Source organism: Entelurus aequoreus, linkage group LG17, assembly GCF_033978785.1.
Source record: "Entelurus aequoreus isolate RoL-2023_Sb linkage group LG17, RoL_Eaeq_v1.1, whole genome shotgun sequence".
NCBI lineage: Eukaryota > Metazoa > Chordata > Actinopteri > Syngnathiformes > Syngnathidae > Entelurus > Entelurus aequoreus.
This window is the reverse complement of record NC_084747.1, coordinates 19,322,559-19,383,506: the sequence shown is the minus strand read 5'-3', so window position 1 is coordinate 19,383,506 and position 60,948 is coordinate 19,322,559. Positions and strand designations below refer to the sequence as shown.

Here is a 60,948-nt window from a genome sequence, read left to right as displayed (position 1 = left end):
ATAGATAGATAGATAGATAGATAGATAGATAGATAGATATATAGATAGATAGAGCGATAGATAGATAGATAGATAGATAGATAGATAGATAGATAGATAGATAGATAGATAGATAGATCAATCGATCTATCGATCGATAGATAGATATACTGTATATATATATATATATATATATTATATATATATATATATATAGAGAGAGAGAGAGAGAGAGAGAGAGAGAGAGAGAGAGAGAGAGAGAGAGAGAGAGAGAGAGAGAGAGAGAGAGAGAGAGAGAGAGAGAGAGAGAGAGAGAGAGAGAGAGAGAGAGAGAGAGAGAGAGAGATAGATAGATAGATAGATAGATAGATAGATAGATAGATAGATAGATAGATAGATAGATAGATAGATAGATAGATAGATGGATGGATAGATAGATAGATAGATAGATAGATAGATAGATAGATAGATAGATAGATAGATAGATAGATAGATAGATAGATAGATAGATAGATAGAGAGATAGATATTACCAATCAACCTATCCCCAGGTGCATGTCTTTGGAGGCCAGCCAGAGTACTTGGAGTGAAGCCACGCAGTCACGGGGAGAACATGCAAACTCCACACAGAAAGATCCCCAGCCCGTGATTGAACTCAGGACCTTTGATTGATTGATTGATTGATTGAAACTTGTATTAGTAGATTGCACAGTACAGTACATATTCCGTACAATTGACCACTAAATGGTAACACCCCAATAAGTTTTTCAACTTGTTTAAGTCGGGGTCCACGTTAATCAATTCATGGTCATTCGTATTGTGAGGCCCATGCACTAACCCCTGTGCCACCGTGCTGCCCTGATAGATATGAATAATAAGGTATAATAGGAGATCATACTTAATGACATACTCCGGTACACTAGGTGGCGCTATGCACCGTCTGTACCGGAAGTACTGGCGGCTGCAAACCGGCAGAAGAGAAGAGGAAGAAGAAGAAGCCCGTTTGAAAAAGTAAAAAGTCAAAGGAGAAAAAGATACAACTTTTATCTCTCGCGACGTCTGCCTGCTTTTTCACCGTTTATTTGTCTTTTGACACCTTTTACGTCGTTCGACATGTCCAGCGATCATCGACGTTGGGAAACTTTGGATGTGCTCAAAAAGTTGCCGAAGGGAAACATCAAATTTGATCTTGTTTGGTCGGAGAGGGGTGAGGTAAGTCCATCTATCTTAATTTAACTTAATGTATCTTAACTTGGGCCAACTGTCCGTCAGCTAAATTGTTTTTTTAATTTGTATCTAACACAAACTTCCTTCAGCCTCTCGTTTCTAGCCTTGTTTTTATTTGAAGTTGACTTTCTCTGGACAGAAGTTGATTTTGTGCCACACTCCTCGTCCAAAGTGTCTTTTTACATACAGTAAATATAAATGAGTGGATTATTATGATCATATACTATCTTTGTCAGCTGCAACATAAGGTGTGTATCTCTACTTGAATGGGAATGGCAACGGTGTCGAAGGCCAGTAACTAGATTTAAAAAACAAAACGGTTGGATCACTTACAGGTATATAACACAATTTACCATCATCAGTCGGCAGAAACAGAACAAACGACCAAAAACATGCAAAGGGCTGCCAAAATTAACGTGAATAATCACGGAAAAAATGTTGCATTAATTTTGAACACATTTAGATTAATCATGCAATTTAATTTGACCGCTCGATCTATTTTACCGTAACCGCTATACATGGGTTTCCGTTCGCGAAGGATTGTGGGTAATCCTTGCAGCAGCCGCCATCTTGTGTGTCGTAACTTCTTCGCCTGCGGAAGTTTTCTAAATATTATTTTAATTTTTAGAGAGAGAGAGAGAGAGAGAGAGAGAGAGAGAGAGAGAGAGAGAGAGAGAGAGAGAGAGAGAGAGAGAGAGAGAGAGAGAGATAAAAGACGGACAGACATAAAAGACAAAAAGACAGACAGACTGACATAAAAGACGGACAGATATAAAAGACAAACAGACAGACATTTAAAGACAGGCAGACAGATATAAAAGACAGACATAAAGAAGGACAGACATAAAAGACAAAAAGACAGACATAAAAGACAGACTGACATAAAAGACAGACAGACATAAAAGACAAACAGACAGACATACATAAAAGACAGACAGACATAAAAAACAGGCAGACATAAAGACAGGCAGACAGACAGACATAAAAGACAGACAGACATAAAAGACAGACAGACAGACATAAAAGACAGACAGACATAAAAGACAGACATAAAAGACAGGCAGACAGACATACATAAAAGACAGACAAACAAAAGACAGACAGACATAAAGACAGACAGACATAAAAGACAGACAGACATAAAGACAGACATAAAAGCCAGACAGACAGACATACATAAAAGACAGACAAACAAAAGACGGACAGACATAAAAGACGGACAGACATAAAAGACAGACAGACAGACATTAAAAGACAGGCAGACAGATATAAAAGACAGACATAAAAGACGGACAGACTGACATAAAAGACAGACAGACATAAAAGACGGACAGATAGATATAAAAGACGGACACACATAAAAGACAAAAAGACAGACAGACTGACATAAAAGACGGACAGATATAAAAGACAAACAGACAGACATTTAAAGACAGGCAGACAGATATAAAAGACAGACATAAAAGAAGGACAGACATAAAGACAAAAAGACAGACATAAAAGACAGACTGACATAAAAGACAGACAGACATAAAAGACAAACAGACAGACATACATAAAAGACAGACAGACATAAAAAACAGGCAGACATAAAAGACAGGCAGACAGACAGACATAAAAGACAGACAGACATAAAAGACAGACAGACAGACATAAAAGACAGACAGACATAAAAGACAGACATAAAAGACAGGCAGACAGACATACATAAAAGACAGACAAACAAAGACAGACAGACATAAAAGACAGACAGATATAAAAGACAGACAGACATAAAGACAGACATAAAGCCAGACAGACAGACATACATAAAAGACAGACAAACAAAAGACGGACAGACATAAAAGACGGACAGACATAAAAGACAGACAGACAGACATTAAAAGACAGGCAGACAGATATAAAAGACAGACATAAAAGACGGACAGACTGACATAAAAGACAGACAGACATAAAAGACAAACAGACAGACATAAAAGACAGGCAGACACAGAAAGACATACATAAAAGACAGACAAACAAAAGACAGACAGACATTAAAGACAGACAGACAGACATAAAAGACAGACAGACATAAAAGACGGACAGATATAAAAGACAAACAGACAGACATTTAAAGACAGGCAGACAGATATAAAAGACAGACATAAAAGACGGACAGACATAAAAGACAAAAAGACAGACATAAAAGACGGACTGACATAAAAGACAGACAGACATAAAAGACAAACAGACAGACAGACATAAAAGACAGACAGACAAAAAACAGGCAGACATAAAAGACAGGCAGACAGACAGACATAAAAGACAGACAGACATAAAAGACAGACAGACAGACATAAAAGACAGACAGACATAAAAGACGGACAGATATAAAAGACAAACAGACAGACATTTAAAGACAGGCAGACAGATATAAAAGACAGACATAAAAGACGGACAGACATAAAAGACAAAAAGACAGACATAAAAGACGGACTGACATAAAAGACAGACAGACATAAAAGACAAACAGACAGACAGACATAAAAGACAGACAGACATAAAAAACAGGCAGACATAAAAGACAGGCAGACAGACAGACATAAAAGACAGACAGACATAAAAGACAGACAGACAGACATAAAAGACAGACAGACATAAAAGACAGACATAAAAGACAGGCAGACAGACAGACATACATAAAAGACAGACAAACAAAAGACAGACAGACATAAAAGACAGACAGACATAAAAGACAGACAGACCGACATAAAAGACAGACAGACATAAATACAGACATAAAAGCCAGACAGAAAGACATACATAAAAGACAGACAAACAAAAGACAGACAGACATAAAAAACAGGCAGACATAAAAGACAGGCAGACAGACAGACATAAAAGACAGACAGACATAAAAGACAGACAGACAGACATAAAAGACAGACAGACATAAAAGACAGACATAAAAGACAGGCAGACAGACAGACATACATAAAAGACAGACAAACAAAAGACAGACAGACATAAAAGACAGACAGACATAAAAGACAGACAGACCGACATAAAAGACAGACAGACATAAATACAGACATAAAAGCCAGACAGAAAGACATACATAAAAGACAGACAAACAAAAGACAGACAGACATAAAAGACGGACAGACATAAAAGACAGACAGACAGACATTAAAAGACAGGCAGACAGATATAAAAGACAGACATAAAAGACGGACAGACTGACATAAAAGACAGACAGACATAAAAGACAAACAGACAGACATAAAAGACAGGCAGACAGAAAGACATACATAAAAGACAGACAAACAAAAGACAGACAGACATTAAAGACAGACAGACAGACATAAAAGACAGACAGACATAAAAGACGGACAGATATAAAAGACAAACAGACAGACATTTAAAGACAGGCAGACAGATATAAAAGACAGACATAAAAGACGGACAGACATAAAAGACAAAAAGACAGACATAAAAGACGGACTGACATAAAAGACAGACAGACATAAAAGACAAACAGACAGACAGACATAAAAGACAGACAGACAAAAAACAGGCAGACATAAAAGACAGGCAGACAGACAGACATAAAAGACAGACAGACATAAAAGACAGACAGACAGACATAAAAGACAGACAGACATAAAAGACGGACAGATATAAAAGACAAACAGACAGACATTTAAAGACAGGCAGACAGATATAAAAGACAGACATAAAAGACGGACAGACATAAAAGACAAAAAGACAGACATAAAAGACGGACTGACATAAAAGACAGACAGACATAAAAGACAGGCAGACAGACAGACATAAAAGACAAACAGACAGACAGACATAAAAGACAGACAGACATAAAAAACAGGCAGACATAAAAGACAGGCAGACAGACAGACATAAAAGACAGACAGACAAAAAGACAGACATAAAAGACGGACTGACATAAAAGACAGGCAGACATAAAAGACAGGCAGACAGACAGACATAAAAGACAAACAGACAGACAGACATAAAAGACAGACAGACATAAAAAACAGGCAGACATAAAAGACAGGCAGACAGACAGACATAAAAGACAGACAGACATAAAAGACAGACAGACAGACATAAAAGACAGACAGACATAAAAGACAGACATAAAAGACAGGCAGACAGACAGACATACATAAAAGACAGACAAACAAAAGACAGACAGACATAAAAGACAGACATAAAAGACAGACAGACCGACATAAAAAACAGACAGACATAAATACAGACATAAAAGCCAGACAGAAAGACATACATAAAAGACAGACAAACAAAAGACAGACAGACATAAAAAACAGGCAGACATAAAAGACAGGCAGACAGACAGACATAAAAGACAGACAGACATAAAAGACAGACAGACAGACATAAAAGACAGACAGACATAAAAGACAGACATAAAAGACAGGCAGACAGACAGACATACATAAAAGACAGACAAACAAAAGACAGACAGACATAAAAGACAGACAGACATAAAAGACAGACAGACCGACATAAAAGACAGACAGACATAAATACAGACATAAAAGCCAGACAGAAAGACATACATAAAAGACAGACAAACAAAAGACAGACAGACATAAAAGACGGACAGACATAAAAGACAGACAGACAGACATTAAAAGACAGGCAGACAGATATAAAAGACAGACATAAAAGACGGACAGACTGACATAAAAGACAGACAGACATAAAAGACAAACAGACAGACATAAAAGACAGGCAGACAGAAAGACATACATAAAAGACAGACAAACAAAAGACAGACAGACATTAAAGACAGACAGACAGACATAAAAGACAGACAGACATAAAAGACAAACAGACAGACATTTAAAGACAGGCAGACAGATATAAAAGACAGACATAAAAGACGGACAGACATAAAAGACAAAAAGACAGACATAAAAGACAGACTGACATAAAAGACAGACAGACATAAAAGACAAACAGACAGACAGACATAAAAGACAGACAGACATAAAAAACAGGCAGACATAAAAGACAGGCAGACAGACAGACATAAAAGACAGACAGACAGACATAAAAGACAGACCGACATAAAAGACAGGCAGACAGACAGACATACATAAAAGACAGACAAACAAAAGACAGACAGACATAAAAGACAGACAGACCGACATAAAAGACAGACAGACATAAAGACAGACATAAAAGCCAGACAGACATACATAAAAGACAGACAAACAAAAGACAGACAGACATAAAAGACGGACAGACATAAAAGACAGACAGACAGACATTAAAAGACAGGCAGACAGATATAAAAGACAGACATAAAAGACGGACAGACATAAAAGACAAAAAGACAGACAGACAGACAGACAGACTTACATAAAAGACGGACAGACATAAAAGACAGACAGACATAAAAAAGACAGGCAGACAGATATAAAAGACAGACATTAAAGACAGACAGACTGATATAAAAGACAGACAGACAGACATAAAAGACAGGCAGACAGACAGACATAAGAGAAAGACAGACAGACAGACATAAAAGACAGACATAAAAGACAGACAGAGCTAGATAGAGAAAGAGGGCTAGATAGATACATAGAGAGGGAGAGAGATTCATTTTTTTATTTATCTCCTTCATTGATGTGCATTTTTGATCAATAGACAATTAAACTTTAGCAACTAAACACATATTTACACACCTGTGCTTGAGAAGGAATAGGATGCAGAAAATCTACGGTATAGATAGATATAGACATATATATAGAGAGAGATTGATAGATAGATATAGATAGATAGACCCGCCAGTGTCCAAAATCCGGCCCGCGGGAATTCCCAAGTTAATTTTTTTTTTTTTTTAAATCTGTCCTTTCTAATCAATTTTCAACCGCTTGTTACTCTCTGTGTCTCCTAGCCGCTCAGGCATATCAGCATTTGTCTAAAAATACATTTTTCCATCAAACACATGACATCATTGCGCTCGCGCCGCAGTGTCCGGTGAGCACGCAGCAAGTGCGCGCTCTTTCAGTCAATTAGTGCGCGAGGAATATATATATATACTGTATATATACACTATATTGCCAAAAGTATTTGGCCACCTGCCTTTACTCACATATGAACTTGAAGTGCCATTCCATGGAATTGTCCAAAATGTTTTGGTATCCTGGAGCATTCAAAGTTCATTTCACTGGAACTAAGGGGCCAAGCCCAATTCCTGAAAAACCAACCCCACATCATAATTCCTCCTCCTCCAAATTTCACAATCGGCACAATGCATTTCGAAATGTAGCGTCCTCCTGGCAACCTTCAAACCCAGACTGGTCCATCAGATTGCCAGATGGGAAAGCGTGATTCATCAGTCCAGAGAAGGCGTCTCCACTGCTCTAGAGTCCAGTGGCGACGTGCTTTACACCACTGCATCCCACGCTTTGCATTGGACTTGGTGATGTATGGCTTGGATGCAGCTGCTCGGCCATGGAAACCCATTCCATGAAGCTCTCTGCGTACTGTACGTGGGCTAATTGGAAGGTCACATGAAGTTTGGAGCTCTGTAGAAACTGACTGTGCAGAAAGTCTTTGCACTATGCGCTTTCAGCATCCGCTGACCCCTCTCTGTCAGTTTACGTGGCCTACCACTTGGTGGCTGACTTGCTGTTGTTCCCAAACGCTTCACTTTTCTTATAATAAAGTTGACTTTGGAATATTTAGGAGTGAGGAAATTTCACGACTGGATTTGTTGCACAGGTGGCATCCTGTTCCACGCTGGAAATCACTGAGAGCGGCCCATTCTTTCACAAAATGTTTGTAGAAACAGTCTCCATGCCTAAGTGCTTGATTTTATACACAGTGATTAGGACACCTGATTCTCATCATTTGGATGGGTGGCCAAATACTTTTGGCAATATAGTGTATATTTATATATATATATATATATACAGCCCGGCCAAATTGTTTTAACCCAACGCGGCCCCCAAGTCAAAAAGTTTGGGGACCCCTGCGCTATATAAATAGATATGAATAATAAGGTATAATAGGAGATCATACATAATGACGTACTCCTGTACAGTAGGTGGCGCTATGCACCGTCTGTACCGGAAGTACTGGCGGCTGCAACCCGGAAGAAGAAGAAGAAGCGCGTTTGAAAAAGAAAAAAAGGCAAAGGAGAAGAAGATACAACTTATCTCTCGCGGATACACGACGTCTGTCTACTTTTTCACCATTTATTTGTCTTTTGACACCTTTTACGTCGTTCGACATGTCCAGCGATCATCGACGTTGGGAAACTTTGGATGCGCTCAAAAAGTCGCCAAAGGGAAACATCAAATTTGATCTTTTTTGGTCGGAGAGGGGTGAGGTAAGTCTATCGATCTTAATTTAACTTAATGTATCTTAACTTGGGCCAACTGTCCGTCAGCTAAGTCGTTTTTTTAAAAATTTGTATCCAACACAAACTTCCTTCAGCCTCTCGTTTCTAGCCTTGCTTTTATTTGAAGTTGACTTTCTCTGGACAGAAGTTGATTTTGTGCCACACTCCTCGTCCAAAGTGTCTTTTTAACCACCCTTGGCCTACAGTAAATATAAATGAGTGGATTATTATGATTTATCTTTGTCAGCTGCAACATAAGGTGTGTATCTCTACTTGAATGGGAATGGCAACGGTGTCGAAGGCCAGTCACTAGACTTAAAAAATAAAAATGGTTGGATCACTTATATAACACAATTTACCATCATCAGTCGGCAGAAACAGAACAAATGACCAAATACATGCAAAGGGCCGCCAAAATTAACGAGCTGTGTGATTAATCACGGAAAAATGTTGCATTAATTTTGAACACATTTAGATTAATCATGCAATTTAATTTGACCGCTCGATCTCTTTTACCGTAACATGGGTTTCTGTTCGCGAAGGATTGTGGGTAATCCTCACAGCAGCCGCCATCCTGTGTGTCGTAACTTCTTCGCTTGCAGAAGTTTTCTAAATATCATTATTTTTATACACCTTTTATTTATAAAGTTCAACATTTACAAACAAACAGATTGTAACGACCTGCTGGGTTCATGTTGTGTTCCTGAGTGAGGGATATTCAGAGTTCCTACTATCATGAACGTACCACGCCTGTAAGGTGATTGGCGAAGAGGGAGGAAGCGGTCGTTGTTGCGGAAATGAGGGAGAAGATACATTTTTTATTTTATAAAAATGTTTAAAAAAATTTATTGAACAACAAACATCTACAATTCACACAAAAGTCAATGCACTTCCAACATCAAGGAAAGAAAACAAAAGCAAACACAGAGCGTAACAATACCAAAAAATATGAACAAATAAATAAATAAAAGACAAAAAGGGCTACCTGAATCACTTTAAATGTTTTTAACAAAGATATCAATTTAAGTGCTTTTGTATTTTTAATCATTCTCCAAGATTTGATTGATAATTGTAACCCATTAAGCCAATTAGAAAATGTAGGCCTTACTTTCATAAACCGACATTTATGTAGAAAAAATATTTGTCTGAAGTATAATAATGTTGACAAACATTTCTGTGTTACAGTCGTTTATAAAAATACCAAATTTGATCTCTTCTATAGAGAATGATGACATCACCACACTCTTGTTTCTCAGCCAATCTCTGATCGCCTCCCAAAACACATCTACACTCTCACACACACGTACAGTATCACACACACACATACAGTATCACACACACACACATACAGTATCACACAGACACATGTACAGTATCACACACACCTACAGTATCACACACACATGTACAGTATCACACACACACATGTACAGTATCACACACACACACACACATGCAGTATCACACACACACTCACAGTATCACACACACATGTACACTCTCACATTCCACAAACACATGATTGACATCCTCTACAGCTCCACATATATAACAGCCGTCAACCTCCATGTTAAATTTAAGTTTTAAAAAATCCTTAGAGGGGTATATTTCATTAATAATTTTAAATTGTATTTCTTTAATTTTGGGAAGAATTGGGTATGTAATATATCTTGTCCTTATTTTCCTTAGCTCAACTTTTGTAAACTCCGTCAGGATATATTTTCTATGAATGGAAAGTATTATTTCACTAAAACTGGCCTCATATATTTGTTGGAACATTTTTCATCACAGAAATGAACATCTTCAATATTAAGGTTTCTCAGACAAGGGGTACGATTTGAATATAAAAACATCCTGAGTCACCATAGACGAGGATAGACGTGCTTGTGGGAGGAACGACATAAGTTGAGCTGTGTTAGCATAGGTTGCTCAATAAAAGTTGAAAAAGAGCGTCAGACTTTGTGTGCACTTCTTCTGGACGCTACAATATGAACAAGGAGAATTAAAACAAGTAGAAAAACAGTACGATACAGCGCCAAGGGCTTGTTAATGCAATAAAGTTATTATAGTAGAATGTAAAATATATATATGTAGTAATGTGTATAGTTATAGGCTCACACAAGTTCTGTAAATCGTTTAAATTTGGAGCATGGCATCCTAGTTTTTACAGCTTTTTAGGTTTTAGAAGTAGAAAGCGTTTTAAAGTAAAGTTCTAACTCTACTTTTAAAGGCACAAAAACAGGTCGGGTATTGAGAACCTTACATTTATGAATATAAAACTTAGCCAATAGTGTAATGAGGTTGCAAAGGTCAAATTCCTTTTTTAAAAACAAAAAAAAAAATTCCCATGCGGTTTTCTAAATATTTTTCACACTTTAGAAATGGTATTTTTTGTATTTCCAAATAAAATTTGAATAAATCTTTTTTTTTTTTTTTTTTTTTTTTTTTTAAATGTCCCATTCCTGAAAATAAACTTCCCTAATTAAAACATGTTCTGAGCCACAAAGTTAAGATATGGAGATTTTGTTGAGCATGTCTTTGCCAACATTGGATTGCTTTTCGGCTCTATAATGAGCAAAACTCCAAACATAAATATTATATGCGGTCCTCGGACCCTGTTGGATGCGTGCTGCAGTAGTGAAGCAGTACACTGATTAAAGTGCACCCAAATAAAGACTGCAGAAACTTTTAACACCTTTGTGAAATGATACATGTTTGGTGCAATTACAGACCCCTGAGATTAATTTCCATAATTCATTTTAATGTGCGAGCTGTGTTTTTTTCTACATGTTTACCCGTGTTTACTGTCATTACCTTAACACGCTTTTTACGTTTGTAGGATATTTTGGCCGGTTATGAGGAGATGCTCAGCCTGTCCGCTGAGGCTGGAGATATCCTGAAAAAACTCTGGTCCGAATCCCCTCAGAAGTGTGCTCTTTTGAGCCCCGGTCAGTCCAGTCCCGGGCTCGCTGCCTCCAGCCAACACGGTGGTGACGCCACTGGCGAAGACAACATGGTGTCTGTAGCGGCCAAACAAAAACAGGCAAGTCAAGTTGTCTTTCCGCTAAGTGTAACCCACAGTACGGTTACTTTTTTTTTCCTATCAAAAATGTCTCTTTATTTTGCTTATCAGCAAAAACTGCATTTTGCAGCAGACAAAGAATCACTGGTGTACTGAATATTGTTAGTCTTAAAGGAAAACTGTACTTTTTATTAATTTTGCCTATCATTCACAATCCTTACGTGAGACAAGAACACATGTTTTTCTTTTTTTTTTAATGCATTCTAACTAGTGAATATATACTAGTAAAAGTCAGCTAACAACGAAGCCAATGGTACTTCCTCTATTTTGCCCATTAATTGCTCTAAAAAACATCCAGAAACCTGCAACAACGTTTTATATACATACTGTAAGTGTCTATGTAATGTAGTAACATTCATTATAACATGTAATTACGTATTTTGGTCACTTTAAGCATACGGTGGTGTCGTCAATTACACCAGTGTTTTTCAACCACTGTGCTGTGAGATATGATGTCATTTCACCTAATTGGGCTAAAAAAATTTTTGCAAACCAGTAATTATAATCCGCAAATGTGCCGTTGTTGAGTGTCTGTGCTGTCTAGAGCTTGACAGAGTAACCGTGTAATACTCTTCCATATCAGTAGGTGACAGCAGGTAGGCAATTGCTTTGTAGATGTCGGGAACATGGTTTGTCGTGATCACAATATGCGGGAGGCAGCGTGTAGGTAAAAAAGTATCTAACACTTAAACCAAAAATAAATAAAAGGTGAGTGCCACTAAGAAAAGGCATTGAAGCTTACGGATGGCTACGCAAAACGAAACTAAAACTGAACTGGCTGCCAAATAAACAAAAACAGAATGCTGGACGACACCAAAGACTTACATCGTTTGGAACAGACGGCGTCCACAAAGTACATCCGTACATGACATGACCATCAACAATGTCCCCACAAGGAAGGATAGCGTCCGCACAACTTAAATAGTCTTGATTGCGAAAACAAAGCAGGTGCGGGGAATAGCACTCAAAAGGAAGGCATGAAGCTGTTACAGAGAAACACCAACAAAACAGGAAGGGCCACCAAAATAACAGCGCAAGACAGGAACTAAAGCACTACACACTGGAAAACAACAACAAACTCAAAATAAGGCACGACAACCTGGTGGAGTTTCATTTTTTAACTTTTTCTGCTGGTGGTGTGCCTCTGTATTTTTTTTAATTAAAAAAAAAGGTTGAAAAACACTGAATTACACAGATGCCTCACAACGTTCGTTTTTTCCTTCAACAACTGCACGACTCATAATGACAGACTTCATGACAGACAACAAAGACTACTTTGGGACAATTGATGATCCAGAAACATATATTTTTGAGCCTGAATATAAGGAGGATGAAGCTGAGCTACAAGTTTTAAAAGCTGTGTGCTAAACAGATACAGCCTTAGTGAAGTACTGGTTATAAAACTGGTTTTAAAAGCCAAAAACCGCGGTCCATAAGGGTGTTTTTTCCCGTGCAGAGTGGACCGAACGGTGTACGTTGCATCCGTACTTTCCACAATGAAGACATCTATCAAGCGATTGCCTATATTTTTTTTAACTTTGTGGATTATTTGGTCTTTGTGAGTTGTGATATCGCCTTCTATTATGAAAGTTTATGGAACATAACTGCGAAGGAGCAGCGGCTATGCTGCACATGTGCATGTAGATATGATGCTAATCTCTTGAATTTTTGCATGTTTTTTCCTCGCATCAGATTGCAAGCGAGAGCAAGCAGAATGTGAAGGAAAGTTCCACGTCTCTGCCGACCGTCTCCCTACGGTCCCTTGAAGCCAGTGTAATTGCTGGAAAAATCTCCCAGTATGAAGAGGCTTATAGTCAAAAAGCAAGGGTGAGCTTGATCTTCCGCATGAACATACTTTTCCCATGAATGTATTTGATTGTGTATTGAAGTATTGGTTCTATAATTATGAGACAAAACACTTTCATCTCAAATCTGCCCCGCCCGCTGAAACAAATTAAAAATGATTTAATCCGTGCTTGGCCCTCCCGAAACAGCACAATTTTAACATATAACATACATTTTTCAAAGAAAAACTAACGTTTAGATCCGGCCTGGGCAATTATTTTGACTCGGGGCCAAATTTAGAGAAAAAAATGTGTCTGGGGGCCGGTTTATCTCATTTTAGGAACACTAAGATGTCTCACAATAATGGCTGATTGAATGCTAAAAACGAATGTGGATTTAGAATTTTAACTATGAACAATAAAACACTGAATATTGACAACATTTGAACGTCACACCCCCTCTCCATCGACATATTTTACAATCAAGCGAAACGCAACAAAAATGCAACAAACACAGCGAAATATGAACATGTAGGGTAAAAAAAAACCCACCTACAATCTGTTACATCTGATATATCGCTAAGCTTTAGAACTTTGTTGTAAACAAAGTTCCATTTCGTTGGATTATTATCGTTGTTTACTAACAAACTAATGGAAAACCTGCTTTGGGATCAATAGTCAGAGCAGTGTTTCCCACACATTCATTTATTTGTGGCGGCCCGCCACAAAATAATTATGTCCGCCACAAATTTAAAAAAGTAAATAAATAAAAAATATATTTTTTATTTATTTTTTGTCCTGTCCAGCTTCTCAGGCAAATCATATAGTTGATGTAGATGCTCATATAGGCTGTTCAGATTTACTTTACAAAAGAGAAGTGTAGGATACTTCTCTTGTTGCCTTATTTGTATTTGACCACTACTGTTTTCTGTTTATTTGTTACTGACTGTGGCAGGACACCTCTGCCTCTGTTTCACTTTATGTTGCTGGTAAATAATATGGTTGTAGTAGTAGGCTAAAGTTAAATTATTTAGTATGCACTAATTAAAGGGGCAGAGCTTTAAGAGACATTTTAGCTTTTATATTTTATAAGATATATTTTTTGTAAGAACCACAATTAATAAATATATTTCAGTGAATAACTTATTGTTCAAATCTGTATATAAATATGTACATAAAGTGTTGTAATTATATTGTAAAATGGATGGATGGATGGATGAATGGATGGACGTTTAAAACAAAACTTATTATTAATTAGTAAGTATACATTTTTTGAGCCTTTTTAGAGAAAATCATATCATTGTAGTACATTATGCAAATTACTTGATGTCATGGTGACCACGCCCATAGCCACCCCATAGCCATGCCCCCCACCGCCACAGCTATCATGGCAGTTTATGGGAAACACTTCAGAGTGACAATTTAACTTCAGCTAGTGTAGAATTTTCATTAGAAACGGGTTTGAATGAAACAAACGCAAGGAATACAGTAGGAACGGGATTCAAAAGGCACTATTTGTCGCGGTTTACCTGACACATGAAACGTGACAAATTGCGGGAGTGCGCTATCCACTTTTGCCGCCGTTCCAACGTTGACCACAGTTGCTATGTAGAGTGGAGCTTTCCCTCATTTTCAGCAGACTGCATTGCAAAAGGATGAACCCTTCCTCTGATGCGAGATCCACCCAGGAATGGAGCCGTATAAATCCCTTTCCTCCTGTAGCTTGTTGCATCAATTAATATCGAGTTAAGAGCTGCATTTGCATGCCTTCATGCTTTTTTCTGTCAAAATTTAGATGTATTAATCATGTGGCCAAACAGCTAAATTTTTGTTTCATCTGACCACAGAACTTTCCTCTAGAAGGTCTTATCTTTGTCCATGTGATGTCAGATGAAACAAAAATTGAGCTGTTTGGCCACAATACCCAGCAATATGTTTGGAGGAGAAAAGGTGAGGCCTTTAATCCCAGGAACACCATTCCTACCGTCAAGCTTGGTGGTGATAGTATTTTGCTCTGAGTCTGTTTTGCTGCCAATGAAACCCAGCAGATTTGCTCACATTTTCAGTAGACCCATAATAAATTCATAAAAGAACCAAACTTCATGAATGTCTCTTGTGACCAACAAATATGTGCTCCAATCACTCTATCACAAAAAAATAAGAGTTGTAGAAATGATTGGAAACTCAAGACAGCCATGACATTATGTTCTTTAAACGTGTAGGTAAACTTTTGACCACGACTGTACATTTTCAAAATGGGCTTTTTCCATTTTGGGCCAAAGTAAAACAAATACACCAATCTGAAGTTGTCATCGTTTTATTTTTAAGTTATCATGCCATGATTTTACCCGGCCCCCTGAGCTAAACTCGGGTTTGACACCTAACGGTTCTAACCTAAACCTTATTTGTTGTGGTTCAGAGAAGTTTCAGAAGGCATCAGCAGAAGATGGAGGACATGGTAACTCGGGTGGCAAAGGCCCAGTTGGAGCAGATGAAACGCTACAAAGAGCGCATGGAGTTGAAGCGGCGGCAGGAGTACCAGCACATGAGTGACGTGATGGAACGAGAGTGAGATGACTTTGCAAATATTAACATATATAAGTATTTCATTAAAAAAAATATGTACAGTCCATCATGTTATGGTAGCTTTAACAGAGAGAGACAGGAATGTTTAGGTCTCCTAAAATCTAATCAGTTGTTTCTTATCCCATTTCTGACATTTCCTAAATGTTTCATGAAAATCCAGCCATAACTTTTTGAGCTATGTTGCTAACTAACTAACTGGCAAACCCTGGTGATCCTTTGTTATACTTTTTTAATGATTGACAAGTCTTATAATTCTGACACACGTATGAGCAAGACCAAAGGGCTGTCGAAGGACTTCAGGGACAAGATCTGAGAGCTGCACAAGACTGCAATAGGCTGTTCTTTTCTTTCTGTCTCTCAATACAATAAACCTACCATAAACATGTTGATGTCTTTGTAAACTTTAAACTTCTTAGATTAAACTTTCTAAACCAGGAAGGGGATCAAATGAACTAATTAAGTGCTTTCCTGCTTTGGTATTTTCTTTCAAACTCCTGCTTCTGTTACTCATAAGTCCTGTGGCTTTAGGTGTGCTGCGGTTAACACTAGATCTTGACTTAGCAGCACAAGCAGCTTTGGGGATCAAATACTTATTTTCCCTGACTTCCACAATATTGTTTTTTCAATGTTTCGTACTGTAGGACAAAAGACAGCATTGGCCGTCAAGAGAAGCTAAAGGAAGAGCAGCGCCACAGACTCAAGGTACACTACAATCCACTTTGAAATACATGGTGAATGTACCTTCACATCTCACTGACTTGTCCTCCTGACCCAAAGATCCTTAACCTCCGTGTGAGGGAGGCGGAGCAGCAGCGTCTGAGGGAGGCAGAGCTGGAGCGACAGCGTCAGACTGAAGGCAAAGAGCGGCTGCGGAACCTCAACTCCATTCAAGAGGAGATCCTGCAGCTCAACCAGCTTCTAGAGTCCTCCACCCAGAACCAGACCACGGCGCACCCAACCAGCGTTGGCACATACACCACCCGTGGGAACCAGTTTTGCTCCCAGGTGTCCGAGGTGGTTCAAAAGATGGCAGAAGTGAGTGGAGTGTTTATTTAATTTTTTAAAATTTAAGTTCAAAATGCATCATTGATTATTTAACACATGAAAGGAGGTTTAAACCTTTTCCACTAAAGAACATGTACTGAAACGCTCAGATTTAAAGAAATAGCAGCCTTTGTGTTACAAATGAGAAATTATATTATTATTTGTGTTATTAGTAGTAACATTTATTTATTCTCTTGTAACAATATCTATTTTGCGGTTTTTGTTTTTTGTGTTAACCACACTTCAGTGCTCACTGACTTGTTACCTGCTGACTGTTATAGGGATGCACAATAATAGACATGTGAACCGATACCAATAACCGATAGTTTCTGGACCTTTACAACCAATAACCGATATTTATAGTACGTATAAATATTTACACTGGATTTTGTGAAAATTTCTTAAATGAACAGTTTACACTTCTGCCCAAAATGTAGACATTACTCAATAATGTGCATATCTATTGTAGTGATAAGGATAATCTCAACTGATATTTTTATACCTAATACATATTATACACTTTCTACTATAATTCCGACCAATGCAAACAGTTGGAATCATTGTGTAAGGCAAAAATAAACTTGAATTAACTGACATTTCAACTTTTTAACTATTTCCTTGATAGACAACAACCTACTCAAACATTCTAAATATGATTTCATTGAATGAACAAAACACTCTGTCCAACACAACATATATAAATGGAGCCATTGGGACTGAACCAATAAGATTCTGCGTTGCAGTTAGCAACAACATGAAACAAGTGGAGTCACATCTCTTGTCGATTGACAAAAAGTAGAAATATATTTTTCCCTGAGAGTAATACAATAGGGCAATACATGTCTGCCCCTGAGAAAGCTACATTCAATTGCAGAAATTAATTCAAATAATAAAGTGCATTTTTTTCCACTGAGAAATCTTAAAGGCCTACTGAAATGAGATCTTCTTATTTAAACGGGGATAGCAGATCCATTCTATGTGTCATACTTGATCATTTCGCGATATTGCCATATTTTTGCTGAAAGGATTTAGTAGAGAACATCGACGATAAAGTTCGCAACTTTTGGTCGCTGATAAAAAAAAAGCCTTGCCTGTACCGGAAGTAGCGTGACGTCACAGGTTGTGGAGCTCCTCACATCTGCACATTGTTTTCAATCATGGACGCCAGCAGCGTGAGCGATTCGGACAGAGAAAGCGACGATTACCCCATTAATTTGAGCGAGGATGAAAGATTTGTGGATGAGGAAAGTGAAAGTGAAGGATTAGAGGGCAGTGGAAGCGATTCAGATAGGGAAGATGCTGTGAGAGGCGGGTGGGACCTGATATTCAGCTGGGAATGACTAAAACAGTAAATAAACACAAGACATATATATACTCTATTAGCCACAACACAACCAGGCTTATATTTAATATGCCACAAATTAATCGCGCATAACAAACACCTCCCCCCTCCCGTCCATATAACCCGGCAATACAACTCAAACACCCGCACAACACACTCAATCCCACAGCCCAAAGTACCGTTCACTTCCGCAAAGTTCATACAGCACATATATTTCCCCAAAGTTACGTACGTGACATGCACATAGCGGCACGCATGGACGGGCAAGCGATCAAATGTTTGGAAGGAAGCTGCATACTCACGGTAGCGCGCCTGCTATCCAACTCAAAGTCCTCCTGGTTGTGTTGCTGTAGCCAGCCGCTAATACACCGATACCACCTACAGCTTTCTTCTTTGCTGTCTTCATTGTCCATTAAACAAATTGCAACCAACACAGATGTCAAGAATACTGTGGAATTTTGCGATGAAAACAGAGCTGTTTGTATTGGGACACAATGGTGTCCCAATACTTCCGCACAATCCGTGACGTCACGCGCAAACGTCATCATACCGAGACGTTTTCAGCCGGATATTTCCCGGGAAATTTAAAATTGCACTTTATAAGTTAACCCGGCCGTATTGGCATGTGTTGCAATGTTAAGATTTCATCATTGATATATAAACTATCAGACTGCGTCGTCGGTAGTAGTGGGTTTCAGTAGGCCTTTAAAAGGTAACTAACTCAAGCCTGCGCCTCCAAATGAACGAATTAAGTGCTTTCCTGCTTTGGTATTTTCTTTCAAACTCTTGTCCTGTGGCTTTACGTGTGCTGCGGTCGCCGCTATTAACACTAGCTCTTGGCTTAGCAGCACAAGCAGCTTCGTACTGCGTCCATGAATCTTCACAATGGTGAATTTTAAAGCGACTCATTAGATTTGTTGTGTTGAAGCGCTTCTTTTTCCGTCCTGGTGGAATTTTAGTTTTGCAAACTGAAAGTGAAATTCTTCCGCCACTGTAAAAGAAAAGCCCACACAACAAGGTTTACAGGAAAAAAAGCCCACAACAGTCTGTACCGAGGATGTCGTTGTGGCTTGTACAGCCCTTTGAGACACTTGTGATTTAGGGCTATATAAATAAACATTGATTGATTGATTGAACAGTGACTCTGCCGCGCCATGTTGCTTTTTCTCTGTACACACCAGGCTGTGTAAATATGCACGCACACTGTAGGGGAAGGGGGAGGGGTTCAGGAGCCAGGTAGCAGGACAAGCCACAGCAGGAACCAACAACAAACACAAAGAGGCATAAACCCTGATTGTTATCAGCTCATTTTATCTAGTGATTTTTTTTTTTCAGGTACAGTATCCCAGCGTGGAAGACATGACCGTGGCAGAGCGTGCCCTCCACGAAATGAAGGCGCTGATCTGCTCGATGCAGGAGGAAGCGGCCAAAGCTCAAGAGGAGATGAAGAAGAAGGTGCTGGAGGAGGAGGAAGAATCCCATAGGAAGCTGTCATTGCTGAAGACTCAACAGGAAGCACAAAAGAAGGCAGAGCTTTCAGCCAAAGAGAAAACAAACAAGCACGGTTAGCACTGAGTATTTTCCCCCTCAGAAAGATGTGACCGTAGCTGACTACGTCCTTCTTTTTTACACAAAACCTACACATTGCTCAAAAAGGTTCATTATGTCTTCTTATTTATATGCTTTTTTTTGTGATCAGACCATATTTTCGGTATATTAGATAGAATCTTTACCTGACATGTTTCGACTGTCATCTGCAGTCTTCTTCAGAAGCGTCACCTGACCACTGTGACCTGTTGCCTATCAGCTGTTCTTATAGGCGTGGCCAACCAAGAAGACCTGTCAAGTCTACCTGGTTTTGCAATGATCTGATATGGCTGATTTTAAGATTTCCTGTTCGGATTTTAGTTTTAGGCTTCTTGTAGGTTCGCAGCTGAGTGTGAAGCGACTGAGATAAGAATCAGCACCTCCAAGTCAGAGTCCATGGTTCTTGCCCGGAAAAGGGTGGAGTACCATCTCCGGGTTGGGGAGAAGACCCTGCCCCGAGTGGAGGAGTTCAAGTACCTCGGAGTCTTGTTCACGAGTGAGGGAAGAGTGGATCGGGAGATCGACAGGCGGATCGGTGCGGCGTCTTCAGTAATGCGGATCGATCCGTTGTGGCGAAGAAGGAGCTGAGCCGGAAGGCAAAGCTCTCAATTTACCGGTCGATCTACGTTCCCATCCTCACCTATGGTCATGAGCTTTGGGCTACGACCGAAAGGACAAGATCTCGGGTACAAGCGGCCGAAATGAGTTTCCTCCGCCGGGCGGCGGGGCTCTCCCTCAGAGATAGGGTAAGAAGCTCTGCCATCCGGGGGGAGCTCAAAGTAAAGCCGTTGCTCCTCCACATGGAGAGGAGCCAGATGAGGTGGTTCGGGCATCTGGTCAGGATAATAATAATAATAATGGATTAGATTTTATATCGCGCTTTTCTATTATTAGATACTCAAAGCGCTCACAGAGAAGTGGGAACCCATCATTCATTCACACCTGGTGGTGGTAAGCTACATTTGTAGCCACAGCTGCCCTGGGGTAGACTGATGGAAGCGAGGCTGCCAGTTTGCGCCTACTGCCCCTCCGACCACCACCTATCATTCATTCATCATTCATTCAACAGTGTGAGCGGCATTGGGGGCAAGGGTGAAGTGTCCTGCCCAAGGACACAACGGCAGCGATTTGGATGTCAAGAGGCGGGGAGCGAACCTGCAACCCTCAGGTTTCTGGCATGGCCGCTCTACCCCACTACGCCATACCACCCAAACGCCTCCCTAGGGAGGTGTTTAGGGCACGTCCGACCGGTAGGAGGCCACAGGGAAGACCCAGGACACGTTGGGAAGACTATGTCTCCCGGATGGCCTGGGAACGCCTCGGGATCCCCTGGGAAGAGCTGGACGAAGTGGCTGGGGAGAGGGAAGTCTGGGCTTCCCTGCTTAGGCTGCTGCCCCCGCGACTCGACCTCAGATAAGTGGAAGAAGATGGATGGGTGGATGGGCTTCTTGTAAAACCTTCTAGTTGTCTCTTTTTCACATTTTTCTGATGTTCTTCCTTGTGTTGAATGTCCTCCCTGTTTCTCCCATGTATGATTTTTTGCATGATTTACACGGGATTTCGTAAATTATATTGCATTTCTTGTCTCGTTCTTTTTTGTCTTTTGGATGTACAAGCAACTGTGTGAGGTTTAACTGTTGTGTGTATTTTGTGTTTTTTCTTGACCCGCTGTATTGGTTCAGTTATTCCCCTAATGTATGGTAAGGTTATGACCTCTTTGTTCTTTATTTCAGGTTTTTCTTTGGGTTTCTTCTTTGTTCCCCTTTCTTTGTTTTTTACTTGTCGTTTCCCCTTTTTTGATGGCCCGGTGTTGGATATTGGCAGTTTTTAAGTGCATTTTTGATGCGTTTCTCTTCTTTTTTTCTATCTTGTTCTTCTGTTATGATGTTGGCTCGTTCATAGAGGTTTCTTACGACTGATAGTTTGTGTGCTGTGGGATGTTCGGAGGTCCAGAGTTGATATTAATCGGTGTGTGTCGGTTTCCGATGAACAGTAATGTTTTGACTGCCGTCATCTTTGCGGTGGATTTTCATGTCCAAAAAAGTTCTGGTCCCGTTCATTGGTTGGCCACGCCTATAAGAACAGCTGATAGGCAACATGTCACAGTGGTAAGGTGACCCTTCTGAAGAAGACTGCAGATGACAGTCGAAACATGTCAGGTAAAGATTCCATCTAATATACCGAAAATATGGTCTGATTACAAGAACATTTGAAAAAGAAAACTCACACATTCACGTTCAAGGAACTTTATTGTCATAGCAGCACACATGAGATGGCATGAAATGTATTACCCAATTCCCACATTCACTTACATGATTGAAAGCAAGAGACAATCTTTTCTTTGCGTTCAAGTACGGTCCACTTGCAAAGTGCATAGTTGTGTTGAAGTAAAGATGCCGTACGTTGTTGCTGCTTTGGTCCAGTTGTGTAACATGATTCTGCCAATGTTTTACTGTCGTTTTCTTCCTACAGGGCTGCAGAACAATGCTGAAGACACCACGTTGAAATGGTACAAGGACTTGCAGGAGTCTCTTGATCAGTGCGCTCAAAGCATAGAACAGCTCAGCTCCTCACAGGACGACCAGGTTGGTTTGTGCACGTAAAGTTGACGAGCACTGTCTGGGAGTCATCAACATGTCAATCTTCCTCTGTGTGCAGATGAGGAGAGTGAAGTTGGACCTCCAGAGAGCCTCCACCATCCCCGTCAGTCAAATCTCCTTCAATTCTGGATCTCATCTACAAGAAATCTTTGGAAAGCTCACCAAGCTGCTCTCTGGCCAGGCAGTGGTGCATGGGGGCCAGTCTGTGTCCACCTCACAGCACCCACAGGGCCTGGACTTTGTGTGTTACAAAATGGCCGAGAAGTTTGTGGTGAGTACTACACCCTCAGAATCCTCCGTTTAAGACCAGAAGGTGGCAGCTGAGGATTTTCTTGTTGCAGAAACAAGGGGAGGCGGAGGTGGCGGCTCATCACGAAGCGGCCTTCCCCATCGGTGTGGTGGCGTCGGGTATCTGGGAGCTGCACCCCCGAGTGGGCGAACTCGTGCTTGGACACCTGCACAAAAAATGTCCGTACGCCGTTCCACATTATCCCATGATGAAGGAAGGCATGTCTGTGGAGGAATATCAAAGGTGAGACCAACATATCAACTGTGAAACTCGGAGAGGATTAAGGATTCGACTAAAGAGTTTCATAGTCAAATCTGATTTGTTAGCTTTTCCCTATTGTCGACTATTAGCCGAATTTACGGCTGCATGACTGGTCTCTAGGTGTCAGTATAACGTCACATAATGTAAGTCCAGTGTTTCCCATAAACTGCCAAGATACCTGTGGCGGTGGGGGCGTGGCTATGGGCGTGGTCACCATGACATCATCGAGTAAATTGTATAATTTACTACAATGATATGATTTTCTCTAAAAAGGCTCAAAAAATGTATACTTACTAATTAATAATAACAGTTTTGTTTTAAACGTCCATGGATGGTTCGCTTCCCCTTTGGTCCGGATGACACGATGTTGAATATTTCCAAAAACAATTTGAAATGTGGACTCGTCAGACCACAGAACACTTTTCCACTTTGCATGAGTCCATCTTAGATGATCTCGGGCCCAGAGAAGCCGGCGGCGTTTCTGGATGTTGTTGACAAATGGCTTTCGCTTTGCATAGTAGAGCTTTAACTTGCACTTACAGATGTAGCGACCAACGGTATTTAGTGACAGTGGTTATCTGAAGTGTTCCTGAGCCCATGTGGTGATATCCTTTAGAGATTGATGTCTGTTTTTGATACAGTGCCGTCTAAGGGATCGAAGGTCACGGTCACTCAATGTTGGTTTCCGGCCATGCCACTTACGTGGAGTCATTTCTCCAGATTCTCTGAACCTTTTGATGATATTATAGACCGTAGATGTTGAAATCCCTAAATTTCTTGCAATTGCACTTTGAGTAACGTTGTTCTTAACTTGTTTGACTATTTGCTCACGCAGTTGTGGACAAAGGGGTGTACCTCGCCCCATCCTTTCTTGTGAAAGACTGAGCATTTTTTGGGAAGCTGTTTTATACCCAATCATGACACCCACCTGTTCCCAATTAGCCTGCACACCTGTGGGATGTTCCAAATAAGTGTTTGATGAGCATTCCTCAACTTTATCAGTATTTTTTGCCACCTTTCCCAACTTCTTTGTCACGTGTTGCTGGCATCAAATTCTAAAGTTAATGATTATTTACAACAAAAAAAAAAGTTTATCAGTTTGAACATCAAATATGTTGTCTTTGTAGCATATTCAACTGAATATGGGTTGAAAAGGATTTCCAAATCATTGTATTCCGTTTATATTTACATCTAACACAATTTCTCAATTCAGATGGAAACGGGGTTTGTAATATGAATTTTAAAAGAAAAAAGATTTTGTGACGATAAAAAAAAAATGTAACCATAGTAGTATCGACTGGATACGCTCTTGTACTTGGCATCATTACCGTGGATGTCAGGTGTAGATCCACCCGTGGCGTTTGTTTACATTGTGACGCCAGTGAGCTATTGTATCCTCCTGAGGTGTGTAGTGAAGCATGTTTAGCTATTCCTCGTCTTGTAAAGAAACTCACTTTATTTGTCGCCATGGAGGCGAGGATTAGTGATTTAGAAGTAGCTAAAACACTGCCGACTCTTAAACCTCTTAAGGCCCAAGCTGTTTGTTTACATGCTTTTTTCTATTTCTCTTTGCTATTTGGGCTTATTGGACCCTAATTAGAATAAAAACTAAGAATCATCTTTTTATATGATGGACTTTAGTCCATAAGTAACAAATGTGTACTTCATGTTTAGTGACATGCTAATTCTTATTTTTACACTTTTTTTTTCTTCCAAATTCCGTTATGTTATACTCTTCTGACACCACCAGATGGCAGTATAAGTGTCCACATAAGCGGCCATAAGACCCCAATTCAGTAGTGTACACAATTTTGGAAATAAGAGCTAAAAGGTGCTGTCCATGCATGTGGCCACTAAGGCCTTTAGAGTTAAAGCACGACGCGTCGTCATGCCTATAAAAAAAATATGGCGAACCGGTACTTTTCAAACAGAGTATAGTTCCGTTTTTGATTCATTAGTATCGCCGATACTATACTAGTACCTGTATACCATACAACCCTAATATGCAGATAGGAATTCTCTCTTACTCTCTAAAACTATTTGTCTGCACACAATAATCTTTTACTAACGCAATCTTTTATCTTTCCCACAATCCTGCTGTATGCGGGGGCCTCGGAGGTACTTAACCCTGCCTCCCTTCCACGGAGGGAGGAAGGGTTTTGATGTTTCACAATTTGACTGTGAGGTTGATCATCAAATCAGACTCCTCCGAAGACAACCCGGAGGACAATTTTTAAAGTCCCCTTTTCACCCGACAGAATTCTTGGTTACCGAGTGGACGACTCCGGAGTCGAAGGTCAGGACAGTTTTCTCAAAAGTATGTCTGGCATGATCCGCTTCTACGCTGCTGTGATCCAGCTGAGGTGGCCCTTTGACTCCAAGCAGGGGGTAAGGACCCTTTTGAATTCCTGCGTGCTAGTAATGCTTCACATTTGGAATCCATTTTGTGTGTTGTTGCTCTTTCAAAAACGTGTCCATCAGTGCAGCAGAATACTAAACTTCTTGTCGTTGTGTCAGTCGTCCCCTCACGGTCTGAACCACGGCTGGCACTGGTTAGCACAGATGCTAAACATGGAGCCCATTGCTGACATCACGGCGACGCTGCTGCTCGACTTCCTCGAGGTGAGTCCTACTTTGAGCAGGTTTGAACTGATACTGGTACCAAAATAACGGCTTTTGTGCAAAGAAACACCTGCTTGTGTTGTAACGTTTGCGTGATGAAATAGGGGAGGAGGTAGCATTGCTTAGTTAACAAATGTTGCGTTCTGGTGACAATATTAAAAATGTTTTGTGAATGTGTTATATTAAGCTTGCGATCAAAGAGGCAGTAAAGATAGCCACAAAAAAAGCAGCAGCTGACTCTGTACGGCCATAGTGTGCTGTACTCTGCGAGTAAGAGGTGACGTCTCAGTGTTTCCCATAAACTGCCAAGATACCTGTGGCGGTGGGGGCGTGTCTATGGGCGTGGTCACCATGACATCATCGATTAATTTGCATAATTTACTACAATGATATGATTTTCTCTAAAAAGGCTCAAAAAATTTATACTTACTAATTAATAATAACAGTTTTGTTTTAAACGTCCATCCATCCATCCATTTTACAATATAATTACAACACTTTATGTACATATTTATATACAGATTTGAACAATAAGTTATTCACTGAAATATATTAATTAATTGTGGTTCTTACAAAAAATATATCTTATAAAATATAAAAGCTAAAATGTCTCTTAAAGCTCTGCCCCTTTAATTAGTGCATACTAAATAATTTAACTTTAGCCTACTACTACAACCATATTATTTACCAGCAACATAAAGTGAAACAGAGGCAGAGGTGTCCTGCCACAGTCAGTAACAAATAAACAGAAAACAGTATTGGTCAAATACAAATAGGGCAACAAGAGAAGTATCCTACACTTCTCTTTTGCAAAGTAAATCTGAACAGCCTATATGGGCATCTACATCAACTATATGATTTGCCTGAGAAGCTGGACAGGACAAAAAAATAATAATAAAAAAATTTAAAAAAAATAAAAATAATATTTTAAATATTTGTTCATGATACAGTACAGGCCAAAAGTTTGGACACACCTTCTCACTCAATGCGTTTTCTTAATTTTCATGACTATTGTAGATTGTCACATCAGAACTACGAATGAACACGTGGAGTTATGTACCGTATTTTTTGGAGTATAAGTCGCTCCGGAGTATAAGTCGCACCCGCCGAAAATGCATTATAAACAAGGAAAAAAACATATATAAGTCGCACTGGAGTATAAGTCGCATTTTTTGGGGAAATTTATTTGATAAAACCCAACACCAAGAATAGACATTTGAAAGGCAATTTAAAATAAATAAAGAATAGTGAACAACAGGCTGAATAAGTGTACGTTATATGAGGCATAAATAACCAACTGAGAACGTGCCTGGTATGTTAACGTAACATATTATGGTAAGAGTCATTCAAATAACTATAACATATAGAACATGCTATACGTTTACCAAACAATCTGTCGCTCCTAATCGCTAAATCCAATGAAATCTTATACGTCTAGTCTCTTACGTGAATGAGCTAAATAATATTATTTGATATTTTACAGTAATGTGTTAATAATTTCACACATAAGTCGCTCTTGAGTATAAGTCGCACCCCCGGCCAAACTATGAAAAAAACTGCGACTTATAGTCCGAAAAATACGGTACTTAACAAAAAATAGGTGAAATAACTGAAAACATGTTTTATATTCTAGTTCCTTCAAAATAGCCACCCTTTGCTCTGATAACTGCTTTGCACACTCTTGGCATTCTCTCGATGAGCAATAGTCACCGAACTAGCTTAAACTAGACCTGAAAGGAACTCCTTGTTGTGCACTGCTAACTTGGCCAATGCTGCCTCCCGCTGTCTAAAGGAGGAAGTGCACCTCACTGTTGGATTCCAAAGTGAACTTAAACAAACTGGTTTTACATACATTCTTAATAAAGTCAACAAACAAGACAGAACAAAAGTATTAGTATTTAATTATTCTCCTGCAAAGAAAGTATATATATTTTTTTTTTTAATGAAAACTGAGTTAAATGTACTATTTGACTATATTCAGCAATATCGTGATCATTTTGGAGAAAATAAACCTGATAAGAAATGTTCATATCAATGCATCCCTAAAGTAAAATCAGTCCCTGCCTTGAACCGTCAAAGCACTTTCCCAACTCGGCCTCTGAAGGAACCTGTCATTCTCTGTCGAGGAAAAAATGTGGTGGAAGTGTAAAAAAAAAAATTTACATTTTATTGTTTGTACTTCTTCTTTAGGTTTGTGGTCACGCATTGTTGAAAACCTACCAGGGTCAGTTTTGGAAACTGATTCTGCTTTTAAAAGAGCAATACATGGCCAGGTACACCCCCACGCACCTGTTGGCACGGTCCTTAATTGTATATTGTGTGTGTGTGTGTATAATGACCCGTGTGTGTGTGACCAGGATTGAAGCAGTCACAAGCAGTGGACAGATGGGATCAGTCTACAGACTGAAAAACTTCCTACAGGTAACGATCACCCAACACACGGAAGAATGAATGATATTTATAAGTGCAGATCCCCACCATTATTGTTATTATCTTGTGTTCTTATCAGCTAACATTGTACTATTTATGCCCTATTGATGATTTAATGACATTATTATTGATAGGATTGTGCCCATTCTGATTGAATTAGAGGAATATCTAACTATCGTTACAACATGTCTGCTTTTCATAGAAAGTGAAAAATACTAATTGATAATGAACTTTTTTCGCAGCGATCACTGCAAGAACAACAGTTAAGTCCTCCCAAAGGCCAGCTGGGTGCCATGTTTTGGAAGTCGTAATGCTGGACAAGGAGCTTATGTTTGTGTTGAGTTGGTAAATAAAGTTAAGTTGTTTTTCCCCTCCACGTTTTTCCTTGTAGAGTTCAACTGTTTTTAATCCACAGGAATGTTCCAATTGTGCAACAACACTTCTTGTGCCTTGGGGTTAACACCAAGATGATAATAATAATGTTAATTGGGGGAAAAAAATAGGAGCTGAAGACACTGGATGTCTGTCAGATTGCTACACTGAATAGTTCAAATCAAATCAAATCAACTTTATTTATAAAGCACATTTAAAATTTACCACAGGGGTAGCCAAAGTGCTGTACAATGGGCAGGTTAAAAGATAATACGAGAACCGAGCAAACACAACACAACACAAACAGAACACGATAAAAAATAAATAAATAAAACATAAAAACAGGTTCACAGCAGGTGTATTATGGGACGCCATTGCAGGATGGATATCACTCAGTGTTAAAAGCCATGGAATAAAAGTATATTTTTAAGAGAGATTTAAAAACAGGAAGAGAGGTGGCTTGTCTAACACTAAGAGGTAGGTCGTTCCAGAGCTTGGGAGCAGCAGCGGCGAAAGCTCTTTCACCTCTAAGCTTCAGCTTTGTGTCAGGGACCGTCAGTAGCAGCTGATCGGCTGATCTTAGGGATCGGGTGGGGCAGTAAGGCTGAAGGAGGTCGGAGAGATATGTTGGAGCGAGGTTGTTTAGACATTTAAAAACAAATAAAAGGAGTTTAAAATTGATTCGGTAACGCACAGGGGGCCAGTGAAGGGACGCTGATGTGCGCACGTCTGCTCTAGTTGTTGCATATTTGTCCTTAACAGCAAAAGATAAAGTCATACATAAAAATAGACTAAGAAAAGAAAAATAATACATTTTGTGTTTGCAAACCTTACAAAAGCATCTGTTTCTAGTAAAACTCACAAAGATACATTAATACAGGGCAGGCATTATTAGACATATTACATGTTTGGTTTAGGAGTTATGCTTGAAGACATTTTTTATTGTATATTATTATACTATTATTATATTATTATTATTAGTATATAAGAATAGTATTCTTCCATCTGCTCCTTTCTGATCATGGAAATGTATAAGAAACAAAAAACAATGAAAGTGTCAACTGTATATGGCTTGTATATATGCATTTTCATGAAAGGAATAAAAAGAAATGATGATATTGCGTTATCTCAGGATTCTAAGAACATTACTCTCCTATTGAGTAAAAAAACTATTTTTTGTGTATGCAAACCTTACAAAAGCACATGTTTCTAGTAAAATGCACAATGAAACAATAATACAGGCATTATTGGACATATTACATGTTGAAACATTTCCCAACAAATATTCTACAACACAAATACAACATTGAAACAACATGCTTTTTGATTACTTTTAATCAATGTCAGGTTGTGACATCGACTTGACCATTGAATTTTGGTCATTTCCCAACCAATATTCTACAACACAAATCCAACATTGAAACAACATTATGTTAGATCCACTATGGACTGGACTTTCACTATATTATGTCAGATCCACTCGACATCCATTGCTTTCGGTCTCCCCTAGAGGGGGTGGGGGTGGGTTACCCACATATGCGGTCCTCTCCAAGGTTTCTCATAGTCATTCACATCGACGTCCCACTGGGGTGAGTTTTTCCTTGCCCTTATGTGGGCTCTGTACCGAGGATGTCGTTGTGGCTTGTGCAGACGTTTGTGATTTGGGGCTATATAAATAAACATTGATTGATTGAACATGCTTTTTAATGTCGGGTTGTGACGTTTTGACCATTGAAATTTGGTCATTTCCCAACCAACATTCTACAACACAAATACAACGTTGAAACAACATGCTTGTTGACGACGTTTAATTAATGTCAGGTTGTGACGTTAATTTGACCTTTGAATTTCGGTCATTTTCAAACAAATATTCTACAACATTGAAACAACATGCTTTTTGACAACGTTTATTCAATGTCGGATTGTGATGTTGATTTGGCCATTGAATTGTGGTCATTTCCCAACCAATATTCTACAACACAAATACAATGTTGAAACAACATGCTTTTGGTGACGTTTATTCAATGTCGGGTTGTGACGTTGATTTGACCATTGAAATTTGGTCATTTCCCCAACCAACAACATGGATCAAACGTGAAGACATCAACGTTGTCTCAAATGTACAAATACAACTATTTTGCCACGTTGTTTCAAAGTCACTTTTTGATACATTGTATCAATGTCTTGTGCCTGCTGGTAGCAGAGTGCGTCAAATAACGGCCGCAAAGTTATACTTTCAAGAAATAAAAGCATGTTTGTATGAGCTGGAGTATGTTTAGAACTACACATTGATGTATTATTTTGGTTTATTTCGTCAGGAAAAACTAACGCCACACGTCCTTGGTAGCAGTCATGGCGCATGTTTAGTCAGCAGTACTCTCTTCATACAGTCGTGGTCAAAAGTTTACATACACTTGTAAAGAACATAATGTCATGGCTGTGTTAAGTTTCCAATCATTTCTACAACTCTTATTTTTTAGAGATAGAGTGATTGGAGCACATACTTGTTGGTCACAAAAAACATTCATGAAGTTTGGTTCTTTTATGAATTTATTATGGGTCTACTGAAAATGTGACCAAATCTGCTGGGTCAAAATGTTAATATTTGCTTACATCTGACCACATAACTTTCCTCCAGAAGGTCTTATCTTTGTCCATGTCAGATGAAACAAAAATTGAGCTGTTGGGCCACAATACCCAGCAATATGTTTGGAGGAAAAAAGGCGAGGCCTTGAATCCCAGGAACACCATAACTACCGTCAAGCATGGTGGTGGTAGTATTATGATCTGGGCCTGTTTTGCTGCCAATGGAACTGGTGCTTTACAGAGAGTAAATGGGACAATGAAAAAGGAGGATTACCTCCAAATTCTTCAGGACAACCTAAAATCATCAGCCCTGAGGTTGGGTCTTGGGCACAGTTGGGTGTTCCAACAGGACAATGACCCCAAACACACGTCAAAAGTGGTTGAGGAATGGCTAAATCAGGATAGAATGAAGGTTTTAGAATGGCCTTCCCAAAGTCCTGACTTAAAGGTGTGGACAATGCTGAAGAAACAAGTCATTGTCAGAAAACCAACACATTTAGCTGAACTGCACCAATTTTGTCAAGAGGATTGGTCAAAAATTCAAGCAGAAGCTTGTGGATGGCTACCAAAAGCGCCTTATTGCAGTGAAACTTGCCAAGGGACATGTAAGCAAATATTAACATTGCTGTATGTATACTTTTGACCCAGCAGATTTGCTCACATTTTCAGTAGACCCATAATAAATTCATAAAAGAACCAAACTTCATGAATGTTTTTATGTGACCAACAAGTATGTGCTCCAATCACTCTATCACAAAAAAATAAGCGTTGTAGAAATGATTGGAAACTCAAGACAGCCATGACATTATGTTCTTTACAAGTGTATGTACACTTTTGATCACGACTGTACACCACTCTATTTCTTATATGTGACTGCCATCTACTGGCGACACTCGTCATTACACATACAAAAAACATGCCTCGTCCCTGCGCATGCGCATATCGATCTGTGTTCTGGCGGGCCTCCCACTGGCGTAGAGACGAGCCACACAGCAGTGTGGTCTTTCGATTAACTTCGCGGTAATTACGGAATTTCTTGGTTTGTACTTATTTGTTTGTCGTAAGACGAATTACACTTTAATACTTCTTAGTGTCAGGTTAAACTCGCCTCGTCTCAGTGAGATTTAAAGCTTCTCAGGCTAGCCGACATTGCTAGTTAGCTTAGCATGCTAGTTAGCTTACCATGCTAGTTAGCTTAGCTTGCGAGCTGCTAACAAGGAGACGCGGAAGTTACCAGCACATCGCTAAGCAGAGAAAATGTGCAAAGTGCAAATGTTGAGAGTGTTGGGGAATCGGCGACTGTTGAAGAAAGAACGGTAGCAGAGTACAAGAGGGAACTTTCTCGAACAAGAGGAGAGAAAGCGACAACGTCGACTACTGGACGCTGTTTTCAAGGTTTGTTTACTTCTTACTCTCACATGTTTACTGTAAAATAGTGTACACTGCGCACGGTTTACGTCGAATTTAGCATCTTTATTTGTTTATTTATTTTTTTGTATAGCAACGTTGCATTTTATTCCAATATCCAATAAGCAGAGAATATATCAGTCCCTTATTTGTGCAAAAATACATGAACAGGTTACAATGTAGATCCAGGTGACAGAATATGAAGCAAAAAGCACATAACAAGCATCTCTTTGTTGTTGTTTTCTAATTGTCCTTTACCTGACATGTTTACAATTTGAGCTTATGATGACTCATTTTATGAACAACAACAACAACACCGTCACTGCTGTCCAAGAACTTTTGGCCCACGGAGAAATGAGCAACCAAAGAGTGGACGGCCAAATGACGCAACAATGAGGAGGCACTTGCTGCAATTAACTCTTTTTTGGAACGCACCTTGGATTGGAAATGGAAAATTACGCTGCTGTGAAAACTGCCACAAATGAACATTAAAACACTCTCAGGTGTGTGCATGCCATTTATGTGGATCGATATTGATCTCCTTACAGATGAAACGGACACGTCTTTATAAAAACAAATCACCCACTTCTTCAGATTATATAAAAATGACAAAGGAGTAGTCGAGTGCACTGAAAAGTTAAATATGGGGGAAAAGTCCAAATTTGACATGAATGAATGAAATAAGTTTATTTCTGTCATATAGCCAACCATCAACAATTTTGTGTGATCAGTTTAACAGTACAGATTATACATATTTAACAATCATACATATTTACACACAAAAAGAAAAGAAATAGAATGACCGAAAAAGGAATAAACTGAAGCCAAAGCTTATATTTGCCTGTCCTACACCTTCACTGAAAATAAGATTACCTGGAACAACAACGTTAAAAAAATCAATGGGATGAAGGTAATTGTTACTATATTTTATAATTTTCAAATATTTCACCTTTCAAGGTTGTCTTAAACCTTAACAAAGAGCTTGTTCCACCATTTAACTCCTAAAACTGAAATACATTTGTATTTTATATTCGTTCCTACTTTACATATTTCAAACATCAATATCCCCCGTAAATTATAGTTTTCTCCTCTTAATTTAAATAACCTAAGAATACAAGCTGGAAGGCTGTTGTTCTTTACTCGAAACATAATTTCCGTTGCTTTTAAAAACACAATATCTGAACATTTTAACACATTGGAACTTATAAATAATGGATTGGTATGTTCACAGTAGCACGCTTTGTGTATTATTCTAATGACCCTTTTTTGAAGTTTAATTATTGGGTCTATGTTTGTTTTATAAACATTTCCCCAAACTTCAACACAATATGTAAAATATGGAAAAATAAAAGAATAATATAACATATGCAGACATTTCTTATTCAGCATGAATATGACATGAATAAAAGTTGTATCTTTACAAGACAAAAAGTCAGTTTTGCTGAAAAAATATGACTTAAAAATGTAGGACGATAAAGTTGAAATATGATGGTATAAGTAAGAAGAAATGGGAAATTTGTATACATATAGCGTTTACAGTAAAAAAAAATACCATACAGCAATTTAATCTTTGCCAGAATTAAGTGAAATTTTTTAGAAATGAAATAGTAAACAAAATTAAGAATATAAAAACAGTAATTAGTATCTTTATTATTGTGCTCACGTACCTGCAACAATGCGACGTTTATGTGCATGCTACGGGAGCCCTGCAGGGACATGACATGACTGCTCAGTGGCTTAGTGGTTAGATCAGGGGTCGGGAACCTTTTTGGCTGAGAGAGCCATGAAAGCCAAATATTTAAAAATGTATTTCCGTGAGAGCCATGTAATATTTTTTAACACTGAATACAACTAAATGCGTGCATTTTTAAGTAAGACCAACATTTTTTAATCCTCTTTTTCCTTTTAATAACATTGTTATTCTGAAGCTAGCCAATAATAAATAAAATACTTCTTACCATTAATGCGACTTCTTGAACAGGTGCGGTAGTAAACGGATGGATGGATTAAAATGCATATTTTGAACGTTATTTTTAACACTGTGATTACCAGCGGAATTATTAATTACTTATCGTGTTAAGCAATGTCAGCTAAGATGTATCTGAGAGCCAGATGCAGTCATAAAAAGAGCCACATCTGGCTCGAGAGCCATAGGTTCCCTAGCCCTGAGTTAGATTGTCCGCCCTGAGATCGGTAGGTCGTGAGTTCAAACCCCAGCCGAGTCATACCAAAGACTACAAAAATGGGACCCATTACCTCCCTGCTTGACACTCAGCATCAAACTGAACCAAAATGATTCCCGAGTGCGACTACCGCTTGCTGCTCACTGCTCCCCTCATCCCACAGGGGGTGGAACAAGGGGATGGGTCAAATGCAGATGGTAATTTCACCACACCTAGTGTGTGTGTGACTATTAGTGGTACTTTAACTTAACTTCAAGAAGTGAAAGTAAGGCAAGTTTCTTTTTTTTCTTTCACAAGTCGATCCAAAGTGCTTTACAGAAAATTACAAGAAGCCACCAATAATATAAAATCATAATAAAAACAATTAAAATCGATTACATTTTTTTAGATAATATACTTTCAGTTGTGGGTGGCGTGGCTTGGTTGGTAGAGCGGCCGTGCTAGCGACTTAAGGGTTCCAGGTTGGATCGCCGCTTCCGCCATCCTAGTCCTTCGGCAAGATACTTTACCCACCTGCTCCCTTTGCCACCCACACTGGTTTGAATGTGGTTTCTCTATGCAAAGTGCTTTGAGTCACTAGAGAAAAGCGCTATACAAACATAATTCACTTCACCATATGCGCAATTAAGTTCAGGTGTTTTCAGGCTGGATTTGAATATTGCCAACGTCACACATCTTTCGGAAGACTTATTCCAGATTTTCGAAGCATAAAACTGAAACGGTCTCACCATGTTTGGTCCTGACTCTGGGCCCCAGCAGGAGAGACCACTCCACTGAGGTTTCATATGGTTCTAACTAGAGATGTCCGATAATATCGGACTGCCGATATTATCGACCGATAAATGCTTTAAAATGTAATATTGGAAATTATCGGTATCGGTTTCAAAAAGTAAAATGTATGAGTTTTTAAAACGCTGCTGCATGGAGTGGTACACGGACGTAGGGAGAAGTACAGCGCAGTTGCGTCTCCCAGTCATACTTGCCATTTTCCCGGGAGAATCCCGAATTTCAGTGCCCCTCCCGTAAATCTCCCGGGGCAACCATTCTCCCGAATTCCTCCCGATTTCCACCCAGACAACAATATTGGGGGCGTGCCTTAAAGGAACTGCCTCTGCGTGCCGGCCCAATCAGATAATACCTACGGCTTTTCACACACACAATTGGTCAACAGCCATACAGGTCACACTGAGGGTGACCGTATAAACAACTTTAATACTGTTACAAATATGCGCCACACTGTGAACCCACAGCAAACAAGAATGACAAACACATTTCGGGAGAACATCCGCACCGTAGCACAACATAAACACAACAGAACAAATACCCAGAACCCCTTGCAGCACTAACTCTTCCGGGACGCTACAATATACACCCCCTGCCACCCCCTACCCCACCCACCTCAACCCCAACCCCTCCAACCCCGCTCACCTCAACCTCCTCATGCTCTCTCAGGGAGAGCATGTCCCAAATTCCAAGCTGCTGTTTTGAGGCATGTTAAAAAAAATTAGGCACTTTGTGACTTCAATAATAAATATGGCAGTGCCATGTTGGCATTTTTCCCATGACTTAAGTTGATTTATTTTGGAAAACCTTGTTACATTGTTTAATGCATCCAGCGGGGCATCACAACAAAATTAGGCGCAATAATGTGTTAATTCCACGACTGTATACATCGGTGATTTTTTTTAACATGCCTCAAAACAGCAGCTTAGAATTTGGGACATGCTCTCCCTGAGAGAGCATGAGAAGGTTGAGGTGGGGTATGGAGGGGTATGCGGGCTTGAGGTGGGGGTGGTGGGGGGCGGGTGGGTGGGGTGGGGTGGGGGTTTGCGGGGTGTGTATATTGTAGCGTCCCGGAAGAGTTAGTGCTGCAAGGGGTCCTGGGTATTTGTTCTGTTGTGTTTATGTTGTGTTACGGTGCGGATGTTCTCCCGAAATGTGTTTGTCATTCTTGTTTGGTGTGGGTTCACAGTGTGGCGTATATTTGTAACAGTGTTAAAGTTGTTTATGCGGCTACCCTCAGTGTGACCTGTATGGCTGTTGACCAAGTATGCCTTGCATTCACTTGTGTGTGTGAAAAGCCGTAAATATTATGTGACTGGGCCGGCACGCAAAGGCAGTGCCTTTAAGGTTTATTGGCGCTCTGTACTTCTCCCTACGTCCGTGTACACAGCGGCGTTTCAAAAAGTCATGAATTTTACTTTTTGAAACCGATACCGATAATTTCCGATATTACAATTTAAAGCATTTATCGGCCGATATTATCGGACATCTCTAATTAAAATGATCGAAAAACCGTCAGTCTTAACCACATTTTGATACAGATTGGTGCTAGCTTAAATGCTAACATGTAAACAACCGACATTATTATTGTCTTTCCCCAATCTAAACTTGTACAATCACATTACTGTCCAAACAAGTGATCAATTCAAACGTGTCAAGTTGAAACAGTCGGACACAAACTAACTCCGTTCAACAGGAAGTGTTGTGACATAAACTGGAAGTGAAACAGCCGATCACTCTTCACAATTTAAAATGGAAGAAGATAAACATGTTTATTAAACACACAAATAAAAACAATAGTTGTGTCCTCTACCAATAAAGTATATTCTCTATTTATTTTAGTTTAAAAAAACCAACGTGGTTTACATTTTTTGAAGTACATGAATCCGCACTAAAAGGAAATAATAATAATAAATTGAATCCCTTCACAGTAAAGGTATATATCGCTGTAAAATGTTGCGGTGTACAACTATAAGGTTTCAGGGAGAGGTTAGTATTACCGTTTTAAATTAAAATGATCGAAAAACCGTCATTCTTAGCCACATTTTGATACAGACAGGTGCTAGCTCGATACGCTTCTGTACTTGGTATCATTACAGTGAATGTTAGGTGTAGATCCACACATGGCATTTGTTTACATTCAGGGGTGCTAGCTTTCTGTTAGTGGTGGGCTATTGTATCCCCCTACGGTGTGTAGTGAAGCATGTTTAGCTATTCCTTGTCCTGCAGTGATACTTGTAAGAAACATACTTTGTTGCCGTGGAGGCGAGAATTAGTGATTTAAAAGTAGCTAAAACACTGCAGACTGCGGATGGATGTTATCTACTAACTAGCTAGCCGTGTCTTAGAGCACCTCTTCCTGAGGGCGTTTCAGTGTTATAACTTCACCTTTATCTTTAGTTTTTAAACCAAAATGCGTCTATTCTCCCTTTTCTGTCTACACACTGTGTCTGCTTGTACAAACCCTGTTTCCATATGAGTTGGGAAATTGTGTTAGATGTAAATATAAACGGAATACAATGATTTGCAAATCATTTTCAACCCATATTCAGTTGAATATGCTACAAAGACAACATATTTGATGTTCAAACTGATAAACATTTTTTTATTTGCAAATAATCATTAACTTTAGAATTTGATGCCAGCAACACGTGACAAAGAAGTTGGGAAAGGTGGCAATAAATACTGATAAAGTTGAGGAATGCTCATCAAACACTTATTTGGAACATCCCACAGGTGAACAGGCAAATTGGGAACAGGTGGGTGCCATGATTGGGTATAAAAGTAGATTCCATGAAATGCTCAGTCATTCACAAACAAGGATGGGGCGAGGGTCACCACTTTGTCAACAAATGCGTGAGCAAATTGTTGAACCGTTTAAGAAAAACCTTTCTCAACCAGCTATTGCAAGGAATTTAGGGATTTCACCATCTACGCTCCGTAATATCATCAAAGGGTTCAGAGAATCTGGCGAAATCACTGCACGTAAGCAGCTAAGCCCGTGACCTTCGATCCCTCAGGCTGTACTGCATCAACAAGCGACATCAGTGTGTAAAGGATATCACCACATGGGCTCAGGAACACTTCAGAAACCCACTGTCAGTAACTACAGTTGGTCGCTACATCTGTAAGTGCAAGTTAAAACTCTCCTATGCAAGGCGAAAACCGTTTATCAACAACACCCAGAAACGCCGTCGGCTTCGCTGGGCCTGAGCTCATCTAAGATGGACTGATACAAAGTGGAAAAGTGTTCTGTGGTCTGACGAGTCTACATTTCAAATTGTTTTTGGAAACTGTGGACGTTGTGTCCTCCGGACCAAAGAGGAAAATAACCATCCGGATTGTTATAGGCGCAAATTTAAAAAGCCAGCATCTGTGATGGTATGGGGGTGTATTAGTGCCCAAGACATGGGTAACTTACACATGTGTGAAGGCGCCATTAATGCTGAAAGGTACATACAGGTTTTGGAGCAACATATGTTGCCATCCAAGCAACGTTACCATGGACGCCCCTGCTTATTTCAGCAAGACAATGCCAAGCCACGTGTTACATCAACGTGGCTTCATAGTAAAAGAGTGCGGGTACTAGACTGGCCTGCCTGTAGTCCAGACCTGTCTCCCATTGAAAATGTGTGGCGCATTATGAAGCCTAAAATAGCACAAGGGAGACCCCCGGACTGTTGAACAACTTAAGCTGTACATCAAGCAAGAATGGGAAAGAATTCCACCTAAAAGCTTCAAAAATGTGTCTCCTCAGTTCCCAAACGTTTGCTGAGTGTAGTTAAAAGGAAAGGCCATGTAACACAGTGGTGAACATGCCCTTTCCCAACTACTTTGGCACGTGTTGCAGCCATGAAATTCTAAGTTAATTATTATTTGCAAAAAAAAATAAAGTTTACGAGTTTGAACATCAAATATGTTGTCTTTGTAGTGCATTCAATTGAATATGGGTTGAAAAGGATTTGCAAATCATCATATTCCGTTTATATTTACATCTAACACAATTTCCCAACTCATATGGAAACGGGGTTTGTAAGTACTCTGTGTGCGCGCTGCCGAACATGCTCCTCTGCTTGTAAAACCAGCAATGTCACCACGTGACGACGACGTGCTGTCATGCCTGTAAAATGCCCGGGAAACTACTTTTCAAACAGAGTATAGTACCATTTTGATTAATTAGTACTGCGATACTATACCAGTATACCATGCAACCCTAATACAATGTATTTTGTTTTTCATCTAAAAATTATAGTTTTCATGTAATTAAAAAATCATATTTTTAAGGCGTGGTGGCTTTTATTTTGCTGTGGCGGTGCCCCACGATCAATTACATGTAGGGGAAACTCCGCTTGTTGCGTTGCTTCTGTAATTCTCTAAGGTTTGGTACGGTTACGACATCTTGAATGTCGCGACTGATGAGACCCTCAGAGACATTCTCAGAACATATCAGGACCATGTCTCGTTTGACTGAGCAAATATGGACTGTGTTTGTTATCTTGTGCTTTTGCAGAAGATCATCTTCTCCCTGAGCAGCAGGAGTGGTCTTCCAGTATGGAACAGGAGGAGCCACAGCCCCTTCAAATTAAAGAGGAGGAGGAGCCACAAGCCCTTTACTTTAAAATGGAAGAAGAGAAGCCAATGCGCCCTCAATTTAAAGAGGAAATGGAGGAGCAACATCCACCCTTCATTAAAGAAGAGGAGTTACAGCCACAGCCCCTTCAAATTAAAGAGGAGGAGGAGCCACGAGCCCTTTACTTTAAAATGGAAGAAGAGAAGCCAATGCGCCCTCAATTTAAAGAGGAAATGGAGGAGCAACATCCACCCTTCATTAAAGAAGAGGAGTTACAGCCTCCTTGCATAGAGAAAGATGAGGTGCCACACTCCCCTGCAGGGAAGAGGAAGAGGAGTCACAGGCACCGCACATTAAAGAGGAAGAGGAGGAGCCGCAAAGGTGGAGGTGATGAGAAGGGAGAGGTGGAGCCTCCAACTCCACTTATGACAACAGACGCTGATGGAGACCACAAGCTCTTAGCTCCACTATCAGATAGTGATGACATGACGTCACACTCTCCTGACACTGATGATGAAGAAGATGATGAAGACCCTCAAGTTGACAAGACCTGTCACACTGACAACACGCGCTTGAAATGCTCTTACTGTGACAAAACTTTTAACCAGCGTGGTCGCCTGAACGTACACACCAGAATACACACTGGAGAAAAACCATTCATGTGCTCAGTTTGTAGTAAAAGATTTTCCCAGAAATCTCATTTGACAAGACACGTAAGTGTGCACAGTGTGGAAAAACCATTTATATGTTCAGTCTGTGGCAAAAGTTTTGTGCGAAATCAAGATGTGAAGTCACACATGAGGGTGCACGCCGCAGACAAACCGTTTATATGTTCGGTCTGTGGCAAAGGTTTTGTGCAAAATCACAATTTGAAGCTACACCTGAGAACACACACTGGAGAAAAACCGTTCGTGTGCTCAGTTTGTAGTAAAAGATTCACACAGAAAGGGAGTTTGACAATACACACAAGAACGCACACCGGGGAAAAACCTTTCATGTGCTCAGTTTGTAGCGAAGGATTCTCCCGCAAAGCAAAGTGGATACAGCACACAAAAATGCACTCTGGGAAATACAAACATTTTATTTGCTCAGTCTGTGGTAAAGGTTTCGTGCGGAATTGGGAATTGAAATTACACACGAGAACACACACTGGACACAGACCCTTTATATGTTCAGTCTGCGGTAAAGGTTTTACACAAAATTGCGATTTGAAAATACACGCGAGAACGCACACTGGAGAAAAACCATTCATGTGCTCAGTTTGTAGTAAAAGATTCTCCCAGGAAGCGAGTTTGCGAAAACACGTTACAATGCACACAGGTGAGAAACCTTTTATGTGTTCCGTGTGCGGTAAAGGTTTCACACAAACTTGGGACTTGAAAAGGCACACGAGAACACACACCGGAGAGAAAGTGTTGAGTTGCAGTGTGTGTGATGAAAGATTCACTTATGAGTACCAGTGTAAGAAACACAAGTGTGCTGGTGAGAACAGCAGCAGCAAATGAAGCAGCAGGATTTAAAAAGCTGTCTAAACTTGTACTTTGACTTGCTAACATCACCACATACATCATGTGTGATTTCATTGTTGTGTGTGTGTAACAAACTCTTGTTGATAAGCTTCTAACATTTAGAGATCAAATGTATTTTGGATTAGTGGATTTATTTCGGTCAGGTATGTGCATTCGTAAAATCAAATAAAATAGCACTTTTTGTTAACAGTAGAAAAGAAAGGCAAACAACAGAGATGGAGAAGAAAGAAAAAGAGTAGAAAAAAGTAGACCACAATTTTGGCTGCAATACTAGATGATGAAATTAATGAAATCTCATCAAATATACAACATAAGGTGGCAAAGGTTTTTCAATAATGAAATAACATGTTCTACATGAGAAATCTCTTCATAGTCTCTACTGCCCACTAGTGTTGCCATATCTGTGCTAAGGTGTAGAAATATGGGGAAATAACTACAAAATGACGCTTCATTTACTAACCACGTTACAAAGCCGGTTGGTTAGAATAATATTGGATATAGAAAACCTTCAAAGCCTTTGTTTAATTAATTAAATAAAATTGACATTCAAGGCTAAAATTATGCGCAAAGCCAACTGTAACCTGCTACCCAAGAATAGACAATCATTATTTCCAACAAAGGTGGAGAAATTAACACAAACATTTTATAACTTAAACATTTGTATGCACGTACAACACTCAAAACCTTCAGTGTACAGAATTCAATTTTGGAATAGATTATTAAACAATGTCCAAATATGATTTAGTTTCAACAAGTGTTTAAACTCCCAAGCATTTACAAGGTGAAAGGAAGAAGAATTCTGATGAACATCTTGAACGTTATTAAAAATTAGATGATATTCATCTTATGAAAATCTTAACTGACTTAACTATTTATCTAAGAACTAATAAATTGATGTTTTTTTCCGTCCTACGTGTGTGTGACGTAAACAAGTCGACAGATAGTTAACATGAAGATCCCAAGGAAAAGGAATAAAGAGTCTTTTATCTTTAAGAAGCTTCAGTGGTTTTTCACAAAGAATACACTTTTCTTTCCCTCTTGTCTAATTGGTCATTTCTTTCTTTTCTCTTTTCCTGGTTTTTGTTTTGTTTACTTTTCTTGTACAACTGTATAAGGAGACACAAAATATATGTCAAATAAACATAACTAAGTAACTAGATGAGGCACTTCCTGAATGAATTGCGTGTGAATGCTCCAATGCTTAAAATGAACTGAAATGCAGACATAATGTAGTATGAATGTAAGAATAGTTTGAATGTTGAAGAGTTTGAATTTTCAGGAAAACCGGAATTTGGTTTGGAACTTGGGAAGGTGTTAGTTTGAATGTCCAGGATGAGTGGAATGTGTTGATGTTGGAATGGTTTGTATAGGTTGAAAAATGTGGGAATTGTGCCACTTGGAAAAATGTCCCATTCATTTCAATGAGAACTTCCTGGAATTTTGGGAAAAGCGGGATTATTTGGAAAATGATTAGGAGCATGAATGAGCTGAATTGGTTGGTGCTGGAATTGTTTAAATCCGTCAAGAAATGTTGAAGTAGTAAGAGTTTTTTAATTGAAAAATGGTATGACGGAATTTCGGGAAAACCAGGAATTTTTCAAGTTCTTCAGCCAACTGGTTTTCTTGTCCTGACTAAGAGGAATGTTTTGACAGTGGAACGGTTGAAAGATGTGAAAGGAGTCTTTGCACTAAAAAAGGTTGGAAATAATGTTCGGGGGAAAAATGGAATTCCTGGAAATTTGTTGAACATGGAAAAATGGTTGTTTGAATTTCCAGGATGAGTTGGATGTGTTGAAGGTGGAATGGTTTGAATCAGTTGAAAAATGTGGGAATTGTGGAAGTTTGAATGGGGAACATGTCCCTAAAAACTAGGAATTATAGGAAATCCAGGATTTTTAAAATAATTGTTGAAAGGGGAGCACACAATTCCTGAACAGGCTGAATATTTTGAAGTTGGAACAGTTTGAATCGGATAAAAAATGTGGAAAGTAGAGCGTGCCAAAATCTGGGGAAGAAGAAGAACTAGATGAGGCAATTCCTGAAGGAATTGCGTGTGAATGCTCCAATGCTGAAGTTGAACTGAAATGCTGACAGAATGTAGTATGAATGTAAGAATGGTTTGAATGTTGAAGAGTTAGAATTTCCAGGAAAACCGGTTTGGAACTTGGGAAAGTGTTAGTTTGAATGTCCAGGATGAGTGCAATGTGTTGATGTTAGAATGGTTTGAATAGGTTGAAAAATGTGGGAATTGTGCAACTTGGAAAAATGTCCCATTCATTTCAATGGGAACTTCCTGGAATTTTGGGAAAAGCTGGATTTTTTGGAAAAGGATTAGGAGCACGAATGTCCTGATTGAGCTGAATTGGTTGGTGTTGGAATTGTTTAAATCGGCAAGAAATGTTGATGTAGTAAATGGTATCAAGGAATTTCGGGAAAAGCGGGAATTTTTTTGAAAATGCTAAAAAAAAAATGTGAATGAGTTGAAATGGTTCGTGTTGGAGATTTTCAAATCAGTCGAGAAATGTTGAAGTAGTAAAATTTTTAATAGAGAAATGGTATTATGGAATTCCTGGAATTTTGGGAAAACCGGAAATTTTTCCAGTTAAAAAAAAAACTTTGTTTTTTGTCCTGATTAAGAGGAATGATTTGACGGTGGAACGGTTGAAAAATGTGGAAGGAGCAGTCGCCAGAAAAAAAGGGTGAAAATAGGGCTTTGGAAAACCAGGAATTCTGGAAAGTCCTGGCATTTTTTTTAACTTAGAAAAAGGGAAGTTTCAAGTTTCTGAAAGGTGAATGAAGTGAATTATATTTTTATATAGCGCTTTTCTCTAGTGACTCAAAGCACTTTTACATAGTGAAACCCAATATCTAAGTTACATTTAAACCAGTGTGGGTGGCACTGGGAGCAGGTGGGTAAAGTGTCTTGCCCAAGGACACAACGGCAGTGACTAGGATGGCGGAAGCGGGGGTCGAACCTGGAACCCTCCAGTTGCTGGCACAGCCACTCTACCAACCGAGCTCTACCGCCCCAACACAGTCCAAGGAGAAATGGTTTAAATTGGTTGAAAAATTTGGAAATAGTGGAAGTTTGAAAAATGGCCAATTCATTTTGAATGGGAAAAATGTCCCGGAAAACCTGGAATTCTGGGAAATCTGGGAATTTTTGGAAATTGTCAAGGGAAAACCCTTTATTCTCGAATTGGCTGAACAGTTTGAATGGGATTAAAAATATGTGGAAGGTAGAGCGTGCCAAAATCTGGATAAGAAGAAGAAGAAACCATATGTGTGAATGCTTAGGAGCATTGACACAATCACTGAGGAGAGACCCAAACATTGCACCCTCCCTTAGAGGAGTGAGCTGGCGAGCAAAGAAGCTACATGCTAAGTAGCATCAAGCTATCGTCGCACAGTACTATTTCTACACTTCCACGCGCACACGACGTCTACATGACACCCATAAAACAGACACGGGACTCACAGACAATGTTTCCACGGCACTTCGCGGGAAGAAACCACACACCTGAGCGCTGAAACCCGTAAACACGGCAGCGTCTGACTGCCGCTACCGGAAACTAGCGGAGAGAGAAACTCGCCTTCAAAATAAAAGGTACCTTCTCATGACCTGACAATGTACATTGGTTACACATTTGCAGAAACAAATAAACCAAACAATATTGTGTACATATATTTGTGAACAATTATTAACGCTTAGGTTAATTTTTATTCGCTTTATCAAACTGATCTTGACTTGGAAACATCTTGGTGAGTAACGTGCACATTTTTTCATTCATTGTAAACTAGCATACATTTGTATTTGGTCACCAAATCTTTTAGGGGATTATTCTATTGAGGAAATATGCCCTTAGATAGTTTCAGGTCTAGATGTCCATCACAGCTCACCCAGAGACCGGTGGCTCTTGCTCCCAGGACCATGGGGATCTTAAAGGAATGCAGGTTTGGATTTTAGCAACAACTGGTAGGAGCCCCCACCGGTAGCAGAGTGACAACGCCAGGAGCTTGATTGCCTTGGTACCAATAAACTGGACTTTATCCGGACTGGCCGGCCCAAAGGCTGGAACATCATTTGAAAATGTGGGAATTGTGGAAGTTTGAAAAATGTATCATTTTGAATGGGGAAAATGTCCCTAAAATCCGAGATTTCTAGGAAATCCGGGATTTTTTTTTTAGAATTGTTGAAAGGGAGCACACAATTCCTGAACATTTTGAAGTTGGAACGGTTTGAATCGGATGAAAAGTGTGGGAATTGTGGAACTTTGAAAAAATGTCCCATTCATTTCGATGGGAATTTCATGAAAATTTGGGAATTCCGGGAAAAGAGGGATTTTATTTAGAAAATGATAACAAAAAACCTTGAATGTTCTGAATGAGTTGAAATGGTTGGTGTTGGAATTTTTCAAAACGGTCGAGAAATGTTGAAGTAGTAACATGTTGAATTGAGAAATGGTATTATGGAATTCCTGGAATTTCGGGAAAACCGAGAATTTTTCCAGTTCAAAAAACAACTTCGTCTTTTGTCCTGATTAAGAGGAATGTTTTGACGGTGGAACGGTTGAAATGCGCTAAGAAATGCGCTAAGAAATGTAGAAGGAGTAGTCGCCAGAAAAAAGGGTGGAAATAAGGCTTTGGAAAAACAGGAATTCTGGAAAATCCTGGAATTTTTTGGAACTTGAAAAAAAGGGTAGTTTGCATTTCCAGGATGGTGAAATGTGTTGAAGGTGGAATGGTATGAATCGGTTGAAAAATGGTGGAATAGGAACAATGTCCTGGAATTCTGGGAAATCTGGGAATTTGTCAAGGGAAATCGTCTTCATGTATTCAAGGAAAGTTGTCCGAGAAGACCGTAGGGGAGAGATTTTCATTTGGCGAACATCTCCTCCAGGTTTGCTGCGGCACCTGTGATTGCGAGGACTCGCTCCATCAAATAAAAGCCTTTTGTTCAACGATTCCTCACCGCCATGTTTGGTCCGTTCACACCACCAAGTCGTCCTCGGGTCCAGAAGACGATGACAAGACCTGTTGGGGAGTTACGGGGGATGATTAAAAAGACTTGAGGAGTGGGATTATCCACTTTTAATGCGTGTACAGCTGTTTTGTCAGTAACGAGTAATGTCATTAATTACTGTCCTCATGCTTGTTGGCATTAGTGAGAATGCAAAGTGACTCGTTACTACAGTTTGCCTGAACCAAGCGCCAGGTGTCTGGTGTCTCCCACACAAGCGGAGGTGGGGATGATGGCGCTTGTCAGGCTTGTTACTGACAGTTTGGTTATGTTTGGGTTTTCCTCCGTGTTTGTGTTTATTTCCTGTCAGCGCTCTTAATTTGGTTCCACTTCCTGCATGTCTCCCTGGGCGCTCGTTTACCTCACCTGTCCCTGATTGGCAGCCTGGCACACCTGGTTGCAGTTGCCAATCAGGCTACTATTTATGCCTGCCTCTCCCTCCAGTCAGGGCTCGATGATTGGATCCTGTTGCCTGTTTCCTGTTATCCTGGTTCCTGTTGCCTGTTTCCTGTTATCCTGGTTACTGTTGGCTGTTTCCTGTTTCCTGTTTCCTGTTGGCTGTTTCCTGTATCCTGTTGCCTGTCTACTGTTATCCTGTTTCCTAGACCCTGTTGACTGTTGACTGTTTCCTGTCTCCTGTTATCCTGTTTCTTGTATCCTGGTTCTTGTTGCCTGTTTCCTTTATCCTGTTGCTTGTTTCCTGTCTCCTGTTATCCTGTTTCCTGTCTCTTGTTATCCTCTTTCCTGTCTCTTGTTATCCTGTTTCCTGTCTCTTGTTATCTTGTTTCCTGTCTCCTGGTTCATGTTGCCTAATTCCTGTTATCCTGTTTCCTGTCTTCAGTTATCCTGTTTCCTGGTTCCTGTTGCCGGTTTGCTGTCTCCTGTTATCCTGTTTCCTGGTTCCTGTTGGCTGTTTCCTGTCTCTTGTTATCCTGTTTCCCGGTTCCTGTTGGTTGTTTCCTGGTTCCTGTTGGCTGTTTTCTGTTATCCTGTTTCTTGATTCCTGTTGCCTGTTTCCTGTATCTTGTAAGCTGTTATCCTGTTTCCTACTGGCTGTTTCTTGGTTTCTGTTGGCTGTTTCCTGTTTCCTGTTACCTGTTTCACCCGCATGTGCGCTTACCAGTTGCACTATTTGTTTTTAGACATTAAAGTAATTTTTTCCTGCGCCACGCCTGCCATCTCTGCATCTTGGGGTTCAAGACCGACAGCAGTCCCTGACAGAATCGACGAGCCCTGACTGGAGGGCGAGGCAGGCATAAATAGTAGCCTGATTAGCAACTGCAAACAAGGTGTGCCAGGCTGCCAATCAGGGACAGGTGAGAGAAACGAGCGCTCAGGGAGACATGCAGGAAGTGGAACCAAAATAAGAGCGCTGACAGGAAATAAACACAAACATAACCAAACTGTCAGTAACACCCTGATGGTGATGGGCCGGGTGAGCGGATCACACCCAGCTCAAGCTGTCGCACTGCACGCTGTGACCGACACAAAACAAGACCCTGCGATAAGCACGACGAGTCGCACCCAGCGTTCTCAAACTGCAAGCACTACCTTTCGCTCATTGATATTAAAGGCAAGAATCCATCCATTTTATACCGCTTGTCCCTCTCGGGTCGATGTCCAGGAACAAAGCATTTATCTGACCACACGACACTTGTTACTGCTGCTAGCTCAAATGCTGCGATTTTTTCTAATCGGATTCATCACATTTTGGAGTTTAGAGGTGATTACTCGCCTGTATTTTTAAAAATTCTGTAGAAAATTATTATATTATATTATATTATATTATATTGTCAGAATGTCGTCCAGGAACGTTTTACTCAAATGCATTTCATTTATTTGCCTAAAACCTGCTTACAGTTTTATCTGAAGTTCTTTCATTTTCTACGTTTTTGGTACCATGTTGGGTTTTGTACTTTCAATATTTAATGTGGTTACTTTACGGAATATCTATTTTTTGGTACATTTTTATTTCAATGCATTGCATATTTAGCACACTGCCACATATTGAGTTCAGACAAATGCCAAACGTTCTAAAATAGAGTTTTTATTCTTCAGCCAGTAAATGTAAAGATGTTATCGCACGTAAAAGTGTATAAAATAACAAAGTGAAAAATTACTTTGCTGAGTAATTGAGTTACTAAGTTACTAACAAATACTTTTTGGGAGAAGTAATGTGTAACTGCTACTAGTTACTTTTTTAAGGGAAAGATGACCAACTGTGGAAATTAATTCCATGTCTCCGGGTGACACTGCCAAAAAGAAGAGGGCCTAAAATAGATCCTTGAGGGACACCACGTGTGATTGTATGGGTCTTTGAGGAGCTAGTATGCATACTTAGCAAGAACCTTCAAGTGACACCTGGATCCGGCGAGTCGGGACCTCCAGGTGGGTGCCCCGACCCAGAAGTCGGTGAAGGAACAGTCCAATCTCCAAATCTATTTTAAAAATTTTTTACAAACCCCGTTTCCATATGAGTTGGGAAATTGTGTTGGATGTAAATATAAACGGAATACAATGATTTGCAAATCCTTTTCAACCCATATTCAGTTGAATATGCTACAAAGACAACATATTTGATGTTCAAACTGATAAATATTTTTTTTTTGTGCAAATGATCATTATCTTTAGAATTTGATGCCAGCAACACGTGACAAAGAAGTTGGGAAAGGTGGCAATAAATACTGATAAAGTTGAGGAATGCTCATCAAACACTTATTTGGAACATCCTACAGGTGTGCAGGCTAATTGGGAACAGGTGGGTGCCATGATTGGGTATAAAAATAGATTCCATGAAATGCTCAGTCATTCACAAACAAGGATGGGGCGAGGGTCACCACTTTGTCAACAAATGCGTGAGCAAATTGTTGAACAGTTTAAGAACAACCTTTCTCAACCAGCTATTGCAAGGAATTTAGGGATTTCACCATCTACGCTCCGTGATATCATCAAAGGGTTCAGAGAATCTGGAGAAATCACTGCACGTAAGCAGCTAAGCCTGTGACCTTCCATCCCTCAGGCTGTACTGCATCAACAAGCGACATTAGTGTGTAAAGGATATCACCACATGGGCTCAGGAACACTTCAGAAACCCACTGTCAGTAACTACAGTTGGTCGCTACATCTGTAAGTGCAAGTTAAAATGTCTGTGCAAGGCGAAAACCGTTTATCAACAACACCCAGAAACGCTGTCGGCTTCGCTGGGCCTGAGCTCTTCTAAGATGGACTGATATAAAGTGGAAAAGTGCTCTGTGGTCTGACAAGTCCACATTTCAAATTGTTTTTGGAAACTGTGGACGTCGTGTCCTCCGGACCAAAGAGGAAAAGAACCATCCGGATTGTTATAGGCGCAAAGTTGAAAATCCAGCATCTGTGATGGTATGGGGGTGTATTAGTGCCCAAGACATGGGTAACTTACACATCTGTGGAGGCACCGTTAATGCTGAAAGGTACATACAGGTTTTGGAGCAACATATGTTGCCATCCAAGCAACGTTACCAAGGACGCCCCTGCTTATTTCAGCAGGACAATGCCAAGCCACGTGTTACATCAACGTGGCTTCATAGTAAAAGAGTGCGGGTACTAGACTGGCCTGCCTGTAGTCCAGACCTGTCTCCCATTGAAAATGTGTGGCGTATTATGAAGCCTAAAATACCACAACGGAGACCCCCGGACTGTTGAACAACTTAAAGGCCTACTGAAACCCACTACTACCGACCACGCAGTCTGATAGTTTATATATCAATGATGAAATCTTAACATTATAACACATGCCAATACGGCCGGGTTAACTTATAAAGTGACATTTTAAATTTGCCGCTAAACTTCCGGTTCGAAATGCCTCTGAGGATGACGTATGCGCGTGACGTAGCCCGGGGAACACGGGTATGCCTTCCACATTGAAGCCAATACGAAAAAGCTCTGTTTTCATTTCATAATTCCACAGTATTCTGGACATCTGTGTTCGTGAATCTGTTGCAATCATGTTCATTGCATTATGGAGAAGGAAGCTGAGCAAGCAAAGAAGAAAGTTGTCGGTGCGAAATGGACGTATTTTTCGAACGTAGTCAGCATCAACAGTACACAGCCGGCGCTTCTTTGTTTACATTCCCGAAAGATGCAGTCAAGATGGAAGAACTCGGATAACAGAGACTCTAACCAGGAGGACTTTTGACTTCGATACACAGACGCCTGTAGAGAACTGGGACAACACAGACTCTTACCAGGATTACTTTGATTTGGATGACAAAGACGCAGACGTGCTACTGTGAGTATGCAGCTTTGGCTTCTAAACATTTGATCGCTTGACCGTATGTGCGCAACTTTTTTTTGCGTATGTACGTAACTTTTTTAAAATATATAAGCTTTATGAACCTTGGGTTAGGTGAACGGTCTTTTGGGCTGAGTGATTGTGTGTGTTGATCAGGTGTTTGAATTGTATTGGCGTGTTCAATGGAGCTAGGAGCTAGCATAGGAGCTAGGAGTTAGCATAACAAAGACGTAGGTGTTTTTATGCAGGATTAATTTGTGGCATATTAAATATAAGCCTGGTTGTGTTGTGGCTAATAGAGTATATATATGTCTTGTGTTTATTTACTGTTGTAGTCATTCCCAGCTGAATATCAGGTACCGTGAGTATGCAGCCTTGGCTGCTAAACATTTGATAGCTTGACCGTATGTGCGTGTCACGTACGTAACTTTTAAAAAATATATAAGCTTTATGAACTTTGGGTTAGGTGAACGGTCTTTTGGGCTGAGTGATTGTGTGTGTTGATCAGGTGTTTGAATTGTATTGGCGTGTTCTATGGAGCTAGTAGCTAGCAGAGGAGCTAGGAGCTAGCATAACAAACACGTAGGTGTTTTTATGCAGGATTAATTTGTGGCATATTAAATATAAGCCTGGTTGTGTTGTGGCTAATAGAGTATATATATGTCTTGTGTTTATTTACTGTTGTAGTCATTCCCAGCTGAATATCAGGTCACCCCCGGCTCTCACAGCATCTTCCCTATCTGAATAGCTTCAACTCCCCACTAGTCCTTCACTTGCACTTTACTCATCCACAAATCTTTCATCCTCGCTCAAATTAATGGGGAAATTGTCGCTTTCTCGGTCCGAATCTCTCTCACTTCATGCGGCCATCATTGTAAACAATAGGGAACTTTGCGTATATGTTCAACTGACTACGTCACGCTACTTCCGGTAGGGGCAAGCCTTTTTTTTATCAGATACCAAAAGTTGCAATCTTTATCGTCGTTGTTCTATACTAAATCCTTTCAGCAAAAATATGGCAATATCGCGAAATGATCAAGTATGACACATAGAATAGATGTGCTATCCCCGTTTAAATTTAAAAAATTCATTTCAGTAGGCCTTTAAGCCTGCTGGGTAAATGGGTAGGTAGCTGGTTCACTTCCTGTCTCTCAGACAGATAAACCTTCCTAAGTATGGATACAAGCTCCTCAATAGACATAACAATCACATGTGGGTCTTCTTCTTTGTAATATTTACATGCTTCCACTTGGCTGAGTCATCATGAGACACATCTATATCCTCCCATCTTTTTAATCATCCTCCAGGTGTTCTTCTTCCTGTTTGCTCACAAAGATGTCTCCAACTTGCCCGTTTAGTTTGATGCACTGTTCTGTACATGTACTGGTGTTTTTTTAAGTGAATACAAAAAGGGTAGTCAAAATAAAGAGAAACTTCAGTTTACACCTTTACAAAGTTTATTAACACATGTACACAATGTTGTATATCAATGCATGTACTTGACTGAAATAAAACCTATAACATCTATAAATGTTAGACACAAGATTGTGTTACACGTACACAACAGTGATGTCACACGTTATATCTGGTGATTGTTAATAATTCAAAGTTAAAGTTTTGACAGTTTATTTAAATTCTTCAGCTTCATTTGCTGCTGCTGTTCTCACCAGCACACGTGTGTTTCTTACACTGGTACTTATAAGAGAATCTTTCATCACACACACTGCAACTCAACACTTTCTCTCTTGTGTGTACTTTCATGTGTCTTTTCAAATGTTGACTCTGGACAAAACCTTTACTACAGACCGAACATTTAAAAGGTTTTTCCCCAGTGTGCATTCTTGTGTGATTTATCAAATTTGATTTATGGGTGAATCCTTTACTGCAAACTGAGCACATGAAAGGTTTTTCTCCCGTGTGTGCTCTCATATGTACTACAAAGGTTGTTCGGTGAAAAAAGCTTTTGTTGCAATCTGAACAGGTAAAAGGTTTTTCTCCAGTGTGTTTTCTCATGTGTACTTTTAAACTTTCCTTGGCGGAAAAGCTTTTACTACAAACTGAGCACATGAATGGTTGGTCCCCAGTGTGCACTTTCATGTGTCTTGTCAAATGTTGACTTTGGACAAAATCTTTGCCGCAGACCGAACATAGAAAAGGTTTTTCCCCGGCGTGCATTCTTTTGTGTTTGATCAAATTTGCTCTCTGGGAGAATCTTTTGTTACAAACTGAGCACGTGAACGGTTGGTCCCCCGTGTGTGATCTCATGTGCACTACAAAGGTGCTTCGGTCACAGAAGCTTTTGTTGCACCTTGAACAGGTAAAGGGTTTTTCGCCGGTGTGCGTCCTTGTGTGTTTTACCAAACTTTCCTTCGCAGAGAATCGCTTACTGCAAACTGAGCACATGAATGGTTTCTCCCCGGTGTGTGTTCTCATGTGTGACTTTAGATCGCGATTTTGAGTGAAACCTTTACCGCAGATGGAACATAAGAAACGTTTTTCGCCTGTGTGCGTTCTCGTGTGCTTTATCAAACTGTCCTTTGTGGAGAAACTTTTACTACACACTGAGCACATGAAAGGCCTCTCTCCGGTGTGTGTCGTCATGTGTACTTGCAGGTCCCTTTTTTGAGTAAACCCTTTATTGCAGGTTGAACAGGAAAAGGGTTTTTCCCCAGTGTGTAATCTCATGTGTAAAATCAAACTTGTCTTCTGGGAGAATCTTTTACTGCAAACGGAGCATGTGACTGGTTTTTCTCCAGTGTGTGTTCTCATGTGTCTTTTCAGATCACTGGGGTATTTAAAGGTTTTGTCACAGTGACAACATTTCAAGTGCGTGTTGTCAGCTTTAGAGTATTCATTATCTTCTTCATCATCATCATCAGTGTCATCTTCTTCATCATCATCATCATCAGTGTCATCATCTTCTTCATCATCAGTGTCAGGAGAGTGTGACGTTATGTCGTCACTATCTGATAGTGGAGCTAAGAGTTTGTGGTCTCCATCAGCTTCTGTTGTCATGTGTGGAGTAGGAGGCTCCGCCTCTCCCTCCTCCTCACGTCCACCTTTGTGGCTCCTCCTCTTCCTATTTGATATGAGGGGGCTGTGGTTGATGTTCTTTTTTAACGTGTGGGGGCTGTGGCGAGTCTTTCCCTTTAACGCAGGGGGCTGTGGCACATCGTTTTCCTCTCCCGTCTGAAGGGGCTGTGGCTCCTCCTCTTCCTTTTTAGTTTGAGAGGGCTGTTCCTGCTCCACCATGGGAAAGCGCTCTTGCTGTTCAGGGAAAAGTTGTTCTTCGCTAACATCTGAAGAACACAAGAAGACAAACAAATGTTTTACAAACCCTAAAAGCAGTGAAGTTGTCACGTTGTGTAAATGGTAAATAAAAACAGAACACAATGATTTGCAAATCCTTTTCAACCTATATTCAATTGAATAGACTGCAAAGACAAGATATTTAATGTTCACACTGGAAAACGTTTGTTATTTTTTGCAAATATTAGCTCATTTGGAATTCCATGCCTGCAACATGTTTCAAAAAAGCTGGCACAAGTGGCAAAAAAGACTGAGAAAGTTGAGGAATGTTCATCAAACACTTTTTTGGAACATCCCACAGGTGAACAGGCTAATTGGGAACAGGTGGGTGCCATGATTGGGTATGAAAGCAGCTTCCATGAAATGCTCAGTCATTCACAAACAAGGATGGGGCGAGGGTCACCACTTTGTCAACAAATGCGTGAGCAAATTGTTTAAGAACAACATTTCTCAACCAGTTATTGCAAGGAATTTAGGGATTTCACCATCTACGCTCTGTAATATCCTCAAAAGGTTCAGAGAATCTGGAGAAATCACTGCACGTAAGCCATGATATTACGGACCTTGGATACCTCAGGCGGTACTGCATCAAAAAGTGGCATCAGTGTGTAAAGGATATCACCACATGGGTGCAGGAACACTTCAGAAAGCCACATTGGGGCCACTTTGGGACCACATTCGGGCCACATAGGGACCATGTTTGGGACCACATTGGGGCCACATTATGGCCACGTTTGGGGCCACATTACGACCACATTGGGGTCACATTACGACCACATTGGGGTCACATAGGGACCACATTGTGGCCACATTGGGACCACATTGGGACCACGTTACGTCCACATTGGGGCCACGTTACGTCCACATTAGGACCACATTGGGGCCACGTTACGTCCACATTGGGGTCACATTGCGGCCACATTACGACCACATTGGGGCCACGTTACGGCCACATTGGGGCCACGTTACGGCCACGTTACGGCCAAATTGGGGTCACATTGGGGCCACATTACGACCACATTACAACTACATTGGGGCCACATGGGGTCCACATTGGGGCGCGTTGACACAGGAGTCACATTTTACTCGCAGTGTAAACAGTCAGCTGGAAAAAACCCGATCTCCACAAAATATGATTTGGGCCACTTTGGCCTGCAGTGTAAACGTAGTCTTTGTCGAATCCACTTTTGTTTGACTCCTTCTTACTTTGAACAGTAACACTGTGTGACTATTGGAAAATAAAACAACTGATTCTTGGGCATACAAGGAGATGAAGCTGGCGTACCTCTAGTGGGACCCGTACCACAGTTTGAGTGTTGTGCTTACTTGGACTGGGACCAAGCTGGGAGGACTCAGGTGGTTTGTGGCCATGGTCTTCGGTCTTCACAGAGACCACAGTCAGTGGAAACCTGGTCAGGTCAGCCTCCTCCTGTCCTAGAAGACACTCTTCCTCCTGAGTGATCCAGACCTCATCCTCTTCCTCTTTGATGTGGGCGGGCTGTGGCTCCTCCTCTTCCTCTTTTACATGAGGGGGATGTGAATCTTCCTCTTTAATATGGGGGTGCTGCTGGACGTCTGTTGGGTAAATGAGTAAATAATATTCAAGGGGTCATATTTGTAACACTTCCTTGTGGTCTACATGACATGTAAAGGTGGTTCTTTGCTCTAAACATTGCAAAGATGATGTTCTACAGACACTTTTCTGACCCTACCTTGAGGATGTGCCTCCACTTTGACAGCATCTCCTCACCGCCATCTTTCTTGTCGTTTTTAGCGCTTCCATGGCGAGTCTACTGACAGATTGAGTTTGAACTGTACGCTATTTTGTGTTGGAAATGGCAACAGCGGAGGATGCATGTGCATGTACGAGCCAGTCTGCCCCACATGCAAAAAAAAAAATTGCGAAAAAGAAGGCGCTTATTGCCATTAACTGATACGGTACCAGTTCCCAGTAGCAGGGAATCAATACCAGTACTCAATGGTACCAATTTTCAATACTTTTGAGCATGTTATTAATAAATGTTTTTAATAACATTTTATTTTTTTATGCTGAGATAGGCTCCAGCTCCCCCTGCCACCCCGAAAGGGACAAACAGTAGAACATGGATGGATGTAACATTTATAAAATTGGATGCTAACTGCTGTTCATGTGTTATATCTTGTCACATTTGCAATGCAGTTGCATTTCCAAGACATTAGATGGCAGTATTGTATAGGCTAATTATGGAATGTTGTCTAACTCGGAACTCAATATTTCCAGGAAGTCGAATGTGTAATGCTGCCCTACAAAGTGTTAATACTGGAAGTATTGTGCTTATCACACACCCGCGGTGTAATGGTAACATTCATATTAGTTGTAGTTTCCTTTACCAAATTTGGAGGCGTTGATATGGCCATGTAAAATTGCTAAAGCTAATAGTAGCCTGTCTATGGCAAATCCAATGTAAATTAACATCAAGCTAGAGCATTTTGAAAGAGTGGAGCCTGACTTCACATTTGTGTTTTCTACAAAGCTTACTTGCTTTGTTGGTGTTAAAAATGGCAACATTACTTGGAGGGAGTTTGGCAGAGTGAACGTTTACATGAGCCGGACGGGACGAGTCTGAAACTGGATGCAATGTCACGTGCAAAAAAGGTATCGAAATATGGCACCGTTTGATTTGACGTGAATCCATACTCGGTTCTACCGAAATAATTCAGTCGGTACCTATAAAAGTTCTTGATTCTGTACCCATCCCTGAAAATGGTGGACCTGTGCAAAACAGTTTGGGTAAAGGAAGCCATGTATGGATCATCTGCTGACGTCACATTTGGTAGAAACATCACCAAATGGGCAAATTCCAAAGGGCTCGTTTCAAAGAAGTATAAATGAAGGCAAGATTGTTTTATAAACATCTCCTCACTTGTGTAAAAAAAAAGGTGCCCTTGTAGTGGCTGCTGGTTGCAGGAGCTCTGCGACTTTTTGAACATCAATCAATCAATCAATCAATGTTTATTTATATAGCCCTAAATCACAAGTGTCTCAAAGGGCTGTACAAGCCACAACGACATCCTCGGTACAGAGCCCACATACGGGCAAGGAAAAACTCACCCCAGTGGGACGTCGGTGAATGACTATGAGAAACCTTGGAGAGGACCGCATAACTACATAATTTCTCCATTGCGGGATAAATAAAGTCTGTTTTATCCTAAGTAGTTCTTTTATTGACACTGTTAACACATGAGATTATTTGCCTTCTCGTGTGTGTTGCAGGGTTGTCTCGATACCAATATGTTGGTACCAGTACCAAAATGTATTCCGATACTTTTCTAAATAAAGGGGACAACAAAACATTTCATTATTGGCTTTATTTTAACAAAAAAATCTTAGGGTACATTAAACATATGTTTATTATTGTAATTTAGTCCTTAAATAAAATAGTGAACATACTAGAGAACTTGTCTTTTAGTAGTAAGTAAACAAACAAAGGCTCCTAATTAGTCTGCTGACGTATGCAGTAACATATTGTGTCATTTATCATTCTATTATTTTTTCTACATTATAAAGGACAAGCTGTAAAAATGGATTATTAATTTACTTGTTCATTTACTGTTAATATCTGCTTATTTTCTGTTTCAACATGTTCTATCTACACTTCTGTTAAAATGTAATAATCACTTATTCTTCTCTTGTTTGATACTTTGCATTAGTTCTGGATGATACGATACATTTAGGTATCGATCCGATACCAAGTAGTTAGAGGATCATACATTGGTCATATTCAAAGTCCTCATGTGTCCAGGGACGTATTTACTGAGTTTATAAACATAATATGATTTTTTTTTTTTAAAGGAAAAAGATTTTGTGATGATAAAAAATATTGATGTAATCATAGTAGTATCGATTAGTATCATTACAGTGGATGTCAGGTGTAGATCCACCCATGGCATTTGTTTGCATTGTGATGCCGTTGAGCTATTGTATCCTCCTTCGGTGTGTAGTGAAGCATGTTTAGCTATTCCTCGTCCTCTAGTGATAATGAGACTTGTAAGAAACATACTTTATTCGTCGCCATGGAGGCCAGGATTAGTGATTTAGAAGTAGCTAAAAGACTGCAGATGGATGTTAGCCGCTAGCTAGCTAGCCATGTCTTAAAGCACCTCTTCCTGAGGGCGTTTCAGTGTTATAACTTCACCTTTAACACCAAAATGCGTCCATTCTCCCTTTTCTGTCTACACACTGTGTCTGCTCGTAAGTACTCTGTGTGTGTGCGCTGCCGAACATGCCTCTCTGCTCGTAAAACCAGCAACGTCAGCACGTGGCGACGACACGCTGTCACACAGACAGCAGCTTTATTATTGTCCATTCTTAACATGTACAAGACACATAAGAACTGAAATTACATTTTCGGCACAATCCCACTAAGAGCAGACATACGTTACAGGGGGACAAGACGGGACCGCCAACGGATCAGCCACTTACAGCGCTCCTTAAAAAGGCGGGAAAAAGGTGACATTGGGAAAGGGGGAAGAGTAAAAAAAATATCAGTGTAAGGCTGGACCCTCAGGAGGGGTACAGACTGAGTCAGAGGAAAAAACTTCACATAGCATGGCACACATAAACATGGTACATGTAATCACAACAACTCGCAACAGAGGAGGGGGGAGTTGGGAGCCTGGAGGCCGGCTGCCGCTATAAAGCGCTACTCAGCCCCCACAACCCCGGAGGAATTAAGCAGTGGTGAAGGCGTTGATTTGGGGAGGGGCGTGTGCGTGCATGTATGCCCAATTAACTTGGGTGAGATGTTGAAATGTCTTTATGGACTGGGGCCGATCTCAAAAGTTCGACACCAGGTGCTTTTTGAAAAAAAGGAAGGTCAGAAGCGTCCATCTTTGAGGAGTCCTCGGGGGAGTTCTTCAGAACAGCCTGTTCCTGATAGCATCAAGGCCATTCGAGGGAGTCAAATCATGCCTGTAAATAAAAAAATATGGCGAACCGGTACTTTTCAAACGGAGTATAGTACCGTTTTTGATTCATTAGTACCGCGATACTGAAGCATGCAAGAGGAAAAGGTGAGCTCTCGAAGCTGAGAGTGTCAAGTACCTACGCTCCAACTGACACAAGTGACTTCAAGTGTCCTACATGTGGCAGATACTTCCGAGCAAAGATCGGCCTGACAAGTCATCTGAGGACACATCAACCACAATCAACTACTTAGATGTCCTGCTCATTGTCGACAACGATCTGGGAAACATCATCATCACTGCGATACTATACTAGTACCGGCATAACGTGTGTTGTGTTAAAATGTGTCATCAAACAAGCAATAAAAAATGGCAAAGAGTTTATTTTGTTCCAGCCACTAAAATCGCTTCAAAAGTGAAAAATAAGGCTTGGAAATTTGGAGAGGGGGGCAGTTAGCAAAGTCTGAGCCAGCATTGATCAAAACATTCCTAAAAGACAAATCAGAACTTATTTTAAACCTCCGGTGTAAAGTGAGTAAGTAGCCAAGCTTTATCTCTACCCTTAACCTTGGAATGAAAATAGAACACAAATATTTTTCAAAACATTCCTAACACATGTTTGTCATAACATTTAACCCCTTTTAGTAATTGTTGTGGCTGGGCCAAAGGAACTCTTCCCAAAACATGTTTCACTATGTGGTGTTTTGATGGAGTATCTCCATCTAGAGCACAGCTCCCACATCCACTTGGAGACAATCTGCCACACGCTGAAGGAAAGTTGTGTTCTTTCATAAATCAAGTGTGGACTACTTTGCTTGTTGAAAGATGATTGACAATAAATGCTTTCTTCCACTTATAGATGCATGTAGGTCAGGATCAGGAAGGGAAACTAGCCATGAAACTATGAATTATATTGGTTACAATGTGAAATGCAGTCGTGGTCAAAAGTGTACATGCACTTGTAAAGAACATAATGTCATGGCTGTCTTGAGTTTCCAATCATTTCTACAACTCTTATTTTTTTGTGATAGAGTGATTGGAGCACATACTTGTTTCATCTGACATCACCTGAACAAAGATAAGACCTTCTGGAAGAAAGTTCTGTGGTCAGATGAAACAAAAAATGAGCTGTTAGGCCACAATACCCAGCAATATGTTTGGAGGAGAAAAGGTGGGGCCTTTAATCCTAGGAACACCACTCCTACCGTCAAGCATGGTGGTGGTAGTATTATGCTCTAGGCCTGTTCTGCTGCCAATGGAACTGGTGCTTTACAGAGAGTAAATGGGACAAGGAAAAAGGAGGATTACCTCCAAATTCTTCAGGACAACCTAAAATCATCAGCCCGGAGGTTGGGTCTTGGGCGCAGTTGGGTGTTCTAACAGGACAATGACCCCAAACACCCGTCAAAAGTGGTAAAGGAATGGCTAAATCAGGCTAGAATTAAGATTTTAGAATGGCTTTCCCAAAGTCCTGACTTAAACGTGTGGACAATGCTGAAGAAACAAGTCCATGTCAGAAAATCAACAAATTTAGCTGAACTGCACCAATTTTGTCAAGAGGAGTGGTCAAAAATTCAAGCAGAAGCTTGTGGATGGCTACCAAAAGCGCCTTATTGCAGTGAAACTTGCCAAGGGACATGTAACCAAATATTAACATTGCTGTATGTATACTTTTGACCCAGCACATTTGTTCACATTTTCAGTAGACCCATAATAAATTCATAAAAGAACCAAACTTCATGAATGTTTTTTGTGACCAACA

General features: G+C 40.0%; 3 protein-coding genes across 5 annotated transcripts in view; 2 read left to right on the top strand and 1 right to left on the bottom strand.

Moving 5' to 3' along the window:
* Positions 1-937: 937 nt before the first annotated feature.
* LOC133632608 (mRNA export factor GLE1-like) lies at positions 938-28,583 on the top strand. 2 transcript variants are annotated; one of them, XM_062025118.1, is made up of 15 exons: positions 938-1,190; positions 11,426-11,629; positions 13,361-13,495; positions 15,872-16,020; positions 16,680-16,740; positions 16,816-17,073; positions 19,760-19,988; positions 22,484-22,596; positions 22,670-22,882; positions 22,953-23,143; positions 25,420-25,549; positions 25,679-25,783; positions 27,974-28,056; positions 28,141-28,204; positions 28,456-28,583. In XM_062025118.1, exons 1-15 carry the CDS (start codon positions 1,092-1,094, stop codon positions 28,522-28,524), a joined length of 2,103 nt encoding a protein of 700 aa, XP_061881102.1. In that variant the 5' UTR covers positions 938-1,091; the 3' UTR covers positions 28,525-28,583. The 2 variants fall into 2 exon arrangements, with proteins under 2 accessions (XP_061881102.1, XP_061881101.1); XM_062025117.1 differs by lacking the exon at positions 938-1,190 and adding an exon at positions 8,297-8,574.
* A 3,558-nt stretch (positions 28,584-32,141) lies between these two features.
* LOC133632609 (zinc finger protein OZF-like) lies at positions 32,142-42,782 on the top strand. Of its 2 annotated transcripts, XM_062025119.1 has the most exons (3): positions 32,142-32,566; positions 32,913-33,081; positions 40,055-42,782. In XM_062025119.1, the coding sequence occupies exons 2-3, from the start codon at positions 33,060-33,062 to the stop codon at positions 41,617-41,619; spliced, it is 1,587 nt and encodes a 528-aa protein (XP_061881103.1). In that variant the 5' UTR covers positions 32,142-32,566; positions 32,913-33,059; the 3' UTR covers positions 41,620-42,782. The 2 variants fall into 2 exon arrangements, with proteins under 2 accessions (XP_061881103.1, XP_061881104.1); XM_062025120.1 differs by lacking the exon at positions 32,913-33,081.
* Positions 42,783-52,379: 9,597 nt separating this feature from the next.
* Positions 52,380-60,948, bottom strand: part of LOC133632605 (gastrula zinc finger protein XlCGF57.1-like) — a 10,378-nt gene continuing 1,809 nt past the window's right edge. Inside the window, exons 2-3 of the mRNA XM_062025114.1 lie at positions 55,569-55,817; positions 52,380-54,232 (exon numbers count right to left, since the gene is read on the bottom strand). Coding sequence (XP_061881098.1) covers positions 52,578-54,232; positions 55,569-55,817 — 1,904 coding nt within the window. The 3' untranslated portion in view covers positions 52,380-52,577. The remainder of the gene's footprint in view (positions 54,233-55,568; positions 55,818-60,948) is intronic.

What these genes read in the sequence shown, in the direction of transcription:
- LOC133632608 (XM_062025118.1), top strand. Translation starts at nt 1,092, where the DNA reads ATGTCCAGCGATCATCGACGTTGGGAAACTTTGGATGTGCTCAAAAAG. An exon ending in TAGCGGCCAAACAAAAACAG is followed by an intron (nt 11,630 to 13,360) that starts GCAAGTCAAGTT and finishes TCCTCGCATCAG; the next exon opens with ATTGCAAGCGAGAGCAAGCA. An exon ending in GACTGAAAAACTTCCTACAG is followed by an intron (nt 28,205 to 28,455) that starts GTAACGATCACC and finishes CTTTTTTCGCAG; the next exon opens with CGATCACTGCAAGAACAACA.
- LOC133632609 (XM_062025119.1), top strand. Translation starts at nt 33,060, where the DNA reads ATGAACATTAAAACACTCTCAG. An exon ending in GAACATTAAAACACTCTCAG is followed by an intron (nt 33,082 to 40,054) that starts GTGTGTGCATGC and finishes GTGCTTTTGCAG; the next exon opens with AAGATCATCTTCTCCCTGAG.